This window comes from Scyliorhinus canicula, chromosome 6, assembly GCF_902713615.1.
Source record: "Scyliorhinus canicula chromosome 6, sScyCan1.1, whole genome shotgun sequence".
NCBI lineage: Eukaryota > Metazoa > Chordata > Chondrichthyes > Carcharhiniformes > Scyliorhinidae > Scyliorhinus > Scyliorhinus canicula.
This window is the reverse complement of record NC_052151.1, coordinates 18,030,442-18,102,530: the sequence shown is the minus strand read 5'-3', so window position 1 is coordinate 18,102,530 and position 72,089 is coordinate 18,030,442.

Below are 72,089 nucleotides of genomic sequence, written 5' to 3'. Positions count from 1 at the left end.
GGGATTCTCCGACCCTCCGCGCCGGAATCGCGCCTGGCACAGAGGCGGAGAATAACCGTTCACGCCTGAAATCCGGCGCGACGGCGCTTCCGCGATTCTCTGCGTACGCGTCAGTCACGCGCGCGCGTTCGACGTGGCGCAGGTTGGGGGCCATTGGGTGTTGGCCATTGGCCATTTACATCCGGAGGGAGCTCGGACCCGCGGCCGCGGTGGCGGTCCTGGTTGGGGGGGGGAATCTGACTCCGGAGAGGGGCCCTCAGTGGAGGACAGGTCCAGCTGGCGGGGGCCACCAGTCGGTGGGCCATAGCGATCTGGGGGGTATCTACCTTACTCTGCGAGTCCCCTGGAAAACGGAGAAGCACTCCGGACTTTCGAGGAAAAAGTCCGGAGTGATTCTTGCCCGTTTCCTAGGGGGCGTGGTGATTTAGTCCCCAAAAGGGAGAATCCCGGCCATGGTCTTTTCTCATCTGACAATTCCCATGTTCGGAGTGTTTTCCTAATCCGACGTTGGAAAGACTCGAGGGGCAAGTATGGGCACGCATGAAGAACATGTATATCTCAACTCAAAAGAGGGTCCTCCTCTTACACTACTGCCGCATACTTTTGTGCCAACAGATATTGTGTAGTGCCAGTCACCCTGGGAACAGGCGGATACGGGTTCCACTTACAGAAATTCCTGCTGCCACGTTACCCAGCCAGTTATCCCTGGACGTTACAAATTCTGAGTGGGCACACGGCTCAACATTTTCACCCCATTGTCTGTGCCAAGTATATCGCATCCACATTCCTACCGTTTGGCCTCTATTAATGAATTTACCAAATTGAAATAACTTTTGATTTTTGAGCCTGCACCCTCGAAGGGATACTGCCTAGAGATTATGCTGTGCGATAGCAGCCAAACTTGTCCATATGAAATTCTATAATCCGCCATTTTAAAGGAAGCGATGACCCATTTAAAATAGAACTGAGTATCTTCATTCAAGCAGCAGGTCAAAGGAACCTAATATCAGCGCCTCAGATCTGTGCTGACACCACTACTTTTTAATTCACTCACGGATAGAGTTGCCAACCCTCCGGAATTGGCCGGGAGCCTCCAGGAAATGAATATCAATCTTCAGGACACTGCTGTGCGCAACCTGGAGAAAAATCATCAGGACATTAAAATGAGATTGCTTTTTATTTTGCCATTTTCTTTGAACATCTCTCTTGACCAGATATGAGAATATCGAAAATGGTTGGGGGGGTGGGGGCGGAATGCTGTAAAAAGGCCATCGAGCATCATCCAATTGGATGATGTCCAATTGGCGTAGGAAGACAGTGGCCGTGATCTAACGGCCGCATCACGACCCAGTGTGGATCTGGGAGCGCAGGATAGATAGCGGGAAAGGCCAAAATCGAGATTAACGAGATTGAAGTCAAAGCTTCAACCTAACCCTTCCGGAATCTAATCGGCTTCCCAGCGAGAAATCAGTCTGGTGTGCTTTGATGCTCTTTTTCAAAAATGGAAACCTGGTGAAATGGCTGCTTAGGGGACCTCGGGGGTCGGGGGTCGGGGGTCGGGGGTTGGGGGTGGTGGGGGGGGATGAATAGCCATTTTCATTCGCGGACATGCAGCTCAAGGGCACCGGAGTTTCTGCCCCAATGCCCGGGAGGCAGGTGGGGAACACTTTCCAGGAGTTGGGCTCTCTGTCAGGGGACTGTCAGGGGATTACCCTGAGGCTGAGAGTGAGGGTGTGGAGGCGGTGGTGTGGGGTTAGGGGGAGCAGAGGGCAACACTTCCTGTAAAAAATCCATGTTGACTATTGCTGACTAGTCCATGTCTTTCTATGTGACATTTAATCCTATCTCTCAGGATTGATTCGACAAATCTGCCCACCACCGATTAAGACTAACTAGACTATAATTGTATGGCAATTCCTTTTTAAACAATGGGACCATGTTTGCATTTCTCCCCTGTATCTAATGAGAATTTTAAAATCATCCTTAGAGCATCTGCTATCTCCTCCCTGACCTCCTTCAGAAGCCTTGGAAACAATCACTGGCGACTTATCAACTTTCAAGGAATCCAACCCTTCTATGATTAATAAATAGCCTTTAGTATCACAAGTATGCTTACATTAACACTGCAATGAAGTTACTGTGAAAAGCCCCGTGTCGCGACACTCCGGCGCCTGTCAGGTACACATAAGCTGGTACAGAAATTGAACCCGCGCTGCTGGCCTTGTTTTGCATCACAAACCAGCTGTCTAGCACACTGAGCTAAACCAGCCCCTGCTAATCCCATTGATTATCCCATCCAATATCTCACCCTGTTCCTCCTAGATTACTATTCCTCAGCCTCTGTACAGACATAGACATAGAACAGTACAGCACAGAACAGGCCCTTCGGCCCTCGATGTTGTGCCGAGCAATGATCACCCTACTCAAACCCATGTATCCACCCTATACCCGTAACCCAACAACCCCCCCCCCCCCTTAACCTTACTTTTTAGGACACTACGGGCAATTTAGCATAGCCAATCCACCTAACCCACACATCTTTGGACTGTGGGAGGAAACCGGAGCACCCGGAGGAAACCCACGCACACACGGGGAGGACGTGCAGACTCCGCACAGACAGTGACCCAGCCGGGAATCGAACCTGGGACCCTGGAGCTGTGAAGCATTTATGCTAACCACCATGCTACCGTGCTGCCCCACTAAGGTATATACACCTTAGTTCCATTCTTCATCTCTGATAGGTCCCACTTTTTCCACAACTAACCTTTTACCATTACTGTATCGGCAAAACATCTTTGGGTTTGTTTAACTTTACTTCCTAAGCTTTGTTCATGCTCTCGCTTTGATCCCTGTACTTTCTATACTCGTCCAGGCTATCAGCAGTGCTTCGTTCTTTGTGCCTATTTTACGCTTTATTTTCCTGTTTGACATCATAGGTTTGGCAGTATCACTGTTATTCTTGGAGGGACACGTCTACTTTGTACATTTAGGATTGTGCTTTTTTTATAATGCTTTCCACTGGATTTCCACTGATTTGTCCTCTAGCATGTTCTGGCCAGTCCACCTCAGCCAAGTCCCTTCTCATTTCTGCAAAATTTGCCTTCCCCAGTTCAAAATGATTACTCCTGTTTCATCTCTGTCCTTTTCCATGGCAATACTAAATCTCGCTGAACTGTGTTCACTTTCCTCGACATGGTTGGTCACCAACTGTCACTTCACCACTTGCCCTTCATCGTTCCCCAAGTCTAGGCCTCTCATTGCTACCTTGCAGTGCTGAGGACCCGTGGTTGATACCGGCCGAGGGTCATTGTCCGTGTGGAGTTTGCACATTCTCCCGTTGTCCGTGTGGGTCTCACCCCCACAACCCAAAGATGTGCAGGGTAGGTGGATTTGCTATGCTAAATTGCCCCTTGATTAGAAGAATTTAAGAAAAATAGAAAAATTAATCAGCAGATACCGCCACTCGTGCGATTTTGGTGAGGGAGGTGTCCGAAATCCGGTGTTCATATTATAACTAATAGGAACAGGTCTGAACCTTGTGGGTTAGTTTGGAAGCCAGGGTTTTCTTTTGGATAGGTAGGGTATCCCTTTGGATATGGTCCTTTGGGTAGAGGTAAGGCATCCTGAGGATCACCACGCCTCAGGTGATGGACAAGGTGGACAAGTCAAGGCCTTCATGAATAACCAGCTGTCTAGCCAAGTGAGCTGAAGCAGCTCCCAGCTCAATGGACCTGTCAAGCTGTCAACAAACTGTCCAAGCTTTCAAAGATCTGTCAAAGCTGTCAAAGGGCTGCTAAGCTGTTAAAGAACTGTCAAAGTTATCAAAGCTCATTGAAATTGTCAAAGATGTCAAGGGATTTAATTCTGCTGGCCTAACTTGTTTTAAAGTATGGAGTTCAAAAATGTGCTTGATGTTTCATTCTGTTGACATAAGCCTGAGGGATATGATTACAGGATTTGTGCTGCAAAGACTGATTTTACAAACTAAAATGGTGTGCCTGTTAAGTGAACAGTTTGGCTGAGTTCCAATTAGCTATCGAGAATTAATGTTCTCACAAAGGGTTAGTTGAAGGAATTTCAATCTCTTTAATGTTTTTTTAATCAATGAATTTTTTAAAAATAGTGATGTCATCCACAGTCACAACTTTATTTTATGTCAGCGTGGCTCCTGAGATTTTCCTCCTGGTGGATACTGGGTGAGTTGGCATGCAGGGGGTGCGGGCAAAGTGTGGTGCATGGGGGCATGGCTTGGCATGTATTGACACTAAGTTGACTCATGGTCTTAAAAGGCCATGGGGATGAGTGGGTAGCATGGGTTGGCATAGAGAGTATGAGGGGCCATGGGGATGGGTAGAGGGGTACACACTAACTGGTCTATAATTGTGCCTCCTGCCACCCCAATATAAGTACGAAAGGTGGTCATCAATACCTATCTGCGCGGTGGTCCATGAATAGACAGAAACTGAATAACATCACCTGCCAGGAGTTCAGGTTTCTAATTATAGTCAAATACAATGTTCCACAATGTAAGATTTGGCTAGGGTGCCCTGTTTACTTTTGTTGTCTCAAATTAGATTTGTTTTGGTTTCCTGTATCACTTATGATGGAACCAGAACTGCACATGGGAGGCATTGGCAACAAACGAAGCCAGGGGCATAGGATTGGGGGTTTGAGGAGCCACAGGGGTAGGGAAGTGACATAGGTGGTATAGGAGCTACAAGGGGCCTGCAGGATAGCATTCTCACTGGGTAGAGGGACGTAGGGTGACAATGGGGGTTCGACAGGCCATAGACATAGGTGGAGGGACATGGGGTGCCATGGGGGTATGAGGGGCTATGTGGGGCAGTTAGAGGGACATATGATGGCATCAGGAACATGAGTGGTCATGGGGCATTGGTTAGCATGGGTGTGGCATGGGAAGGTAAGGGGTGAGGGCGGGGGGGGGGGCTTCTTATTGTTTTGTTCATCTCTTCAACAAATAGGCGATGCACAAAGTCAAGCCTTCCAATCAGTCTGTCTCTGTACCCGGCAGCTTCCACACTAGGTCGCGGGGCGGCAGGACTGACTTCTAACTCAGCTCACCCCCCCCCCCCCCCCCCCCCCCCCCCCCACCCACCCTCCCCGGAATTAAAATCCCAACTTCATTGCCTCTCCCTCCCCCGCCGAGTCCGCGGAGCTGGGAAATGTTCTCTCTCTGACCCGCGCCCAATAATCGGGGCCTAAGTCTGCATTGCCCAGCAGAGACGATCTCACTAAATCACATAGAAAGTTCTTCAGGGCTTTGGTAGGGGAGGTGCTGGGAAATTGTTCCTGGCTCGGGATACCACGGTAACAGTCTCAAAATAAGGGTCATCCATTTAGGCCTTCTTTACCTCAAAAGGCTATTGATACTCAATTGCTGAGGCATAGATTGATAGATTTTGGATGTTAAAGGAATTAAGGAATGAGCTGATCGAGTAGGATGGGAGAGTTGAGGTAGACAATCAGTCTCAATCTTGCTGAATAGATAGAGCAGACACAAAGAACCAGGCGGCCCACTGGTACTCCTATATCTTATGCTCTCTTGTATATCTTGAAAAGAAAACTGTATCTTTGCTTACTTTCACTCTTATTGTCAAGGAACTCCCTCACTAACAGTACTGTGGCCGTACCTACGCCAAATGGATTGCAGCAGTTCAAGAAGGCAGCTGAGCACCACATGTTTTAAAATAAATGTTTTTTATTGGGTTTTTGCACAAAGTATATTTACCGTTATGTACATAGGATAAGAGACATATATATATACACACACATATATAGAAGAGAAGGTGACACCCAAACATACCAAAGAAAAGAAAATAGTAAATAATGAAAATAATAAAAAATAAAATGGAATAACTGGTCGGGTATCGTGCACCAGCTCAACAGCAGCAACTCTGTACACCTGGCAAAATTATTTACAGCACATAAGTGGGCGACTGTTGGTGGGGGGGGGGGGGGGGGGGGGGCGGTGGGGGGGGGGGGGTGTTGGAGACTGCTGCCAGAGAAACTGGGTAATACTCGAATGGGTTTGGTGTTGATGTTGTCGAGCACCACATTTTTAAGGGCAATTAGGAATGGGCAACGAATACTGGACTATTCAGCGAAGCCTAGCTCCCTTGAATTAATAAAACAAAATCATTCTGTGGAAAAAAAACAGGCAAATATTCTGACACATAATAACACTTATTCCTCCCAAGTATTCTGATAACTTCAGAACACTTACTTGACTTGGACTGGGCATTGTTCTACTTTGTCCTCCAATTCTGTCTGTTTTACCGAATTCTATGTCCTCTGGCTCAATAATTTAACTTTCCAAAGATACGCTGTCCCCACTTTCCAAATAACTGTCTGCCCAGCAGTTCAAACTGACTTCATCTCTCTGACTCCTAACTTCCTGTATTTCTCGTTCCCATCTGCTGGTAATTTGCACCCAATTTGCCTCGATCAACATCCACATTGTCCAAATCTTTTGATTGCGAAACCTCCTCCTTTATTCCCGAAGAGAACAAGCTGAAGCTTGACTCCTCCGGCTTCCCTGGTCTCTCAAATTCCTGACACCTGCAGTTATTTTCATTAATCACCTCTGCACAAAACCCAAGGGCAGCACAACGCTGCTCGTGACTCAGAATTGCACACGAGCATTACGCCTGATAAATAATTACGATCACAAACTGCAGGGTTTCAAAAGATAAGCTCAACGAGACACTGTGCAAATCCACGTGCAGCTCATTTAACTTGCTCATGCAAACCCTTTTCTCTTCCCCCTGCCCCCTTCATGCCACCCAAACCCCCCCCCCCCCCCCCACACCTGCCCCCCGCACAAGTTTTCTCTGCTTCGCATTTACCATCGGTTTCCCATCTGTGTAAACAGGCCTCAAGAACTCAGCCCCCCCCAGGTTCCGGCTTGATCGATGTTTACACCAGGGCTTCAACTGGCCTGTCGGGGGGGTTAAAGGTCACATGATGGATGCATCCATCAAATGTTAAGCCCCCAGTCACGGCAGCTACTGTATAAACAGCCAGCATAAACCTGACAAGTGCCAACATTGGGCAATTAATCCTCAGCTACTGGTCATATTTAGGGTTGGTGAGAGGAGAGTAAGGGGTAGGGAGTGGGGCTTATCCTCAGAATTCAGGAGTTCAACTGAAAGAAGGAGTTAGGATCAATTTTGGAGCCACCTAAATGTCAAAACAAAGCCTGCAGTAGGAACGCACCTGATGAAGGAAGAGATCATCAAGCCTCCTTTTAAAGAGGGTCTCTTGCCATTACTTTCTGTTGTACACAAATCCTGATAAACAACTCCCCGAGAAAAATAGGAGATGTCTTTTACACCCTGAGGACATCGGAAAGAGTTTGGCTGACACTGAAGGACTGTTAAATCACACTAATGTAGACAAACATAGCAGCCAACTTGCACACAACCAGACTCTACCAAAATAAAAACACGATAAGCAAAGAGATCATCAACTTTTGGTGAGGCAGAGGGATAAATGTTTTTCAGAATACCAGGAGCGCACCGTATGTTTCATTCAGCCACCATGGACTCTTTTCTCTTCAGTTCTCTCGACCAGCTTTATTGCCTCATCCAAAAGTCCAAACTTCAAGATATCAGTTCTCTGTCAGTGAAGAACTGAAGGTCAAACCCTGGATTTGTAAGACACAGCACTATTTCTGACAACATACACTAGGTATATAGTGTGGCTAGTGGCCATGGCATTGGTTATTCCGTTCAATATATGCAGGCTATAATTTTCACTATAATATGTGCAGGGCCTAATATTCCATGTAATATATACAGCATCTGTTATTCCCAATAATATACAGGGGATGTGATATTCTCTATAATATATACAGCATGTGTTAATCTCTTCAACATATATCAAGCATGTGATATTCACAATAATATATACAGGGTGCATTAGTCATTATAATCTATGTCTGTTAATCTATAACGTGTCATGTGGGTGTACCTTTAAGAAATGGATGTTTAAGCAATGTACCTTTAAGAAATGGAGCAGCTCACATTACTGAAGTGATGTCAGAGTGTGGGTGGAGCTGGGTTTTTAGCTCAGCCATTTTGCAGTGTTTTTGGTGTTTGCAGAGAGCTGGATCTGCGGTGATCTTGGCCATGAAAGACTATCTCTGAATCATTTGGGAGATTTAAACTCATAGTAGTAATGTCTTTAACATGATGTGTTTCTGTGTAAAGGTGTTAAGTCTTTTGGAGGTTTGAAGGAACATTTTGAGGGATTATTTAGTGTTGCATTATTTTCGGGGTTAGCTTTGAAGGGGTGTTAAGGGATCCAATGTTTATTTAAAAAGGTTAAGTTCAATTCATGGAATAAACATTGTTTTGTGTTTAAAAATCCCCGTGTCCATAATTGTAATACCACACCTGGAGACCAAGCCATGTGCTTCAAAAGCAACAATACATTAAAGGGAGAGGTTGGTTGAACTCCATGATACATTTTGGGGATCTGAAAATGCCGCTCCTATAACAAATGGAAGTCAAATGGGATCAGAAGAGAGCTGGCAAGTTGGATACAGAGCTGGTTTGGGCACAGAAGACAAAGGAAATGAAAAATGAAAATCCCTTATTGTCACAAGTAAGCTTCAAATGAAGTTACGTGAAAAGCCCCTAGTCGCCACATTCCAGCGCCTGTTCAGGGAGGCTGGTACGGTAGAAGGGTGCTTTTCTGAATGGAAGGCTGTGAATAGTGGCGTTCCACAGGGATCAGTTCTGGGGCCTTTGTTGTTTGTGGTGCATATAAATGATTTGGAAGAAATTGTAGCTGGTCTGATTAGTAAGTTCGCAGACGACACAAAAATTGGTGGAGTGGCGGATAGTGAAGAGGATTGTCAGAGGACACAACAGGATATAAAGTGGTTGGAGTCTTGGGTGGAAAAATAGCAGATGGAGTTTAATCCAGACAAGTGTGGGGCCGAAGGGCCTGTACTGCGCTGTATCGTTCTATGTTCTATGTTCTATGTAATGCACTTTGGAAGGTCCAATGCATAAGAATTACACAATAAATGGTAGAACTCTTGTGAGTACTGACAGGCATAGAGATCTGGGCGTGCATGTCCACCGATCACTGAAAGTGGCAATGCATGTGGATAAGATGGTCAAGAAGGCATACGGCATGCTGGCCTTCATCGGTCGGGGCATTGAATATAAAAATTGGCAAGTCATGTTGCAGCTGTACAGGACCTTAGTTTGGCCTCATTTGAAATATTCTGGACAATTCTGGTCGCCATACTACCAGAAGGAAGTGGATGCTTTGGAGAGGGTGCAGAAGTGGTTTATTACGATGATGCCTGGTATGGAGGACATTAGCTATGAGGTGAGGTTAGATAAACTTGGTCAGTACTCACTGGAACAACGGAGGTTGCGAGGCGACCTGACCGAGGTCTACAAGATCATGAGTGGCATGGGCAGAGTGGACAGTCAGATACTCTTTCCTAGGATAGGAGAGTCAAGTGCTAGGGGACATCGGTTTAAAATGCGTGGGGAAAAGTTTAGAACAGATGTGTGAGGCAAGCTTTTTACACAGAGGGTGGTAAATATATGTAACGTGCTGCCTGGGGTGGTGGTGGGAGCAGGTACGATAGCAGCATTTAATGGGCATCTAGACAAATATATGAATAGGATGGGAATGGAAGGATACGGACTCTGTAATAGCAGACAGTTTTAGTTTAGGCAGGTACCATGATCGGCGCAGGCTTGGAGAGCCGAAGGGTCTGTTCCTGTGCTGTATTGTTCTTCATTCTTTGTTTTGCAGAGTGAGTTATTCTGTAAATTTATAGAGGGTCTAGTATTCACTATGGATATAAAAGATGTGATATTCTCTATAATACATACAGGGTGCGTTATTCTCTGTCATTTATTCTGAGCTGATGTAAGGTATCATGCATACAGGGGGCTGGATTCTCCAATAATGGGGCTATGTCCCGACACCAGCGTAAAAACACTGGCATTTCACTCTGGACTTCCCTTAAGAAAGGACCCCGGAGTACTTCTCGCGGCTCTGGCTGCGGATACGGGGCCCCGCACTTCCGGTCGGGAATCCGCGCATGCGCATGGCGGCCGTGCCGTGCGACATGGCGGAGTCACACCGCCGACCGTCATCAAAAATGTAGGCCTCTCGAGATCGTGTGCGCCCGGACTCCATGCCGCCCGATCGCTGCCCTGGCTGTCATGAGGCCCCGCCCCCGGTGATTGATTCCCCCACCCCCACCAGGGCGGCCGATACGCGGTTAGAACTACGCCGTTGGGAACTCAGCCAGTTTCGCACGGGGAATCGTGGGGGTGGGGGGGGCCTCTGTCAATGGCCCCCTATAGCGCCGCGTAGATCACGCGCGAGCGACTCCCGAGCGATTCTCCGAGGACTGGAGAATCACTTCAGTGGCGCCGGTCCCGATTTCCGGGGAAACGACCATCCCCCCCCTCCCCCCATGCCAAACTCGATTTTGGTGCGGAATCTCGGGGAATCCAGCCCAGGGTGTATCGTTCGCTATCGTGTTACTCACTACAATATATAGAAGGTTTGTTGTGCACAATAACACACACAGTGTGGTATATTCACGATAATGTATAGAGGTTGTGTTATTCTCTACAATATAAATAGAGTGTGATATTCACTCTGATAAATGCTGGTTGCTTTATTCTCAATAATACATAATGGGTGTGATGTTCAATACCCCATTATGGGTTGTGTTCTGCACAATTATATATACGTTGGGAAAGATTATAAAACCATAAGGTGTAGGAGCAGAATTAGGCCACTCGGCCCGTCGAGTCTGCTCCGCCATTCAATCATGGCTGATATTTTCTCATCCCCATTCTCCTGCCTTCTCCCCATAACCCCTGATCCCCCTATTAATCAAGAACCTATCTATCTCTGTCTCAAAGACACTCAGTAATTTGGCCTCCAAAGCCTTCTGCGGTAAAGAGATCCACAGATTCATCACCCTCTGGATGAAGAAATTCCTCCTCATCTCAGTTTTAAAGGATCATCCTTTTAGTCCTCTGGTTCTAATTTGTCCTACAAGTGGAAACATCCTCTTCACATCCACTCTATCCAGGCCTCGCAGTATCCTGTAAGTTTCAATACGATTCCCCCTCATCCTTCTGAACTCCAACGAGTACAGACCCAGAGTCCTCAACCGTTCCTCCTATGACAAGCTCTTCATTCCAGGGATCATTCTTGTGAACCTCCTCGGGACCCTTTCCAAGGCCAGCACATAGTTCCTTAGACACGGGGCCCAAAACTGCTCACAATACTCCAAATGGGGCCTGACCAGAGCCTTATATAGCCTCAGAAGTACATCCCTGGCCTTGTATTCTAGCCCATTTGACATGAATGCTAACATTGGGGGCAGCGCGGTAGCATGGTGGTTAGCATAAATGCTTCACAGCTCCAGGGTCCCAGGTTCGATTCCCGGCTGGGTCACTGTCTGTGCGGAGTCTGCACGTCCTCCCCGTGTGTGCGTGGGTTTCCTCCGGGTGCTCCGGTTTCCTCCCACAGTCCAAAGATGTGCGGGTTAGGTGGATTGGCCATGCTAAATTGCCCGTAGTGTCCTAAAAGTAAGGTTAAGGGGGGGGTTGTTGGGTTACGGGTATAGCGTGGGTTTGAGTAGGGTGATCATGGCTCGGCACAACATCGAGGGCCGAAGGGCCTGTTCTGTGCTGTACTGTTCTATGTTCTATGTTCTATTGCATCTGCCTTCTTAACTGCCGCCTGAACCTGCACATTAACCTTAAGAGAATCATGACAAGGACTCCCAAGTCCCTTTGTGCTTTTGATTTCTGAAGCATTTCCCCATTTAGAAAATAGTCTATGCCTAGATTCCTCCTTCCAAAGTGCATAACCTCACACTTTTCCACATTGTATTCCATTTGCCACTTCATTGCCCACTCTCCTAGCTTGTCCAAATCTTTCTGCAGCCCCTCTTGCTTCCTCAATACTACCTGTCCCTCTACAGATCATTGTATCATCTGTAAACTTAGCAACAGTGCCTTCAGTTCCTTCTTCCAGATCATTAATGAATATTGTAAAAAGTTGTGGTCCCAGCACAGACCCCTGAGGCACACCACTAGTCACCGGCTGCCATCCTGAAAAAGACCTCTTTATCCCCACTCTCTGCCTTCTGCCAGTCAGCCAATCCTCTATCCATGCCAGGATCTTACCCTTTACACCATGGGCTCGTAACTTATTTAACAGTCTTCTATGCGGCACCTTGTCAAAGGCCAACTGGAAATCTAAATAAATCACGTCCATATCTTCATGAAATGTATTTTTCTTTTAAAATTTGGAAGGACATTGCATTACTTGGACACTTGGGTTTTTTTACAGGCTGTAAGTTCCCCTTGTACTGTGACCAAGAGTGCCTTTTCTGCAAAATCACATTATTTCAGCTATCTGATCAGCAGGGTACTTGGAGGGGTAAGAGCTGTTGGTTTGTTTGAAGTGCAATTATTTTAATTGTTGAAAGAAAAAACTGTTTTAAAGACAAAGGTTAGTGATTTACTGAAAATCACCTGACAGAGGAGTTTGAAGTATTGAATTTGCTGTTTTTTTAAACTCCATTTTTGGGGAATAAGTCGAGAAGGAAGGCAACCCTAATTCCGTCTCTCCCTGCCTAGCCTGAAATTCCATGTGTGGGTATCGACCTGTAGGCAAAGAGTCCTCACCTGAATATAACTTGTCTGCATTTGGAAACCTACAAAGCTTAGACAAGAAGAATTCATAGAATCATAGAATTTACAGTGCAGAAGGAGGCCATTGGGCCCAATGAGTCCATACCAGCCCTTGGAAAGAGCACCCTACCCAAGCCCACACCTCCACCCTATCCCCGTTACCCAGTAACCCCACTCCACCGTTTTTGGTCACTAAGGGCAATTTAGCATGGCTAATCAACCTAACCTGCACATCTTTGGACTGTGGGAGGAAACCGGAGCACCCGGAGGAAACCCATGCAGACACGGGGATGATGTGCAGACTGCTCACAGGTAGTGACCCAGCGGGGAATCGAACCTGGGACCCTGGAGCTCTGAAGCAACTGTGCTAACCACCATGTTGCCCCAAGAATTGATCCAGCTCCATATTCTCATCCACACCAAAATACATCAATGAGAACCTCCCTCCCTCAAGGGATCACTAGATTGACAGTGTGGAAACCCTGCAAACTTTATCCTTTAGTTTATAAAGCCGATGATTCAAAGCCCATAGTTGCTTTCAAAGCCCATGCTAACCACACACATGTGTGCCTGTATGTGTGTGTGCAGGAGCATGTGTGTGTGTATGTTTGTGGGTGATGTAGTGGCATTTTTAAAAAGGTTACACAATTAAGCTCCCAAAATACAATTGTGTGTGTACCAGTTATTACAACTTATTTTAAAAATAAGTTTTGTTTTGAAATAAATCATTCATTCTGAGTTTATTGGAAGGAGCCTGATTAAAGTCTCCTTTATGATGTGTCTAACAGTAGTGAAGGTATATAATTAGCCATTTTGGTGAGTGAATTAAACAGTTAAGCTCATGATATGACCTGTGGAGTGATGGGGTGAGATGAACTGAGCACTTCTCCTATTCTGGTCATAGCATTTGGCAAATGTGATATTCTCTACAATATATCGGTAGTGGCAATGACTGTTCCTCCATTCAAGGGCCTACTCCGAGTCACAAATTTCTGCCAAGTAGCTGAATAGGCTGATCTCGACCGACAGATCTTTTAGCATATGGGGCAGAATGTCCCACAAAGCAGTAGGTATTTGAATGCAAGATTTACTTCCATTTCTTATCTCATCTGTCGCCATTCTCCCTCAGCATTACAATGTCATGACTCAATGTATGATGCAGCTTGATGGGCAAGTTGCCGCCATTTTTGAACGAACTGCCGCATTTTATGTAGAGCTTCAGAGTGTCTGTATAATGTTTTCCACGTCCTCCCCTGTAACGCTGGCCATCTGAGACTTGAGAAAACAGAACCTGACAGAGGATGTGGTTTTCGGACATCCAGACATCAAAGTTGATTTTGTAAATGTTTTGTCTAAAAACGTGTCGAGCTGGCGTCAAGAAGGACAGTATTTTTTGTTTGGTTCCTCCTCCCATTGAATCCGGAGAATGGAGTGGAGACATTGATGATTGATTTTTCTCTTGTGCTCTTCAATGTTGTTGATAATCAGTCCAGGTCTCACTGTAGTACAGGAACGTTGTGATGACAACTGCTCTGTACACTCGGACTTTTGTTGACTTGTGGAAGGCTTTGTTGTCATACCTTCATATTCTTAAATCATGGCAAAGAGAAAATGTATGGACGTGTCATGCACTTGGGTTTCTACCAAGTGCGATGCAAGGTTTATTCAGGAGATGTTGCTCAGACAATCTAAGAGGAATAAAGCCTAAGCAAATACTCTGCTGACGTCACTACAGATCCTGTGATATTCCAACAGAGATGTATTACTTAAATACATAACACCCCTCCCACTTTACTTCTTCAGTCCAAACAACAACTTTTCATAATGTTTAAACAACAGAGCCAATTAAACATTAGATACATTACTTTACGTCATTGTACTTTTAAAAAAACCCATATATTCAATTTAATAAGACAGTTTCACGTTGGGCAGCATGTGGCGCAGTGGTTAGCACTGGGACTGCGGCGTAGCGGACCCGGGATTGAATCCCAGCCCTGGGTCATGTCCGTGCGGAGTTTGCACATTCTACCCGTGTCTGCGTGGGTTTCACCTCCACAACCCAAAAATGTGCAGGTTAGGTGGATTGGCCGCTCAATTGGAAAAAAATATAATTAGGTACTCTAAATTTAAAAAAAAAAGACAGTTTCACGTTTATTTCTTTTGGGTTGTACTCAACGTTCTGTAATCGGGCTGCTCGAGACCTTTGAAGTGTCTTCTTTTTCTTCTGTAGGTTATATCTCCTGTGAAGTTACTTCAGTATTCATCTCCATTGGTGTTCCTCAGAAACTGAATCTGAATTTGTCTCTCTGTTTGGTTTCTGTTTAGAAGTATCGCGGCTTAGATTTTCCAATGGCAATGCTTCCTGGGAAGTTTCAGCGATTTTGCTTCGCAAAGCTTGTAGTTGGTCAGTATGCTTTCGCCAAACTCTCTCATCTGTATGGTGCATGAGATTGGGCCTGGTTTTGCCAGGATATCAGCAGGTATCCATTTCTCATTTGTAGTGTAGATTCTTGCTCGCCCTCACTCTCCTTGAGTAAATACTCTCTTTTTAGAGTTTTCTTCTCTCCTCACAATCTGTGCTTGTTGATGTCGTTTGTCAATCTCTGAAGTATCAGGTGGTGTCAAAAAGTCAAGCTTTGTCCTGAGCTTTCTTCTGAAAGTGAGCTCTCTGTCATTGTGTGTGCGGTCTTTCAGTACGACATCAAGAAGTTAGTTATTCGTCTTGACAACGTCCTTGGTCCTTTAATGCCTTGATTGAGTGATTAAGTGATTGTACCATAAGACCATAAGACGTTAGGGCAAAATTAGGCCATTCGACCCATCGGGTCTGCTCTGCCATTCAATCATGGCTGATATGTTTCTCATCCCCATTCTCCTGCCTTCCCCCCATAACCCCTGATCCCCTTATTAATTAAGAACCTATCGATCTCTGTCTTAAAGACACTCAGCCATTTGGCCTCCACAGCCTTCTGCGGCAAAGAGTTCCACAGATTCACCACCCTCTAGCTGAAGAAATTCCTCCTCATCTCTGTTTTAAAGAAGTGTCCCTTTAGCCTTAGATGGTGTCCTCTGCTTCTAGTTTTTCCAACAAGTGGAAACATCCACTCCACGTCCACTCTATCCAGGCCTCTCATTATCCTGTAAGTTTAAAAAAGGTTCCCCCCTCATCCTCCTAAACTCCAACAAATACAGACCCAGAGTCCTCAACCGCTCCTCATATGACAAGTTCTTCATTCCAGGGATCATTCTTGTGAATCTCCTCTGGACCCAATCCAAGGCCAGCACATCCTTCCTTAGATACGGGGCCCAAAACTGCTGACAATACTCCAAATGGGTTCTGACCAGAGCCTAATACAGCCTCAGAAGTACATCCCTGGTCTTGTATCATAGCCCTCTCGACATTAATGCTAACATTGCATTTGCCTTCCTAACGACCTGGGACCTGGGACTTCGACGTTGTGGCCATTTCAGAGACATGGATAGAGCAGGGACAGGAATGGTTGTTGCAGGTTCCGGGGTTTAGGTGTTTTAGTAAGCTCAGAGAAGGGGGCAAAAGAGGGGGAGGTGTGGCGCTGCTAGTCAAGGACAGTATTACGGTGGCGGAAAGGATGCTAGATGGGGACTCTTCTTCTGAGGTAGTATGGGCTGAGGTTAGAAACAGGAAAGGAGAGGTCACCCTGTTGGGAGTTTTCTATAGGCCACCTAATAGTTCTAGGGATGTAGAGGAAAGGATGGCGAAGATGATTCTGAAAAAGAGTGAAAGTAACAGGGTAGTTGTTATGGGAGACTTTAACTTTCCAAATATTGACTGGAAAATATATAGTTCGAGTACATTAGATGGGTCGTTCTTTGTACAATGTGTGCAGGAGGGTTTCCTGACACAATATGTTGACAGGCCAACAAGAGGCGAGGCCACATTGGATTTGGTTTTGGGTAATGAACCAGGCCAGGTGTTAGATCTGGAGGTAGGTGAGCACTTTGGAAACAGTGACCACAATTCGGTGACCTTTACGTTAGTGATGGAAAGGGATAAGTATACCCCGCAGGGCAAGAGTTATAGCTGGGGGAAGGGCAATTATGATGCCATTAGACATGACTTAGGATGTGTTGGTTGGAGAAGTAGGCTGCAAGGGTTGGGCACACTGGATATGTGGAGCTTGTTCAAGGAACAGCTATTGCATGTTCTTGATAAGTACGTACCAGTCAGGCAGGGAGGAAGGGGTCGAGCGAGGGAACCGTGGTTTACCAAAGAAGTGGAATCTCTTGTTAAGAGGAAGAAGGAGGCCTATGTGAAGATGAGGCATGAAGTTTCAGTTGGGGCGCTTGATAGTTACAAGGAAGCGAGGAAGGATCTAAAGAGAGAGCTGAGACGAGCAAGGAGGGGACATGAGAAGTCTTTGGCAGGTAGGATCAAGGAAAACCCAAAAGCTTTCTATAGGTATGTCAGGAATAAAAGAATGACTAGGGTAAGAGTAGGGCCAGTCAAGGACAGTGGTGGGAAGTTGTGTGTGGAGGCTGAGGAGATAAGCGAGATACTAAATGAATACTTTTCGTCAGTATTCACTCAAGAAAAAGATAATATTGTGGAGGAGAATGCTGAGACCCAGGCTATTAGAATAGATGGCATTGAGGTGCGTAGGGAAGAAGTGTTGGCAATTCTGGACAAGGTGAAAATAGATAAGTCCCCGGGGCCTGATGGGATTTATCCTAGGATTCTCTGGGAAGCCAGGGAAGAGATTGCTGAGCCTTTGGCTTTGATTTTTAGGTCATCATTGGCTACAGGAATAGTGCCAGAGGACTGGAGGATAGCAAATGTGGTCCCTTTGTTCAAGAAGGGGAGTAGAGATAACCCCGGTAACTATAGGCCGGTGAGCCTAACGTCTGTGGTGGGTAAGGTCTTGGAGAGGATTATAAAAGATACGATTTATAATCATCTAGATAGGAATAATATGATTAGGGATAGTCAGCATGGTTTTGTGAAGGGTAGGTCATGCCTCACAAACCTTATCGAGTTCTTTGAGAAGGTGACTGAACAGGTAGACGAGGGTAGAGCAGTTGATGTGGTGTATATGGATTTCAGTAAAGCGTTTGATAAGGTTCCCCACGGTCGGCTATTGCAGAAAATATGGAGGCTGGGGATTGAGGGTGATTTAGAGATGTGGATCAGAAATTGGCTAGTTGAAAGAAGACAGAGAGTGGTAGTTGATGGGAAATGTTCAGAATGGAGTTCAGTTACGAGTGGCGTACCACAAGGATCTGTTCTGGGGCCGTTGTTGTTTGTCATTTTTATAAATGACCTAGAGGAGGGCGCAGAAGGATGGGTGAGTAAATTTGCAGACGACACTAAAGTCGGTGGAGTTGTAGACAGTGCGGAAGGATGTTGCAGGTTACAGAGGGACATAGGTAAGCTGCAGAGCTGGGCTGAGAGGTGGCAAACGGAGTTTAATGTGGAGAAGTGTGAGGTGATTCACTTTGGAAAGAATAACAGGAATGCGGAATATTTGGCTAATGGTAAAATTCTTGGTAGTGTGGATGAGCAGAGGGATCTCGGTGTCCATGTACATAGATCCCTGAAAGTTGCCACCCAGGTTGATAGGGTGGTGAAGAAGGCCTATGGTGTGTTGGCCTTTATTGGTAGAGGGATTGAGTTCCGGAGCCATGAGGTCATGTTGCAGTTGTACAAAACTCTAGTACGGCCGCATTTGGAGTATTGCGTACAGTTCTGGTCGCCTCATTATAGGAAGGACGTGGAAGCTTTGGAACGGGTGCAGAGGAGATTTACCAGGATGTTGCCTGGTATGGAGGGAAAATCTTATGAGGAAAGGCTGATGGACTTGAGGTTGTTTTCGTTAGAGAGAAGAAGGTTAAGAGGTGACTTAATAGAGGCATACAAAATGATCAGAGGGTTAGATAGGGTGGACAGCGAGAGCCTTCTCCCGCGGATGGAGGTGGCTAGCACGAGGGGACATAGCCTTAAATTGAGGGGTAATAGATATAGGACAGAGGTCAGAGGTGGGTTTTTTACGCAAAGAGTGGTGAGGCCGTGGAATGCCCTACCTGCAACAGTAGTGAACTCGCCAACATTGAGGGCATTTAAAAATTTGTTGGATAAGCATATGGATGATAAGGGCATAGTGTAGGTTAGATGGCCTTTAGTTTTTTTTTCCATGTCGGTACAACACCGAGGGCCGAAGGGCCTGTACTGCGCTGTATTGTTCTATGTTCTATGAACTGCCAATGGAACCTGCACGATAACCTTAAGAGAATCTTGAAAAAGGACTCCCAAGTGCCTTTATGCTTCTGATTTCCTGAGCCTTTTCCCATTTAGAAAATAATCTTTGCCTCCATTCTTCCTACCGAAGTGCATAGCCTCACACTTTTCCACATTGTATTCCATGTGCCACTTCTTTGCCCACTCTCCTAGCCTGTCCAAGTCCTTCTGCAGCCCCCTTGCTTCGTCAATGCTACCTGTCCCTCCACAGATCTTTGTATCATTTGCAAACTTAGCAACAGTGCCTACAGTACCTTCTTCCGGATCATTAATGTATTTTGTAAAAAGTTGTAGTCCCAGCACAGGCCCCTGAGGCACACCACTAGTCATCGGCTGCCATCCTGAAACTGACCCATCTTTTATAATGGACTCTAATCTTACCAATGACCGAAGTCAGGCTAACCGTCCTATACTTTTCTGTCTTCTGCCTCCCTCCCTTCTTAAACAGGGGTTTTCCATGAGCCATTTTCCAGTCCCCCTGGGACCCTCCCTGTCTCCAGTGATTCCTGAAAGATCACCACCAATGTCTCCACAATCTCCTCATCTATCCCCATTTGGTCCAGGTGATTTATCCAACTTCAGACCTTTCAGTTTCCCCAGAACCTTCTCCTTCGTGGTGGCCACTACACTCACCTGTGCCTCTTGATTCTCCTGGAGGTATTCCACTGGTGTCTTTCACCATGAAGACTGATGCAAAGTAACTATCCAGTTCCTCTGCCATTTCTTTATTTCCTATTACTACTTCTCCAGTGTCAATTTCCAGTGGTCCAATGTCTATTCTTGCCTCTCTCTTATCTTTTATATATTGGAAAACACTGGCTATCTTCGTTTATATTACTAGCTAGCTTACACTCATATTTCATCTTCTCCCCCCTTATTGCTTTTTTATTTGTCCTCTGCTCGCTTTTAAAGGCTTCCTAATCCTCTGGCTTCCCACTAATGCTCGCCAACTTGTATACTTTTTCTTCTGCTTTTATACTGTCCTTGACTTCCCTGATCGTCCTCCCCTTCACATGTTTCCTCCCCCTTGGGATGAATTTCTGTTGTGCCTCCTGAATAACCCCCCAAAACCCCTGCCATTGCTGTTCCATTGGCTTCCCTGCTGGGCTCCTTTTCCGATCAACTCTGGCCAGCTCCTCCCTCATGTCTTTGTAGTTATTTTTATTCAATTGTAATAACCTGTATTCAATCACTTGGCCAATCCATTTGTTAGGGATGGTATGGAGCTGATGTGATGTGCGGTAAACCATTTCCTTTTAAGTCGTGTTCAAACTCCTTGGAAGTGAACTGTCTTCCTTTGTCACTTACTATCTCAATGGTCTACCAAACCTCACAAATATTTCATCCAACTTCTCAATAGCTTGTTCTGCTCTCGTGGATTTCACAATCACTACTTCTGGCCATTCTGAATGTGCATCTACAATTACTAGGAACATGTGTCCCTGAGTTGGACCAGCATACTTTCTGCGTGATCACTGCCATGGCTGTTTTGGACATTTCCATGGATGTAAGTGTTACAGCGTTGAAGTGTTTCTTAGTTTTGTATAGGACTGACATTGCCCCATTTTCTCTTTGATTTGAGCATCTAATCCCGGTCACCAAAAAATATCTGCATGCCAGTACTTTCACCCTCACCACAGCAGGAAGTACCTCATGTAATTAATCAAGAGTTTTATTCCGTACGCACAGAGGAATAATCACTCAGATTCCCCATGGTGAAATTCATGGTGAAATGGCAGCACGGTAGCACAAGTGGATAGCACTGTGGCTTCACAGCGCCAGAGCCCCAGGTTCAATTCCCTGCTGGGTCACCCTCTGTGCGGAGTCTGCATGTTCTCCCCGTGCCTGCGTGGGTTTCCTCCGGGTGCTCCGGTTTCTTCCCACAGTCCAAAGATGAGCAGTTTAGGTGGATTGGCCATGATAAATTGCCCTTAGTGACCAAAAAATGGTTAGGAAGGATTATTGGGTTATGGGGATAGGGTGGAAGTGAGGACTTAAGTGCGTTGGTGCAGACTCGATGGGCCCAATGGCCTCCTTCTCCACTGTATGGTCTATGTAGCCAAGTTTTAAAAATCTGTCATCATTCCTTCTATGATCACTTCCATAATCTTCGTCATCACTGGATTGGTTCTTATGTGTCCTTGCACTTGAGATGAAGTCACAGGTACATTATCCCCGTGTGAGAAATATAGGATGTTGACAAAATTGTCTTCAGGTTCTTGATCGATTTGTGACGGCAATCTTGACAAAGCATCAGCAGTCACATGTTGCTCCAATTCACGACATTGAATATTGTCGGTGTGCGTTGATAATATCAAAGAGCATCTGTGTAACCTACTCGCCGCTAAAGAAGGAATACCTTTATACAGCCCGAAGATTGTTGATAAGGGCGGTGATCAGTCACAAATGGAAAATTATTTCCATACAGGCAGTGATGAAACCTTCTTACTCTGCATATAATACTCAACGTCCCTTTTTCAAACTAAGCGTAATTGGTTTCTATGCTGGTAAGAGTTCGGTCCCATTGCTATCGGTTGTTCCTGTGCGAGACAACTGTGCTAACCCCATAGGGTGATACATCACAAACAAACTGTACCCCCAGCTTGGGATTGGAGTGAATCAATAGCCCTGACTTCTTTCAGGCTTCTTTTACACACCTAGATACATAGAAGATAGGAGCAGGAGGAGGCCTTTTGGCCCTTTGAGCCTGCTCCGCCATTCATCACGATCATATAATAATAATAATCGCTTATTGTCACGAGTAGGCTTCAATGAAATTACTGTGAAAAGTCCCTAGTCGCCACATTCCGGCGCCTGTTCGGGGAGGCCGGTACGGGAATTGAACCTGCGCTGCTGGCCTTTTTCTGCATTACAAGCCAGCTGTTTAGCCCACTGTGCTAAACCAGACCCTAGTGGCTAGCCATCATGGCTGACCATCCAACTCAATAGCCTAATCCTGCTTTCTCCCCATATCCTTTGATCCCATTCTCCCCAAGTGTTATATCCAGCCGCCTCTTGAATACATTTACCTCTTTATACCCATTCTTCTGTCCTGTGGCGTACCTGTTTGGCAGAAACCAACGTGTGTAAAGGCGTCAATAGCGTTGCTAAATTTGAATTAAATTTACCACAATAATCTATTAAGCCCAGAATTGAACTCAGTTGCATCACATTTTGAGGACATGGTGCTTCTAAGATTCCCAGCATATCTTTTGGTTCCTTATGCGAGCCATCTTTATTAATAATGTGATCCAAGTAATTTACGGATGTCTTGATAAAGACTTTTTTTACTCGGAGATGGGCTTTGCTAACCTTCTGAAGGTCATCACAAATTGTCAGATGCTTCAAACATTATAAGTGGTCTGGGTGAGGAATGACCTTCCAGAATCTTCATCAATACAGTGTAGGCTTTAGATCCCTACTTTTACCGTTGGACTACGTTTTGCCGCAGCATAAAGCTTTATGCCCTACCGAACTCAGAAAGGTTGCAACCTTTAGTTTCTCCGGTATTTGATTAACTATGAGATGTTGTTGAAATTTCTCTTCACACGAGTTCCAAGTCTCACAGTCTTCATCAAACACATCCAGTCAATTTATCCCCCAATCCCACATGTTCTCATTTTGCTTAGTAACCTATTACTAACTAACCTTATTGAAAACTTTCTGAAAATCCAAATACGCCACATCCACAGGTTATCTATTCTGCTGGTTACAACCTCAAACTCCAACAGGTTTGTCAAACATGATTTCCTCTCCGTAAATCCATGTTGACATTTTGCTCTCCCCTCCCCTTTTTCTCTTTATTTGTTTTTTATGGGATGAGCGTCGCTGGCTGAGAGCGTTTAAGAGTCACCCATATTGCTGTGGATGTAGAGTCACACGTAGGCCAGACCAGGTAAGGACGGCAGATTTCCTTCCCTAAAGGACATTAGTGAACCAGATGGGTAATTACGACAATCAACAATGATTTCATCGTCATTATTAGATTTTTAATTCCAGATGTTTTTATTGAATTCAAATCCCACCATCTGCCCTGTGGGATTCGAACCCATGCCCTTCCCTTGGCTTCTGGATTATTAGTCCAGCGATAACACCACTACCCCAGTGCCCCCTCCTAAATACCCCAGTGCCACCTCCTGGCTTCCAATCTGCAGGATCCATTCCAGAAATTACAGAATTATGGAAGATGACAACCTACGCATCCACTGGGCGGAATTATCTTGGTTTTTTTTATCTGGACGTCAACTCAGGTGGGAAAAGCGGTATGTAACCCGCTGCTGACCACTTTCCCCACCGTATTCTTTGATTCATAGTTTAAAAATATACAGGAGGGTGGTCCCACAACTTCATACTGACAGGGTGGGCTCTGAATGAGCTTGCCTCCCAGGAACATCGGCCCCAGGATGTTTTTCGGAGTGCCCTAAAAATACAAAAGGACCCCCCCCCCTGCCCCCACGGACATGGAACACCCCAACCTCCACCCCCATGGACACAGGATGCCCACCCTGCATGGACGTGGGATCCAGCCCAGGGAACCCTTCACCCCTTCTACCCCAGGGAACACCTTCCATGGACTCGGACTGTTCCCCCCTACATTTGCCCCCCCCCCCCACCAGGGAGCCCTTGTGTCTCACCCCAACCTTCCCAATGGATGCTTGGAAAATGCCGTCGGCCCAAATGCTGTATTGGGGGTTCCTGTTGGATTTTCCAACTGATCTGAATGTCACATTCATCGATAACTGGGTTGGAAATCTGCCCCCCCCCCCCCCCCCCCCCCCCATACCCCTACCCCCCACTATCTCTACAAGCACCTCTTTTAACACTTGGAATGTAGATAATCAGGTCTAGGGGATTAATCAGCTTCCAGTCCCATTCATTTCTCCTGTGCTCATTTTCTCCGAATACTAATTTCTTCTGGTTCCTCATGCTCGCGAGTCCCTTGGGGCGCGATTCTCCCAAAACGGGAGAAATCGTAAGGCTGGCGTCAAACCCGCCCGGGTTTGACGCCAGCGCGCCCCTTCCCGACCGGGAACCGATTCTGGTCCCCGGTCGGGGCTAGCAGCCCGACGCCACAAGCTCCGGCTCGTTAAGCCCGCTTGCCGGAGTTAGCGCCGGCTGACGCGTCATATGACGTCAGCCGCGCATGCGCGGATTGGAAGACTCCAACCCGCGCATGCGCGGATGACGTCATCGCGTATTTGCGCGAAACCCGCGCATGCGCGGGCCGGGATGCCCCTCAGCTGCCCCGCGAATGGATACTGCGGGGCGGCGGAAGGACAAATAGTGCGCGGGCATCGGGCCCATGGCACCCTTGGCACGGCCGTGGTACTGCCGTGCCAATCGGTGCCATGGTTATAAAAAGCGAGTTGTTCCCGCCGTTTTTACGAACGGCCAGACCAGGTCTGTTTGCCGTTCGTAAAAACAGCGTAAAGGGCTGGGACTTCGGCCCATCGAACAGCTGTGAATCGCTGCCTGCCGTAAAAAAACGGCGGCAGCGATTCGTGTCGGGAGTTGGGCGGGGGGGGGGGGGGGGGGAGAATAGCGGGAGGGCGGGAAAAATGTCGGGAAGGCCCTCCCACTATTCTCCGACCCGTCGTGGGGGTCGGAGAATTTTGCCCTTGGTCTTTCTGGGAGTATTTCTGGGAGGTTTTTGAACCTTCATTCATGAAGGCAGACACTAAAAAGTATTTGTTTAGTGTCACTGCCACATTTCCTTATTACCATTATCAATTCTTCTGCCACTGCCTGTAATGAGCCCACATTTGGCATTGCTAATCTTATCCCTTTTTACATACCAGTAGAAGCGTTTTTGCAGCCTCTTTTTTGTTTCCAACTAGTTTACTTTCATATTCTATGTTTGCCTTCTTTATCAGTTTCATCCTTCTTTGCTGAATTCTAAAATGCCCCCAATCCTTTTTTGGCAATTTTATAAGCCACTGCCTTTGATCTAATACAATCTTTAACTTCTCTTGTTAGCAAGATCACCTTTCTTGTTGGGTTTTTGTGTCAAACTCCAATAACCGGGTCTACCTCATGAATGCAGCCTTCGATCACACTGGCAGGCAGTGAGATGCATAAACGTCATTCTTCCTTTGCTTGTTGTGCTGCTGAAGATGTTTCGGAACACTCCTTGTCTGCCCTTCCATCCATCTGCTAACCTTGGTTGGCCATACCAGGGAGATCATTAGATCTTGAGAAATAGGTGCAGGCTGCACCAGTCAATACGATCATGGTCGATCTGATGGCGGCCTAAACAGCACCTTTTTACTCTCCAAACTAACCCTCGATGACCGAGTCTCCACTGTTCTCTGGGCAAGGGAAATCCAAAGATGACCGATGCTCTGAAAAATAAAATTCTTCCTCATCGCCATCTAAAAGAGGAGACGCCACACTTTTAAAATGTATCGGTAAGTTCTAGGTTCCCCCATGGGACGAAATATCCTCTTTGCATCTATCATGTCAAGCCCCATCGGAATGCTTTTCTTTCTTCAGAGATGCAGGCATTCCTGGTTGGGCCAGCATTTGTTGCCCATCCCTAATTGCCCTTGAACTGAGTGGCTTGCTAGCCCATTTCTGAGGGGCAGTTAAGAGTCAACCACATTGCTGTGTGTCTGGACTCACATGTAGGCCGGACCAGGTAAGGACGGCAGATGTCCTTCGCTAAAGGCCATTCGTGAGCCAGATGGATTTTGCGTGTCTGCGTGGGTTTCCTCCGGGTGCTCCGGTTTCCTCCCACAGTCCAAAGATGTGCAGGTTAGGTGGATTGTCCATGATAAATTGCCCTTAGTGTTGGGTGGGGTTACTGGGTTATGGGGATAGGGTGGAGGTGTTGACCTTGGGTAGGGTGCTCTTTCCAGGAGCCGGTGCAGACTCGATGGGCCGAATGGCCTCCTTCTGCACTGTAAATTCTATGAAATGATTGCTTCATGAGGACCATTACTGAGACTAGCTTTTAATTTCAAGATTTATTAATTAAATTGAACCCACGTCTCCAGAACAGTAGCCTGTACCTCAAGATTATAACTGAAGTGGCACTACTGCTATCCCATAATTATATATTTTAATAAGCTTTCCCCTTATTCTTCTAAACTGCAATGAGTATCTCAACCTTTCCTCTGAAGGCAACCCCTTTTATTCCTCGATTCATCCCAGCACACCATATCAGAATTGATTCCAATACAAGTGTAACCTTCCTTAACAAAGGAGACCAAAACTGTACTCCAGGTGCAATTGGCGTAAGGAGATCTTGCCAACATCACTCAAAGTCAGGCCGCACAACACTTTCCACCATGTCAAGGTGGTGATCCACCAAGTGGACATTAATATTTAAATCTACAATATTTACAGGCTGCGGGATTCTCCATCTCTGGGATCCTCCGCCCTTCCGGCAGCGTTTCACGACGGAATTGGGTGACCCACAATGGGAAACCCATTGGCCGGCTGCGGGAACGGAGAATCCCCGCCGGAAAATGGGGGTGAAGGGATGAGAATCCTGCTCCGGATGTTTTGTTCATTCTTCTATAAATAGTGTGAAATACATAGAGAGAGTGCTATTTTTATATTATATCCAGAGTGTAATATTCACCATAATGTATAGAGGGTGTGAGTTCTCTTTCGTATATACATGGTATATTCTTCACTATAGTTAAAGGGTGCGATATATTACCGAGCCAGGTCACAATTTCTTGCCCATTCCGAATTGCCGTTGTGAAGGTGGTGGTGAGTTGCAGCCTTCTTGAATAGCGGCAGTCCCTGTGATTTGGTACACCTACGGTGTTGTTAGGAAGGCAGTTCCAGAATTTTGACCGAGTGACAGTGTAGAAATGATTATGGCCCAGGGTTTAGAGAACACCAAAGTATATCATGGAGTTCACCTGACCCACAACTTTGAATAGATTTTGGTTATGGGGAGCACAAGGGCCCACTTTACAGGTTTGATGCAACAGAGATCTTAAGTATTTTTAAACAAAAGTGTTTATTCTATGAATTCAGTTAACATTTTATAAACACGCAGTAAACATCTTACCAACTACTAACACTGATACCGCCCCCCCCCCCCCCCTCCACCACCCCAAAGATACAGTACTCTATAGGTAATCCTTAGTAACTTTCCTAACAACACCCACAAGCCAAAGACCCCTTTTAACAAAGATAATGGGCTGGATTCTCCGACCCCCACCTGGCCAGAGAATTGCCGGGGGGGGAGGAGGGAGGGGGGGTAGGGTGGCGTGAATCTCGACCCACCGCCCCGACGCCGGCTGCCGGATTCTCCGGCGCCGGTTCATCGTCGGGTAGGGAATCGCGCCGCGCCGGTCGGGGGCCGTTGGCAGCGGCCCTCCCCTGCCGATTCTCTGGCCCACGATGGGCCGAGTGGCTGCCCATTTTTGGCGGATCCCACTGCCGTAAATTACACCAGGTCTGCGCCGGCGGACTGTGGAGTCCTCGGGGGGGGGGGGCGCAGGTGGATCTGGCCCGGGGGTTGCCCCCATGGTGGCATGGCCTGCGATCGGGGCCCACCGATCTGTGTGCGGGCCTGTGCCGTGGGGGCACCCTTTCCCTCTGCCCTGGCCGGTGTAATGGTCCCCCATGGCCGGCGTGGAGAAGAACCCCCCTGCACATGCGCTGGGTTCATGCCAGCACATGCTGGTCTCCCACGCATGTGCCAACTCACGCTGGCCGGTGGAGGCCCTTCGGCGCCGGTTGGCGTGGCGCCAACCCCACCGCCGCCGGCCTAGCCCGAAGGTGCGGCGGATTCCGCACCTTCCGGGCGGCCCACAACAGAGAGGTTCACACCACTCCTCGGCGCCGACAAAGTCCGCCTCGCCGGTTAGGAGAGAATCCCGCCCAATAGGTTTGCATTCCTTACAGCAACAGGTATTACTTTGAAATCATCAAGTGATCTGGAGACATTCTTTAGCATGCAGAGAGAGAGACCGAAATACACCTAAATGGTATGTTGCAGCTCCCCAACTGAAAACCACAAACAGCTTTCAGCTCAAAACGAAAGTAAAAAGCAGAGCCAGAGCCCGGCTGCACCCACACAATGACATCACTGCAGCCACTTGAGAAGACAAACATTTCTTGAAGTGACATTCCCATGACAAAATGGTGTTCTCATTCCAAGTAAGGATGGTGTGTGGCTTGGAGGGGACCTTGCAGGAAGTGATGCCCCTCATACATCTGCTACCTTTGCCCTTTTAGGCGGTAGAGATTGCAGCTTTGGAATGTGCTTTGCAAGGAGACTTAGTGAGTTGCTGCCGTGCATCTATTTGATGGTACACACTGCTGCCTCTGTGCATTGGTGGTTGAGGAAGGGCATGTTGAAGATAGTGGATGGGGGTGCCAATGGGTTGGCCTGGATGACGTGCAGTCATCAGCAAACATCCGCACTTCTGATCTTATGATGAAGCATTGACCATTGATGAAGCAGCTGAAGATGGTTGTGCCTAGGATCTAGGACACTATCCTGAGGAACTTCTGCAGAGATGTCCTCGGACTGAGATAATTGACCTCCACAGCAATCTTCCTTTGCACCAGGTATGACTCCAACCAGTGGAGAGTTTTCCCCCCTGATTCCTATTGACTTCAAATTTGCTAGGGCTCCTTGATGCCATGCATGGTCAAATGCAGCCTTGATGTCAAGAACAATGCACAAGACATACCTGGGCAATTTTCCACATTGCTGGCTAGATGCCAGTGATGTAGCCGTACTGGAACAGCTTGGCTAGGGGAGTGGCAAGTTCTGGAGCACAAATCTTCAGTACTATTGCTGGAGTGTTTGCAGGGCCCATAGTCTTTGCAGTATCCAGCGCTTCAGCCGTTTCTTGATATCACATGGAGTGAATCGAATTTGCAGAAGACTGACATTTATGTTGCTGGGACCATCAGGAGGAGGCTGAGATGCATTTTCAGCAGGCAGGTTGGTGAGGATGAGGTCAAGTAGCTTTTTCCTCCTGTTTGTATCCTTACCTCCTTCCACAGTGCCATTCTAGCAGCTCTGTCCTTTAATATCTGGCCAGCTCAGTCTGTGGTGGTACCACCGAGCCACTCTTAGTGATAAGCTTTGAAGTCTCCCACCTAGAGTCCATTTTCTACATTTACCACCCTTAGTCCTTCCTCCATGTGGTGCTCAATGTTGGTCCTGATTCATCAACAAGGGGGTGAGAATGGGGAGATGTGGTATATACTGCACATCAGGAGCATCCTTGCCCATGTCTCTTCATTGGGTCTGGGGTCAATGTTGAGGCCTCCTGGGGCAACTCCCTCCTGACTCTATACCACTGCACCCCCACCTCTGCTGGGATGGGATACCCAGGGATGATGTGGGTGGTGTCTGGGACATGATTCCGTGAGCATGATTACAGCAGGCTGTTGCTTGACTAGTCTGTGAGGCAGCTGTCCCAACTTTGGCACAAGCCCCCAGATGTTAGTAAGGAGGACGTTGCAGATCGACAGGGCTGAGTTTGCCGTCGTTGTTTCCAGTGCCTGGTTTGATGCCAGGTGGTCCGTCCGGTTTCATTTCTTTAATTAGCGGTTTGATACAACTGAGTGACTTGCTCGGCCATTTAATAATAATCGCTTATTGTCACAAATAGGCTTCAATGAAGTTACTGCGAAAAGCCCCTAGTCGCCACATTCCGGCGCCTGTTCGAGGAGGCCGGTACTGGAATCGAACCTGCGCTGCTGACCTTGTTCTGCATTACAAGCCAGCTGTTTAGCCCACCGTGCTAAACCAGCCCCTGGTTTCAGTGCATTTCAAGTGCATTTCAAAGCACTTTTACCGATCAACCATATTGCCGTGGATCTGGAGTCATATGTGGGCCACACCAGGTAAGGACGGCTTCCCTGAAGGATATTAGTGAACCTGATGGTATTCCGGCTGGACTAGTGCATGGTCCATTCCTGTCCCATTCACTCAGGGGCGCAACACAGGTGAAATTAAAGTTACTTTGGTTTGATTCCGGTTAAGTACAGCCATCAAGTTTGTAAATTTAACACAAATAACCTTTTATGAGTTAAGTGATTAGTTAAATAGACAACAATACAACTGGTTAACCACAATCTAGTTCCCAACACCCTCCCCCTTTCTAACTCACCCACACCCACACGGACAACATAGAGGGAAAGGGTGGTGGAGAGGGACGAAAATAATGATAAGAAAATAGGGATCTTTGACTTCAGATGGACATCTTCCAGTTAGATGTTATCTTTTCCTTCAGCTTGTAATGGTCTTCTCTGTAGACTCACAGACACGGCAGTCAGCCAACTGATAGAGAGAGGGGGGAGAAAACACAGTTCCTTATTTTGAGGGTCTCATTTCTTCTGCTGGGATCTCTCCAAAAATTCCCACCTGGCAGTAACCAATTGCTGTCTGTTGCCAGGCAGAACACTGTATCTGGCCAACCCATTGGCCACCAGCCGACCAATCGAACCAAACCCCTCCAATTTGCTGGGTGGATGAAAGTCTGGGATTCCCTTTCCCAAATACAAAACTCGAGGACACAGTGTGCCAGTTGTCAAACTATTTGAAATGTTGAATTCGACTTAAAGGTATAAGTCAATTAATAATCCACTGACCAAAAAAAACTTAAAGGTAAAATGAAATAAATGGTAACAAAAGGAAGGGCGCAAACAATGGGTGTTTCCAATCGACAGTTTTATGGTCACTATCACTGATAGCTAGCTTTAAATTCCAGATTGATTCATTGAATTTAAATTCAACCTGTGCCCCAGAGCATTCGACTGGACTTCTGGATTACTAATCGTCTTGACCTCTAGACATTAGATACATTAAAAATTGATAAAAGGTGAAGTGCTCTAAAGGCTGGTTGTACCTAAAATGCCACTTTGTGGATTTGCCAGCAGAATGGAATAAAAGGGAAAATGGCAGCATGGAAACCAAGTTAGGCCACTGACAGAAAATGGAGTATTGGTGAGTTGTCTTTCAGGCTGGGGGAGAGAATACAGTGGGATTCGCCAGACAGCTATCGTCTTTCTTGATCTATATTCATGGCTTGAGAGCACAGGCTACCCATGGCATCACAAGAGTAAAGCACTCATTGCTCTACTCTGAAACACTCATTGAGTGTGTAGCTATTCTATGACTCCATTCTTCAATATGGACACAGGAAAATTATCAAGAATAAGAGGACATAAATTTAGAGTTTGGCCAATCAGTAAGAGCTGGAAGAATGGTTTCACTTTGAAGACAGTGGAAACTAGGTAACTCTCTCCCTGAAATGGCAGTGAGCCAACTGGTGTTGTCAGGACTGCAATAGGTAGATTTTCTTTTGGTAAAGGCAGCTAAAGGGACATTGAGCAAAGAAAGGAACACTGAGTCAAATTGCAGATTCAAAGTGGTGGCCCGTATCCTCCCCATGTGTGCGTGGGTTTCCTCCGGGTGCTCCGGTTTCCTCCCACAGTCCAAAGATGTGCAGGTTAGGTGGATTGGCCATGATAAATTGCCCTTAGTGTCCAAAATTGCCCTGAGTGTTGGGTGGGGTTACTGGGTTATGGGGATAGGGTGGAGGTGTTGACCTTGGGTAGGGTGCTCTTTCCAAGAGCCGGTGAAGACTCGATGGGCCGAGTGGCCTCCTTCTGCACTGTAAATTTTATGATAATTGAGAGTGAAGAATACGCACGAGTGGTTGAATGGCTCACAGGAGGTCATCCAGGGTGGCACGGTAGCACAGTGGTTAGCACAGTTGCTTCACGGCTGCAGGGTCCCTGGTTCGATTCCTGGCTCGGGTCACTGTCTGCGCAGAGTCTGCACATCCTCCCCATGTCTGCATGGGTTTCCTCCGGGTGCTCCGGTTTCCTCCCACAGTCCAAAGATGTGCAGGTTAGGTGGATTGGCCATGCTAAATTGCCCTCAGGTTAGGTGGGGTTGCTGGGTTACAGGGATGGGGTGGGAGGTATGGGCTTAAGTAGAGTGCTCTTTCCAAGAGGCGGTGCAGACTTGATGGGCCGAATGGCCTCCTTCTGCACGGTAAATTCTATGATTCTATAAAAACGAGCAAATCTCTGGCTCAGAAGAAGGGGGCATCCATTTATCATATTTCCTCCCCCCCAGGACTCAACATTTTTATGCATGTGAAAGGAATGAGTGCGACCAGCAATCATTCAATCAGTTCCAAGCATCACTGACACAATCCAGAGCCAGGCTTTCTTGTGCAGCCCTCTTTACTACATGTGTTATGGAGCCTCTGCTGTTTATTGCACGTGACTCTGCAGTGAATGGAAGCAAAGTTTTGGGAACAAGGAAGGCTTGAATTTGGAAGGGGTCCAGATGAAATGAACTCAAAGAACCTTTTCATGCAGTAACTCCTAATCCAAAGGAGAAGAATGGAATTTTTCTTTCAATTAAAACCGAAACAGAGAAAGCAAAAAAAACTCCCTTCTGGAAATAAACCTCGTGATACAAAGTGATGAGTCATGCTGGCAAGTCTGAATTACAAGGTGCGATGAATATTTCGCATAGCTGGCTACTGTTGGAGAGGCGAGACCTCTCTGTGGGGGACATAAGCACAATCCAGTCAAAACACAGCCGAGTAAAATAGTCACTGCACGATTGCACAACAAATACCACATCCCTAGCCAACGTCTATTGAAGCTGAATGAGGCCTGCAACCCAAACTCTGGATTAAAATAAAAAAGAGGATTACTTAAAACAATTCCGGTTGTCAAAACAATGCCTCTCCTGAATATCTTTAATGCCGCGTTGACACAGCAAGGTGCTTTTTTAATCCCTTGCGAAGGAATATGGATTGTCTTTTCAATTAATGAAGCTAAATAACTACCTGCCCATCAAGATCACAATTCCCCTTGACATTTGTCACCATCTCTTTATGGTTCCACTATTTATAGCTTGAGAGGCCAAACTTCTGAACTCTGCCCAACCCTGTGTTAATGGAGCCATTGAACTGATCACGAGCTTGAGTTGTCAATGATAAGACATATTTATAGCTATCAATTTATCCATAATCTTGTACAGCCTATTATTCCCTTTGTAACACATCACTTCTGATACGCTAGGGTAGAAAGTATAGGGTTCAGTAGTGCAATAACCATGATACCCCACCAGTTATGATTGGTGCGGTTGAACAGTTTAGACCTGCAGAGGAATTCTCTATTGGCGGGATCCTCCAGTTGACTGGCAGTGCTCTCACACCCACGGAGAATCCCGCTGCCGGTGGGGGCACACCCTGGTTGCCGAACCGGAGAATTACGCCCCTTACGTTTGGGAATTCCCTCCCTAGTTCTCTCTATCTTTTTCTCTTCTTCTTCCTTTAAGATGCTGCTAGAAATCTGCCAAATGAATATGAAGGTAAAACGGGAAAAATGCAAGGGGCGGCATTCTCTGCCGGCGGGATTCTCCGTTTTGCCGGCGCCCTGGGGTTTCCCGAAGGCATGGGGCTGCTCCACAATGGGAAACCCCATTGACCTGCCGGCGTAACGGAGAATCCCGCTGTCGTGGTGAGGTCCTTAGACTCTAGATTGCTGGAATTCCTTTACCAGGCTCCTTTTCCAGACTTCTTCTTGCTGTCGAGTGTCCTTGAAGGAATTGTGTGTCTTCAATCGGGAGGTTCCTCCAAGCAGGCCTGATCTGAGCAAATGTCTCCCAAACTGTGTTGCATTTCTTGAGTTAAGCTTTCAAAGTGTCTTTGAAGCGCTTCCTTTGTCCTCCTCTTGTTCAGGAGCCTTTCTGGAGCTGGGAAAAGAAGATTTGCTTCGGCAGTCAGGGCTCTGACATACAAGCACATGACCGGCCCAACGGAGTTGGTTTCGGATGATCATAGCTTCGGTGCTGGTGCGTTTGGCTCCTTCAAGGGCGCTGATGTTAGTGCACCCAGCTGATGGTGAGAATCCAACTCAGAGTCCTGATGGTACCTCTCCAGGGCCTTGAGGTGGCATCTGGACGTAGTCTAAGTTCCTGAGCCGTATAGGGGAGTTGGAAAGACGATTGCCTTGTACTCAAGGATCTTGATGTCAGCACGGATGTCGCGGTCATCGGAGACTCTCGTTCTTAAACGCCTGAAGGCGGTGCTCGCAGATCCGAAACAATGTTGGATCTCCAATTCGATGTCAACCTTAGAGGGAGGTGGCTCCCCAGGTAGAGGAAATGTTCGATGTTTGGTAGGGTTTCTCTGTTGATCTTGATGGAGGGAGAGTCCGGATCTTGACCTGGGGCCGGTTGGTAAAGCACTCAAGTTTTCTCGAGGTTGAGGCTGAGACCGATTCTTCGATATTCTTCCCTGAAGCATGGCTTCTGAGAGAGTGGAGATGGCAAAGTGATCCGTGGATTGCTACCTGAATGGTTGTAAATTGGGAGAGTGGAGCGTGCAGCGGGACCTGGGTGTCCTTCTGCACCAGTCGCTGAAGGTAAGCATGCAGCTGCAGCAGGCGATAAAGAAGGCTAATGGTATGTTGGCCTTCATTGCGAGAGGTTGCGAGTATAAAAGCAGGGGTGTGTTGCTGCAATTATACAGGGCCTTGGTGAGGCCACACCTGGAGTATTGTGAGCAGTTTTGTCTCCTTCTCTGAGGAAGGATGTTCTAGCCATAGAGGGAGTGCAGCGAAGGTTTACCAGACTGATTCCAGGGATGGCGGGACTGACGTATGCGGAGAGATTGACTAGGTTGGGATTGTTCTCGCTGGAGTTCAGAAGAATGAGGGGATATCATAGAGACTTATAAAATTCTAACAGGACTAGACAGAGCAGGGAAGATATTCCCAATGATGGGTGTGTCCAGAACCAGGCCTGAGGATTCTGGGTAAACCATTTCAGACAGAGATGAGGAGACATTTCTTCACCCAAATAGTGGTGAGCCTGTGGAATTCATTACCACAGGAAGTAGTTGATGCCAAAACATTGAATATATTTAAGACGTGGCTAGATATAGCAGTTGGGGTGAGTGGCATCAAAAGCTATGGGGAGAAAGCTGGATTAGTCTATTGAGTTGGATGATCAGCCATGATCGTGATAAATGGCGGAGCAGGCTCGAAGGGCCAAAAGACCTCCTCCTGCTCCTATCTTCTATATATCTATGTATCTATGTATGTGTCTCTCAGGGGATGATGTAGAGATGGGCATTCGCCTGAGGAAGGAGCAGTGCTCCGAAAGCTAGTGATTTGAAACAAACCTGTTGGACTTTAACCTGGGGTTGTAAGACTGTTTTCAGGGGATGGTAACACGCACAACAGTTGGGTAACCAGACAAGCAGACAAGACAGCTGAATTAATGATCCAGAAATCTGAATTCAAAGCTTCCCATGATAGTCAGGGGAATTTGAATTTGATTAGGAAATCAAATTAAACTAAAGTTTAAAAAAAGGTGAGTCTCGGAAAGATAATAATGAAATGGCTATTTTGTCAATAAAAATTCATTTGGTACCTCTGCCCTTCAGGTGGAAATCTGCATCCGAACCTGGTCTGGGCCTACATGTGAGTCCAGAACCACAATCTGGTTGATTCTTACCTACTCTGGAAACGGCTTCGTCAATTATTCCGTTGGATCAAACTGCAACAGAGCAGTCAAACAAAAATGAAACTGGATGGACCACAGGGCATCGATATACAGACTGGAAATAAAAAAAAGGATGCCCTGCCCAGTGACCCTGCAAAGTCCACCTCACTAACATCTGGGGCCTTGCACCAAAATTGGGCGAGCTGTCCCATAGACTAGTCAAGCAAAAGCCTGACGTAGTCATACACATGGAATGATACCTTACAGGTCGTGTCCAAACACCACAATCAGTCTGTCCCATGTGGTGATATGCATCACTGTAGATACACAAGGGGTTAATGTAAGTACACGTAGACTAGCTAGACACTAGAGGGAGCATCAGAGACATGACACACAGACACTCAACCAATAGGTCAGTAAGATAGGACATGACCAATGGGCATTCACGATACACACAGAGGTGACACTACCACAGGGGGGCATTACACCAACCCATATATAAAGGACACAGCACACATGATCTTCCTCTTTCCAGTGGAGACACTCAGTGAGTACAGACACAGGGTTGATTGAACATCACACCCACCACGTGGATTGTAGCAGACTGGTTCGTCAGTCTGAGTAGCTATAGAAGGATTAACAGTAGAGGCGAATCCGAGTAGGAGAATTGTAAATAGTTCAATAAACGTGTTGAAGTTATCTCCACGTCTGAACCTTCCTTTGTCAGAGTGAACATCAAGGAAGCAGCTTATGCTACGCCAAGAGTATAACAAGACACCCAACATTAGGATAGATCCAGCAGAGGGGCGGGTGGCACAGTGGTGGACAGTCAGGAGGGAGTTGGTCTCATTGACCCGCGACTCCATGAAGTCTCATGGCAGGTCAATCGTGGGCAAGGAAAGCTCCTGCAGACGATTACATACCACCCCCACCCCGCTGTGTGGATGAATCAGTACCTCCTCCATGTTCAACATCATTTGGAGGAAGCACTGAGGGTGGCAAGGGCGCAGAATGTACTCTGAGTGCAGGACTGCACTGTCCATCATCAAGAGTGCTCATTAACACAACTGCATGCTGGACTGGCCAAGCCCTATCGGGCGTAGCTGCTAGCCTGGGTCTGCAGCAAGTGGTTAAGGAACCAACATGATGGAGAAACCTCTTCACCAATATACCTACATCTGTCCATGACAGTATCCGTGTGAATGACCACCGCACAGTCCCTGTGGAGACAAAGTCCCGTCTTCACATTGACGATACCCTCCATCGTGTTGTGTGGTACTATCACTGTGCTAAATGGGATCGATATTTTTAAAGAATATTGTTGATCAAGTCTGGGCAACCAATCATGAGGCGCTGTGGGCCATCAGCAGCAGCCAAATTGTATTCAACCACAATCTGTAACCTCATGGCCCGGTATATCCCCCACTCTACCATTACCACCAAGCCAAGGGATCATCCCTGGTTCAATGAAGAGTGCAGGAGAGCATGCCAGGAGCAACATCAGGCATGCCGAAAAATGAGGTGTCTACCTGGTGAAGCGACAGCACAGGATTACTTGTGTGCAAAACAGCATAAGCAGCAAGTGATAGACAGAGCTAAGGGATTGCATGATGAACAGATTAGATTGAAACTCTGTAGCCCTGCCGCATCCAGTCATGAATTATGGTGAACACTGGAGGAAGTGGATTTATAAATAACCCATCCTCAATGATGGAGGAGCCCAGCACATGATGGAATGGCCAGCATGCATGCAGGGATCAGACACTGTCAAACGATATGGAGCACTAGAGCTCATCGCACTGAGGGCCATCATAATCCTCATAATCCTCCATCCCATGCATCAGACTCACTGATACTGCCAACATAGCCAACACCCTGTGTGGGAAGCTCGGAGGGGAGCAGAGATAATCGGGTGAGGGTGGGGGCGATGAAGTGCAGGTAGGGGTGACGGGGGAGGGGATAGGTGGCCAAGAAGGGTGGGGGTACGTGGATGAGGGCTGATATGGCTGAGCTGTCAGTGGACAGGCCGCCTACTCGGTGAACCAGGAGACAATTAGATTGTCCCGTGTGTGGCGGCCCTGGGGTCACATGTTATGTAGCTTCCTGTGCCTGCCTGGGACCCATGCCCGGCCCATCCTGGCCCTCCTCTGCATCCTCCTCATCGGGCAATGCCTGGCGCTCATCCTCCTCCAGCATGTGCCCCCCTCTGCTGCGCGATGTTGTGGAGGATGCAGCAGGCCCTCCTGAGACTATACTGGAGGCCCCAGCAAAGCGGTCCAGGCACCTGAACCGCACATTCAGGACCCCGATGCACTGCCTGAAGATGCTCCTGGTTCCTGCATGGGTGTTGTTATAGCCGTTCTGCCCTTCGGCCTGTGGCCTCCGGATAGGCATCGTTTGCCACAACCCATGTTGCCCAAGTGCAAAAGCCTCACTCGAGGGAGCCCCTCATAATAGTCGGGCATCAGCGAGTGTGCCAGGATGAATGCGTCGTGCACGCTGCCCCGGTATCGGGCACAGACATACACGATGTGCGGTTGGTGGTCACACATATTCATGGAGTGGAAGCCCTTCAGGTTGATGAATTGAACACCCTCATGGACCGCTGCCTATTGGGGGACATGTGTCGAATCGATCATCTCCTGTACCTGGGGCAGGCCTGCAATGGCGGCATATCCCACTGTCTGTTAACCTGGTGGCTCGGTCTACATTAAAGGTCATATAGTGCGCCAACCCGGGCATATAGGGCATCCGTTACGGCATTGATGCACTTTGTGCATGGACGTTTGCAAGGTCCCAGGCAGGCCCCAACTCAGCGCCTGGAGGACCCTGTGGGGTAAACGTTCAGGAGACACATTGACAGCCACGGGAGCGGGTGTCCTGCCCCAGATCCCCACAATTCCATGCCCACCATAGTCTGGCAGATGTATCGCACTGTCCCCCAGCTCAGCCGCAGTCGCCGCCGACATTTTTAGTCCGGCAATTCCTCGAGTGACAGGTGCTGCCGATATACACGAGGCCTGATGCGGCACCTCCTTCCCCCTCCTCCTCAGCCTGTTGGATGGCAGGATCTCCATCCTCAGTGGTTTTCCTCGGCTCCTCAGGGGCAGGTTCCTGTTCTGCCGGGCCCTCCCTGAGCCTCAGTGCGTCTGCACGAGCTGGCATGGCCAGGCAGATACCAACCATTCCTGGCTGGACTCTCAAATCCATTGTCTGCAGGGTGTTAAGGGCGGACATGTTGGCATCCAGGTCCAAAGGGCTACATGGTGGCTCTGTCCTGCACTGCAGCCCTTGCCCTCGAATGTCCCCCTCCCCCCCCTTCCAATCCCACCCCCATCCCCGTCCATTCCCCCCACCATTCTGCCTTCCACAGTGCACTCCCATCCCCATCGCTGGTGGCACTGTGGGGCTTCTAACCGCGCCATGCATCCCTGCAGGCAGGGGTACCGGTAGCTTACATCACCCATGCCACCTATAGGCTCTGCGGCCCATGACCTGCGACCTCCTGTAGGGTCTACTGTGGGTGTCCTCCTTGGGAGAGCCGTGTGATACCCCGCCAACAGGTTGGTACCTAGATCTGGGGTGGGGAGGGGGTGCCACCATATTCAACTGACCGACGCCATGCTTGGTGGCATGTGTGCGGGCAGGGCGCATGGACGGGGTTGGGCGAGGGGGGGTGGGCACCTTGTTGGGACCGTAGCTGTAGTGTGCCGTGGGTCCTAAATGCATGGGTTATGCCTACCTGTCCGAGGGCAGGATGGATGGGAGCAGGGGTGCAGTGGTCCGGCGGGGCTTGGTAACGGTTGGTGGTCCTGTGGGGTGGGCAAGCCGATAGTGGGGCCACTGGGTCGGACCCGTTAATGATACATTAACAAATCCTACTGTACATTTTGAAGGTCCAGGCCAGGGTGGGGCGTGGAACGTGTCCACACTGCCATTGAGGTGCCAGAGCACAGCGCTCCATTGGGCGTATGGCGCTGACCTCAATCTTCGGCTGATTCTCCGCCCGAGCAAAATTCCAGCGACACTGGACGGAGAATCCCACCCAGAAACTCCCGACAATGGCCAATAAGAGAAGTGCACCAAAAAACCTGCTGAGTCCCCAAACTCTGATGTTAAGGCTGAAGAGGAAGTCATTGAAATTGCTGATACACTAACTACGATGCCACACACTACAGGCGTACAAGGAAGTGTAACTTCTCTGAAACTAGTCGCGGCAGCAGAATAACGCGTTGACCCAGTAAAGCACTGTACAATAACAGAACTTGACATGCAACTCTATTCCCGATCATCTTTTGATAGTACAGAACTTGTGTATTGCTGAAAAAAGGCCAAGAATAAATGTAAAGGGAACAACAATCTTTTTAAAATTAATTTACGGGATGTGGGCGTTGTTGGTTAGCCCAGCGCTTCAGAATGTGGTGGTGAGCTGCCTTCTTGAACCGCTGCAGTCCCTGAGGTGTAGGTACACCCACTGTGCTGTCAGCAAGGGATGTCCAGGAATTTGACCCAGCGACAGTGAAGGAGCGGCGATATATTTCCAAGTCAGGGTAGTGAGTGACTTGAAGGGGAGCCTCCAGGTGGTGGGGTTCCCAGGTATCTGCTGCCCTTATCCTTCTAGGTGGTAGTGGTCATGGGTTTGGAAGGTGCGGCCTAAGGAATCTTGGCGAGTTCCAGCAGTGCATCTTGTAGATGGTACACATGGCTGCCACTGTTCACCGGTGGTGGGGGGGTTGAATATTTTTGGAAGGGAGGGCAGTCTAGTCGGCTGCTTAGTCCTGAATGGTGTCAAGCTTCTTGAGTATTGTTGGAGCTGCACTCATCCAGGCAAATGGAGAGTATTCCATTACACTCCTGACTTGTACCTTGTAGATGGTGGACAGGGAGGTTATTGATGAAGCAGCTGAAGATGGTTGGGCCTAGGACACTACCCTGAGGAACTCCTGCAGGGATGTCCTGGAGCTGAGATGATTGACCTCCAACCACCACAACCATCTTCCTTTGTGCCGGGTATGACTCTGACGAGTGGAGAGTTTCCCCCCTGATTCCCATTGACTCCAGTTTAGCTCGGGCTCCTTGATGCCATACTCGGTCAGATGCTGCCTTGATGTCAAGGGCAGTCACTCTCACGTCACCTCTGGCATTCAGCTCTTTTATCCATGTTTGGATCAAGGCTGCAATGAGGTCAGGAGCTGAGTGACCCTGGCGGAACCCAAACTGAGTGTCCGTGAGCAGGTTATTGCTGAGTAAGTGTCACTTAGTGGCATGTTTGATGACTCCTTCCATCACGTTGCCGATGATGGAGAGTAGACTGATAGGGTGGTGATTCGCCTGGTTGGATTTGTCCTCTTTCTTGTGTACAGGGCACACCTGGGCAATGTTCCACATTGCTGGGTAGATGCCAGTGTTGTACTGGATGATAAGAGAGTACTTATTGGTTGGCAAGTGGACTCTGATTAGTCGAGGGGTTGCTGTGGAGAATGCATCAGTTTCATAGGAACATAGGAACTGAAGTAGTCCATTCGGCCCGTCGAACCTGCTCCATCATTCAATACGATCATGGCTGATTGGACATTTCAATGCCCCATAACCCGGGACTCAGGAAAAAACACAATTCTCACAACAGTTGATTCAAGTGAGTCGTGAATTAATAGCGAATATCGTCGTCATCTGCGAAGGACACGTGCACAGGACACTGCCATGTTGGAAAGGTATATAGATTGGTGAGCGAGAAGGGAGAACAAATGGATGACAGTAGCGAAGCACGGGCACGATTCTCCGCAAATGCGGAGACCGGTAAAGGCTGCCGTGAAACTGGCCGTGTTTCCCGGCAGCCTCCGCGCCCCCTCCCGGGACCCGATTCTCCCCCCGGTCGGGGCTAGCAGCGCGGCCCCGTGAAGAACAGCATCGCGGGCTTAGCGACCGTCGCTAAGCCCGCGCTCCAAGCGTCACGGCAGCAGACGCGCACGATGGACGCGCATGCGCGGATGACGTCATCACGCATAAGCGTCAAATCCGTGCATGCGCGGGCCATCATGCCCCTGAGCCGCCCCGCGGACTGATCCTGCGGGGCGGCGGAGGAACAAAGAGTGCGCGGGTATCGGACCGTGGTGCGGCCGTGCCAATCGGTGCCATGGTTGTCCGGGCGGCACTTTGCGGCCGTTTTCACGAATGGTGAGAGCAGGTGTGATTGCGTTCGTGAAAACGGCCGTAAAGGCCTGGGAACTAGGCCCATCGGCCAGGGGAGAATCGCTGTTCGCCGTAAAAAACGGCGAGCAGCGATTCGTGTCGTGGGGCGGATGTGGGGGGGGGGAGAATAGCGGGAGGTCGGGAAAAATGTCGGGAAGGCCCTCCCGCTATTCTCCGACCCGTCGTGGGCAGCGGAGAATCGCGCCCCATATCTCTGAAAAGAGTGCCTTGCCCATTAACACCTCAGTACCAACTCCGCTTTTGCCTTGATAATGCTTTTTCGCTTCCTGACTGAGATCATCTTCGTCTATTATCCAACCATGTGTTCCATCTCTCTACAGACTTTTGCAATGTCTGTTCACAGGTTATTATCTGTCCTGGTCCACCCACGTTGACGCTACCACCAAGACAGCACAACAGCACCAATACTTCCTCAGGAAATTAAGGAAATTCTGCATGTCCACATTGACTCTGACCAACTTTTACAGATGCACCATAGAAAGCATCCTATCGGGCTGCATCACAGCCTGGTATGGCAACTGCTCGGCCCAGGACCACAAGAAATTACAGAGTGGTGAACACAGCCCAGTCTATCACACCAGCCTGCCTCCCATCCATTGACTCCATCTAAACCATCTGCTGCCTGAGAAAAGTGGGCAGCATTATCAAAGATCCCTCCCACCTGGCTTACTCACGCTTCCAACTTCTTCCATTGGGCAGGAGATACAGAAGTCTGAGAACGCGCACAAACAGATTCAAAAATAGCTTCTTCCCCACTGTCACCAGACTCCTAAACGACCCTCTTATGGACTGACCTGGGACGGGATTCTCCCCTACCCGGTGGGGCGTGAACCACTCCGGCGTCGGGCCGCACGGAAGGTGCGGAATCCACCGCACCTTCAGGGGCTGGGCCGGCGTGGACGGGTTTGGCGCCGTGCCAGTCGGCGCGAGTTGGCGCATGCGCAGGTGCGCCATCGTGTGCTGGCGCGTCCCAGTGCATGCGCAGAGGGATTCTTCTCCGCGCCGGCCATGGCGGAGGTTGACAGCAGCCGGCACGGAGGGAAAGAGTGCCCCCATGGCACAGGCCCGCCCGCTGATCGGTGGGCCCCGATCGCGGGCCAGGTCACCGTGGGGGAATCCCCATGGGCCAGAACCCCTCCCCCCCCCCCGAGGACTCTGCAGGCCGCCTGCAGAGCCAGGTCCTGCCGGTACGGACCTGGTTTGATTTACGCCGGCGGGACCGGCCGCAAACGGGCGACTTCTCGGCCCACCGCGAGCTGGAGAATCGCTGGGGGGCCGTGCCAGCGGGCGCCGACCAGCGCGATTCCCGCCTCCACCAAAACCCCTGCCCCGGAGAATTCGGCAGCCGGTGCCGGGGCGGCGGGGCCAGATTCATGCCTCCGCCCGGCGATTAGTACTACACTCCTGTATAATTCACCCAATGCTGGTGTCTATGCATTTACATTGTGCACCTTGTGTTGCCCTATTATATATTTTCTTTTCTTTTCATGTACTAAATGACCTGTTTGAGCTGCTTGCAGAAAAATACGTTTCACTGTCTCTCAGTACACGTGAGAATAAACAAATCCAAACCCAAATAATCCCAGTAACTGCTCGTGATATTATGACTAGGGCCAGTTGAGTGAAAGGTTGTAGCTTTAAGCTGCTTATGAGAATTTGTACCCAGGGGCGCACTTGACTCTCCATAGCAGTAGTGAGGGAGAGCTGCCTAGTCAGAAGTGTCATCCATTGGGTAGCAAACAATACTGAACACGAGTGCATATTACACCAAGTTCTGGTAAAAGTTCACAGACCTGAAGCATCAACTCTGTTTCTCTCTCCACAGTTGCTGCCAGACCTGCCAGACCATCTACAGGATTTTGGTTTGCCTTTGCATTGAGTCAACTTTCACAATCCTCGGGCACCATCCATAATAATAATCTTTATTAGGTTTAGCACAGTGGGCTAAACAGCTGGCTTGTAATGCAGAACAATGCCAGCAGCGCGGGTTCAATTCCAGTACCGGCCTCCCCGAACAGGCGCCGAAATGTGGCGACTAAGGGCTTTTCATAGTAACTTAATTGAAGCCTACTTGTGACAATAAGCGACTATTATTAGAGGCTGGTTTAGCTCACTCGGCTAAATCGCTGGCTTCTAAAGCAGGCCAGCAGCACGGTTCGATTCCCGTACCAGCCTCCCCGGACAGGCGCCAGAATGTGGTGACTAGGGGCTTTTCACAGTAACTTCATTGACGCCTACTCGTGACAATAAACGATTTTCATTTTTCATTTCACAAGTAGGCTTACATTAACAGTGCATTGAAGTTACTGTGAAAATCCCCTCGTCGCCACATTCCGGCGCCTGTTCGGGTACACAGAGGGAGAATTCAGAATGTCCAATTCACCTAACAGCACGTCTTTCGGGACTTGTGGGAGGAAACCGGAGCAGCCGGAGGAAACCCATGCAGGCATGGGGAGAACGTGCAGACCCAAAACAGACGGTGACCCAAGATGGGAATCGAACCCGGGTCCCTGGCGCTGGATCCCAATTGGAACCTGGAATTTGCTTTGTATCCTGGCCAACATTCTTCGTTAAAACACCAGGACCACTGGTCATTCATCACAGCGAAGGCGGTGGTATTGTGGTCATGTCACTCAACTAGTAATCCAGATGTTCAGGTGAATGTTCTGGAGATACAGCTTAAAATTTGGATTCAGTTAATAAATCTGAAATTATCGACCAGCCCCAGTACAGCAAATCCCTGTCTAAAGCTTCCGCTTTCAAAATAGTTGATGAGACCATCAATTCACGCGACACGTGGTTAGAAGTGAACAGTGGTTTTAATCATCTTACAACAGAGCCTGCCTGTGACGGGATGAACTCGAGATGAACTGGCAGCAGGCTCACAGCACTGATCTTTATACTTCCGACTGGGGGAGAAGCCATGTGCGGAGCCAAGGGTGGAGCCCAGTACAAACTCCTCATCTCCCCCTATGGGAAGGGCCGCGCGATTACTCACAATCCGGTACAGAGTACAGGCTCAATGGGCGCGATTCTCCGCACTCACGACGGGTCGGAGAATAGCGGGCGGCGCAAATTTTCACGGCGACGCTGGTCCGACGCCCTCCCGCTATTCTCCGAACCCCGCACAAACTCCAAGTCGCCATTCCCGTCAAACGCCTCGAACGCGCCCCCGACACGACCAGAATCGCTAGTTTTTGCCCCCCCCCGCTATTCTCCGGCCCGAATGGGCCGAAGTCCCGACGTCATCACGCACTGTTTACACGGCGTCCAACACACCTGCTTTTCAAGTTCGTCAACCAGTCGTCCTGGCTGACGAGAGCTTCGAGGAGGTGAGCGCACCGCTCAGCGCACTGCTGGAGTCTGGCCACAACGGGGAAGGCATCCCTGAGAACGGGAGGGGGGGCCCAGAGCGGGGGGGAGTGGGGGAGATGGAGGGGGGAGTGGGGGAGACGGAGGGGGCAGTGGGGGAGACGGAGAGGGCAGTGGGGGAGACGGAGGGGGCAGTGGGGGAGACGGAGGGGGGGGAGTGGGGGAGACGGAGGGGGGAGTGGGGGAGATGGAGGGGGTAGTGGGGGAGACGGAGGGGGGAGATGGAGGGGGGGAGTGGGAGTGGGGGGGGTGCTAGGGAGAGAGTGAGCGGGTGACCCGTCCAACCCCGTTACAAAATGTCTGCCACCATGCCATGGCGTGCCAGTCACAAGGACAAGGCCGCTGTTTGCCCTGTGGCTTACGGCCACAGGCCACTGACACACCGGTGAGGAGGACATAGTTTACTGGCCGTTGGATGCAGAAAGTGACCAGGGGTTAGGCTGCCCGCGTGTCAGCAGCGTGACCAGGCCACCGGGACACACAGGTATCCCGTGGCTGGCGGCTGCCGAGGTGTAGACTAACCTCCGTCTAACATGTCCCGTTTCTCTGCCCCCACCACCCTTCTGTAGGTTAGCACGATGTATGTGAACAGAACGGCGATGTTCTGCGCAGTGGTTGGGGCCGCTGCACTGCATTTGGCGATGCAGCAGCATCCACACCCACAACCCGCAGTGGATGCAGGGCCAGCTGCAGCAGCAGAGGGAAGGGCCGAGGAGTTGCCAGTCGTCGAGCAGCATGGGGGGGAGGAGGAGGAGGAAGAGGAAGAGGAGAGAGTGAGGGTGCAGCCATGGCGCCAGAGGCGACGACCAAGGCCGAGGGTGTACCATGTCCGGGTCTCTTTCCCAACAATGACGGACATCATCTGCAGGAGAAGACTTCGGCTGAGTAGGCAGACGGTGATACATATCTGCCAACTCCTGTCGCACCTCGCCCCACGTGGAACGGGGGGAGGACACGCGATCCCGGTTGCCATCAAGGTGACGGTCGCTCTTAACTTCTATGCGACCGGCTCCTTCCAGTCTCCGAGCGGGGACCTCTCCGGGATCTCCCAGTCATCGGTGCACAGGTGCATCCGGGATGTGACCGACGCCCTCTATGCCATCGCGGACCGCTACATCACCTTTCCCGAGGACCGAGCAAGTCAAGACTCACAAGCTCGTGGATTTGCCAGCGTGGCCGGGATACCGAGGGTGCAGGGGGCAATCGATTGTGTTCACGTCCCCATGCGCCCGCCTGCAGGGGACAGGGACGTGTTCACAAACAGGAGGGGGACATACTCCATGAATATCCAGGTGGTATGCGACCCCCACATGAGGATCATGAATGTCTGTGCAAGGTTCCCAGGTAGTGTGCATGACTCCTACATACTGCCGCAGTCGTTCATCCCTGCGATGTTTGAGGGACGTCCCCCCCGGCTGAGGGGCTGGTTGCTAGGCGACAGGGGTTATCCGCTGAGGTCTTGGCTGATGACGCCTATACGGAGGCCTCAGACCAATGCGGAAACACGATACAACGAGGCCCATGCAGCAACCAGGGGTGTGGTGGAGCGCTGCCATGGCCTCCTGAAGATGAGATTCAGGTGCCTGGACCGCTCCGGAGGGGCCCTGCAGTACCAGGCCGACAGGGTCGCTCGCATTGTTGTGGTCTGCTGTGCGCTGCACAACATCGCGATGCAGAGGGGAGATGACCTGCTGCAGGAGGCGGAGGGAGAAGCCAGTGGCAGTGGTGCCAGCACAGAGGAGGAGGAGGAGGAGGAGAGGGAGGAGGAGGAGGAGGAGGAGGAGAGGGAGGAGGAGGAGGCTGGCGGAGTGGCAGGCGCAGCACGCAGACACGATCCAGGTGCTGGTGATGTCCAGGAGGCGGCACGACAGACCCGGCGAGGACGGCGGGCATGCGATGCCTTGGTGGCAGCACGGTTCTTGCGTCGCATGTGACGTCCCCGCTGAACACCAAACCACCACCTGCATCGCTAGTCGTGCAGAGGGTCAACACACAACTTCCACCACCACAGCCCCCCCCCCCCCCCCCCCCCCCCCCCCCCCCCCCCCACCCCCTCTCAGTGTACACTGCTCCACTTAGACATCACCCTTACCACTGGGTCCAGACGGTATGGCACAACATTGATGGCTGTGTCAGCGGGTGTGATCAGTGCCATGTGGAATGATGACAGCCCGCTCTGTGAAGAGCTGTCAGCTCAGAATCGTTAGAGAGAGTCTGACCCATGGCAATAGCTGAACCATCCACCTTGGTGGCCGCTGAGTTCGTCACTGACACTCCATCACGTGCCCGCGTGGGCTAGCTGTGGGAGGGGGTGGGGGGGAAGGGACTGCACACCCGGCACCGAAGTTTCACCACTCGACAACCCCAGCGACACTCGGTCACCATCACGATTCCTGTGGCTGTGGAACAATCACACGGTATTACAAGTAAGGTGGAACAGTGCGTTTAATGTTAACAATTATTTACAGGTGCCCTAGCCCCTACAACTAAACTGTGCCCTTCACCCGTGCCAACTTACTCTGTGTCTCACTTTGTTGCCTTACGGGCCCTACCACTACATCTACGTGAGTCCCCAGATGATACAGCAGGAGTGGAGGAGGATTGTTGCGAATCGCCCCCTTCGACTAGTTTCTCCTTGGCCAAGCGTTTCCTGGGGCGACCCGGCCTTGATGGGCCAGGCTGCTCTGCGGGCGTCTCGGGTGACGTTGTGCCACCCTGCTCTGCCTGCTGCCCACCCGATGCACCAGGGATGGGACGGGGGGAGGCCGAGAATTCCGGGACGTCCCATGATGGACTTAATGGGACGGGCCCCGAAACCTCCTCCTCCCTCGGGGAGCCCGGTGGCCCCCGGGCCTCACTTTGGGACAGAGGTGCGAGCGGGGAGGTGCCCCGTCGCGCCACCGACACCTGGCGCTGCCAGTCCCGGAGGCCTGCAATGGTATCCACCAGGATCCGAAGGTTTGCAGAGACGGAGTCCAGGGAGTTAGACATTCCCGCCAGGAACTGTGCGACCTCAACCTGTGTGTGCACGACGCCATCCAGCACATGTGTCAGGCGGTTGATGCTCTCGGCGACTGACTGCTGCGACTGGGCCATGACCTGGTGAGACTGGGCCAAGGCCTGCAGGGCGGCGGCAATGTCGTTTTGCCTCTGGCACATTGCTGCCTGTGAGAGGGCAACCCTGTCCAGGGCCGAGGATGACGCGTGCACATTAACCCCAACGCCTTGCATAACCTGACCCATTGCCTCCATCGTGGATGCCACCCGTGCGGTGTCGGACTGGGTCGCTGCCATGAGCGGCACCACTCCCTGCTCGTGGACGTGGTTCGACTCCTCTAACAGCGTCTGCAGAGCCAGGAAGACAGCCCTCATCCCGTCATTGTTTCCCTGGGTTTCTTGAGGCATCGGCTCCAGGAACTCAGAAAACGTCTGGGAGCCAGCTGCATGCTGGGCCTGGCCTGGCCTCCGCCACTCCGGGCCCTCGGCTGCTCCGACCTCCACCTGCTGTACCTGCTCAGCTGTGATGTGCGAACCAGACTGTGACCCAGGAGCCTCATCACTAAATAGGCCAGCCGGGGTGAGTGTCTCTGGAATGGTGGATGGTGTGGGAGATAGCAGTGCCGCAACTTCGAGGTCGTCTTGAGTTGACGCCTCCTCTGTGTCATCGTCCAGGTGAGAGGCCGCAGGGCATTGGCGGGCCATTTCTGTTTCCTGCTGTGTCGCCGCCCTCTGGGCGTCCTGCTCCACAGATTCTGTTGGGGAGGATGGGACTCCCCGCTGATCGGGCACCGAATGTTGTGCAGCCCTGGGTGAGGTGGGGCCAGATGCGTGTCTCCGCCTGGAGGCAGACGGCCCTGGTCGTTCGGCATCGCGTCCTAGGGAAGAGAATGAGACGGGTTATTTAGATTCGCCCGGCCGGACGCTGGACGGTCCCAGTGGGCAGGGTGTGAAGGGACAGAGGATGGGGGAGGTGTCCCAGTGGGCAGGGTGTGTGAAGGGACAGAGGATGGGGGAGGTGTCCCAGTGGGCAGGGTGTGAAGGGACAGAGGATGGGGGAGGTGTCCCAGTGGGCAGGGTGTGTGAAGGGACAGAAGATGGGGGAGGTGTCCAAGTGGGCAGGGTGTGTGAAGGGACAGAGGATGGGGGAGGTGTCCCAGTGGGCAGGGTGTGTGAAGGGACAGAGGATGGGGGAGGTGTCCAAGTGGGCAGGGTGTGTGAAGGGACAGAGGATGGGGGAGGTGTCCAAGTGGGCAGGGTGTGTGAAGGGACAGAGGATGGGGAGGTGTCCAAGTGGGCAGGGTGTGTGAAGGGACAGAGGATGTGGGAGGGGGGGGGGTGTTTGTCATGGAGGGTTGTCTCACTTGCTGCAGCTCCGCCAACCTTGCATAGCGCGACCTCCCGGGTGCCAGACCCCCCAACAAGGTCCAGTGCCCTCTGCTCAAACGTGGTGAAGGGGTGCAGGTTGGGCGAACCCCCTCCAGTCTGGTACCGCTCACGGGTGTTGTGAGCGGACTTGGCCTGTTGGGGGAGGGTACATAGGTAGATCATTACAATACGGCAGGTATCAGCAGTCCGTTCAGATACTGGCACAGTTTGGGGGTCAGGTTGTCATAAGACCATTGCATCTCTCCACGGGGCCAGAGCGCTGGGTCTGTGACTACTTTGTGAACCACCCTCAACTCACTCTGCCCCAATCCCCCTCCACCCCCGTGCCGGGGGGCGAGGTGGGTGATTAAGTTAAGGCGGGAGGGATGGTTGTGACCAGGGGGCACCCTCTTGGCACTTACCCTGGCAGCCCTGGTGAGGTCGTGCATCTTTTTTCTACATTGCTCTGCTGAGCAAGGGGTCTGCCCCACAGCACTGACGGCAGCACCCACCTCACGCCAGGTCTGGCGCACAGCGCTGGCAGGTTGGCGATGCCCTCTCCGCGGGCGGATGATGCCCCTCCTCTGCTCCACGGCATCGAGCAGCGTCTCGACATAGGCCTCAACAAACCGAGGGACAGCTCTCCTGAGCTCCGACATCATGGCCGACAGATTCTGTGCTCGCCCGCACCTTTTTACAGCGTCGGGCGGCGTCACGTGGGCGTGGTCGTATCGTCGTCGCGTTCCGTCGTCATCGCGCACGTGATTGACGCGGCCGCGTTCCTAGCCCATTTCCCGGACGTGAATACGTCGGGAAATGGACCCTTCCCGACCGTCGTAAAACGCGCCCGTTTTAACGGCCAACTTCGCGATTTTTCGCGGGTGCGGAGAATCGCGCCCAATACATTTCTAGGTACCCCACAACTTCATTTTTAATCTTTTTTGTTAACCATATCCTGCACTATTTGAGGAACTCTGTGGAGTTTTGAAATAATTCTACACCTTGCTGCATCTTCCAGTGCATATACTGTAAACTTTGCTTTTCAAATGTCTTTGCTGGTTCAGTGTGAACCTGAGGAATGGCTGTGGTCTCCTGTTTGTAAAAGAATTCTTGCTGTACATGGGTACTGCTCGGCACTGTGATAAACAGTACATGTGTTTGAGAAACCTATTGTGAATTTGATGTTTTGGCTGGAAGAAGCATGCAATCAAGGCACCAATTTAAAGTAATTCACTGTACTGTGCAGCACAGTATTTCAGACTGTATGGTTCAGTGTTACAATTTTCACACTGATGTTTCCAGACAGAAATTGTTCTCTGGAACCTAATTCCGGCTTTCACATTGATTCCTAAAGAAAACCGTGCTGCACTCTAAGGGGTTTTGTTGAAAGTACAATTTTCAAGAATGCAGCCACCACTTTAAGTAAGCACTCCCCATAATACTGACCACGAAAGCATTGTCGGGGGTTTGTCCCCTTGAGGGACAGAAATCTGCCATCCTTACCTGGTCTGACCCACATAAGAGCTGACTCTTAAATGGCCGAGCAAGCCAGGCTGAAACTGAACTAGCCACTCGGCATTGATCTAGGCACCAGAAACAACAATGGCGCAACTAGCCGTGCCAACTCTTCCATGTCCCCTTACTAACATAGTATATATGCTTGGGCTGTGATTAAAAGTGAGGTCATGAGTGATTTTGGCAAGGAAAATGTTTTACGAATAGATACTAAAAACCATATGACCTTTTTGCTAAAAGAGAGCGAATGCAATATTGTAGCAGGTTCAACGTGGCAAAACAAATCAAGACACATCATTTAACAAGAGGCAAAAGAATGCAGTGTGCTTTGAGTGCAAGTAGCATGTCTGACAGGACAAAGGAGGTTGCTTCCAGGGCATTAAGCTGAGCAGAAGGCTTTCGGCTTGGATGTCAAAAAAAGGTTTCTCTCTCCACGGACTCTGCACCCAGATAAGCAAGTAAAATCTGATTGTTAACTTTACACATAAGTCATACTTGATATATGTGCTTGCTTAATTGGAACGCAGAGGCAGCTTTCAGGAAGCAAGAGAAGGTGTTGTATCTGTTAATGATAAAGCTCTTTGTTGCCAATGTACTTAATTCAGTGTTCAAATTAAAGTTTGTGTTAATTTAAAAGATGTCTACTGGTCAGTGTTATCACCCTCCCTCACAGTTTTACCAATTGGAAACTATGGATTCTAGCTGATAATAACTGCCAGGTATCCATTATTCTATACATATATATAAACCATCTGAACCCCTTGATTAGATTCCAGTCTATAATCAATCCCAGGTATCCATTATTCTATATATAAACCATCTGAACCCCTCGATTAGATTCCAGTCTGTAATCACTCCCAGGTATCCATTATTCTATATATAAACCATCTGAACCCCTTGATTAGATTCCAGTCTGTAATCACTCCCAGGTATCCATTATTCTACATATAAACCATCTGAACCCCTCGATTAGATTCCAGTCTCTAATCACACACAGTTATCCATTATTCTATATATAAACCATCTGAACTCCTCGATTAGATTCCAGTCTGTAATACCTCCCAGATATCCATTATTCTATATATAAACCATCTGAACCCCTCGATTAGATTCCAGTCCGTAATCGATCTCAGGTATCCATTATTCTATATATAAACCATCTGAACCCCTTGATTAGATTCCAGTCTGTAATCACTCCCAGGTATCCATTATTCTATATATAAACAATCTGAACCCCTCGATTAGATTCCAGTCTGTAATCACACACAGTTATCCATTATTCTATATATAAACCATCTGAACTCCTCGATTAGATTCCAGTCTATAATCACTCCCAGGTATCCATTATTCTATATATAAACCATCTGAACCCCTTGATTAGATTCCAGTCTATAATCACTCCCAGGTATCCATTATTCTATATATAAACCATCTGAACTCCTCGATTAGATTCCAGTCTGTAATCACTCCCAGGTATCCATTATTCTATATATAAACAATCTGAACCCCTCGATTAGATTCCAGTCTGTAATCACTCCCAGATATCCATTATTCTATATATAAACCATCTGAACCCCTCGATTAGATTCCAGTCTGTAATCACTCCCAGATATCCATTATTCTATATATAAACCATCTGAATCCCTCGATTAGATTCCAGTCTGTAATCACTCCCAGATATCTATTATTCTATATATAAACCATCTGAACCCCTCGATTAGATTCCAGTCTGTAATCACTCCCAGGGATCCATTATTCTATATATAAACCATCTGAACCCCTCGATTAGATTCCAGTCTGTAATCACTCCCAGGGATCCATTATTCTATATATAAACCATCTGAACCCCTCGATTAGATTCCAGTCTGTAATCACTCCCAGGGATCCATTATTCTATATATAAACCATCTGAACCCCTCGATTAGATTCCAGTCTGTAATCACTCCCATGTATTCATTAGTCTATATATAGACCATCTGAACCCCTCGATTAGATTCCAGTCTGTAATCACTCCCAGGTATCCATTATTCTATATATAAACCATCTAAACCCCTCGATTAGATTCCAGTCTCTAATCACTCCCAGGGATCCATTATTCTATATACAAACCATCTGAACCCCTCGATTAGATTCCAGTCTGTAATCACTCCCAGGTATCCATTATTCTATATATAAACCATCTGAACCCCTCGATTAGATTCCAGTCTGTAATCACTCCCAGGTATCCATTATTCTATATATGAACCATCTGAACCCCTCGATTAGATTCCAGTCTATAATCACTCCCAGGTATCCATTATTCTATATATAAACCATCTGAACTCCTCGATTAGATTCCAGTCTGTAATCACTCCCAGATATCCGTTATTCTATATATAAACCATCTAAACCCCTCGATTAGATTCCAGTCTGTAATCACTCCCAGGTATCCATATATAAACCATCTAAACCCCTCGATTAGATTCCAGTCTGTAATCACTCCCAGGGATCCATTATTCTATATATAAACCATCTGAACCCCTCGATTAGATTCAGTCGGTAACCACTCTCTGAAATTTGAGCAGTGTCTTAATCACGCATGAAACTCTTTAATTGCGAACATGGCTTCAATGTTTATTCAGCTGCCATAGAGCAAGAGAAGACTGGCCTTCACTTTGCCAACTCTCAGGCCTTTATTTTGGTCAAAGGCACTCATTTTGGTCCAAGAAGAGGTGGTGAAGATTCTGCTGAACCTCTGTTCTACATTATAATTCCATTGTCGTCTGGCAGTGGATTAACGTGTTACTTTTGCAATATTCCTGGTTTTATAAATGAGCTTGCCTTGTCTTTTCAATCTCTGGTCTATGCTATAAAATATGGACATCCATTACCACCGTGCTCGTCATGACCTCAATACACCCCAAACTATTTCACAGACAGTGAAGTGAGTTTTGATGTGTCGTTACTATTGTAGCAGCTAATACACAGGAACATTTGAATTAGGAGCAGAAATAGGCAATTCAACCTCTCCAGCCTACTCGGCCATTCAATCAGATCCTGGTCTCAAGTCCCCCTCCCTGCCTGTTCCTCACAACCCTTTAACCCATTTTTAAATTTAGAAATATATCTAAATATATCTAATCCACAAAATCACCACCCTCTGCAAGAAGTAGTTCCTCCTCATCTCAGTTTTCAATCTACTGCCTCTCAACCTATATCTGTGTCCTCTCTTTCTAGATTACCTTACAAGGGGGAATATTTGATCAATGTTTACTTTATCAATTCTTCTTGGCATTTTATATACCTCAATCAGACCCACTCTCATCCTTCTTAACTTCAGCGAGTTCAAACTGTTCAATCTCTCCTCATCCTTTCATCCCCAGAAATGATGTGGTGAACCTCCGCTTAACTGCTTCCAATGCCACCACATCCTTCCGCAAATAAGGAGACCAGGACTGGACACAATACTCCAGATGCGGGGCTGGATTCTCCGGTCGCCAACATCGAAATCGCGTTTGGTGATCGACCGAAGAATCCAAGTTTATGACAGAATCGGGGGCGGTGCCGCTTTCGCGATGCTCCGCCCCCTCCAAAGCACCATACTCTAGGAGATGCCCGTTATTGGCGGCCTCAGGATGTTGCCTGAGGCCCACCCCCGTGCTCTGCCCCTTACCGGCCGAGTTCCCGACGGCGTGGCTCTCTCATGGTCTCATCCGTCGAGAGCTCAGCCTGGCGGCTGCGGACTCAGTTCAGCACCGCCACCGCCGGGGGAGGGCCGATCCACGGTAGGGGGGCTGGGGGCACTGTGGGGGTGTGGCCTGTGGCATGCAAGTTGGCCAAAGGGGGGGCACTATTTCGCTGGCCAGGTCTGCGGGCTGCGTCCGCCATGTAGCAATGTGCGGCCACGTATCCGGCAATTCTCCTGGGCGTATCGGCAGCTACAGCCGGGTGCTCTAAGCTGCCGTCCTGCTACCTCCCAGCAAAATGGGGAATTGGTGGCCATTTGGCAGCACCGTTCCCAAGCCGGCGTGGGGACATAGCCCCAGAATCGGAGAAACCAGCCTCACCAACACCCTAAACAATCAAAACAATACTGATCTACTTTTATACTCCAGTCCTTTTGCAATAAACACTGAAATTCCATTTGCCGTTTTTCTTCCATGCTGAATCTGCATACCGACTTTCTGTGATTCATGAATGTAGACACCCAGATGCCTCTGCCCAGAAGCTCGCGGCCAGCTCCCATAAGCAACAATGCAACAACAACCAGCTCATTTCATTTAATAATGTTAATTCAGGGATTAAATTGAGCAGGACACCATTGAGGGAACTCCCAATGCTCTTCTTCAAATAGTGCTGCCGGATCTTTAACACCCAGCTGCGAGGGCAGACAGGGGGCGGGATTCTCCCAAAGGGAGTCTCGGTGACGACGCCGGAGTAAAAACCGGAATGTTTTACTCTGGAGTCGGCACCCGTTCCCAGACCCCTATTCTCCGCCCTCCGTGGGGCTAGCAGGGGCGTCACGTGATTTACGGGGCGGGGCCTCGGCGTGGCGTCAGAGACCCGGCGGCACATAAAACACGCGATGCCTTGGCTTCCGCGCATGTGCAGTTGGGCCAGCGCCAACGGGTGTATGCGCGGTGGTGCCGGTGCCAACTGACGCATGCACGGTAACCTTGCGGAGCGCTCCGGCCCCTCACCAACATGGCGCTGGGATTCTGGGGCCGGTCATGCAAGGAAGTAGGCCCGGGGGGGAGAGGCCGGCCCGCCAATCGGTGAGACCATCGGAGGCCCCCCCTGGGAACGGAGCCCCTCTGCCCCCCGCCCCCCCACACACAGTCCGCCCCCCCAAGCCTTCGCGAGGAGTCCCCGCCGGCAGCGACCACGTGTGGACGACGCCGGAGGGATTAGGCCGTTTTCGCGCGGCGCTGGTTTCGGGGGGTTGGGAGAATCGCGTGCAGGGGTCGGGGCGGCGTGGCACGATTCACGTGGTGCCCGGCGATTCCTCCACCCGGCGGGGGGGAGAATCCAGCCCAGGACCTCAGTTGCATTGCAAACTCAGCAACTCCGACAGTGCAGCATTCCCCCGGTCTGGGACTGGAATATCGGCCTTGCCTCTGTGTTCAAGATCCTGGTGCCAGACTTGAACCCACAATCTTAGACGCAGAGGCAAGAATGTTGCCACTGATTTGTGGCTGACACTGTTTTCCCACTTTTCCAAATGGCCTGAAGGTCTGATGGGAATTATAGTATGAGTTAATGATTTTATTATTTGTTTGTAGAATGTTGGAACAGTAACAAGGCCGTGTTTATTGTCCTCTATCTACTTTAATTGACCTGAGGTGATTGTTTTTTGCATCAAAATAGCTTTTTGCCAACTCATGCGGCATCAAGCCAACCAGTTGTGGAATCTCTACGGTCTCCTGGAGTTGGACACCTCCGGACAGTCTTCGTGGAGGTGGGCAAGTCCGGCGGAGACTATTGCCCAGATAGGGGCAGGCTGCCAATCGGCAAAACATTTGTAGATTAATTGAGTGTGCCACTGGAACAAGTCTAGCTCCCTACAGAAGGCCAAGCCCAGCGAGATCCTGGTGGCAGTTTGCCAGCAGCTGGCCTGGATCAGCCTGCAGGACCTCTAACACCAAACCGCACCCCTCACCCCCCCCATCATTAATTGGCTGCCTCCAGGAAGACCTCCTAGCTGGGTCCCCCTGACAGCGAGAGATAGGGTGGAATCCAGGAATAGCCCCGACTCACGCTCATAGCCTAAGAGGCTAACACGTTGCCCACCAGTTTGGGACAAGAATCACATGTAGGCCCAGCTAGTCAGGAGGGGCAGGTTCATTTCGCTGACAGGCCATGGCGAGCTTGTTATGCTTCTTGCGGTCAGTTATTTCCGTCCCAGTCAAATGCCGGATTTATTGAGTTCATTTTCACAACTTGCCTGTGGTGGGATTTGAACTCATGACCTCTCGTCGAAGCCCACAACCACTGCACCACCGTGACCATACTCCTCGGCTTACTCTCAGTCACCCATTTATGGAAAACGTCATCAGGCTGTTGAACAAGAAAATGCTTTGGAGGCAGGCCAAACTTTAACAATCACGTAGAGACGGAACAACAACAACATTTACTATAAATACAGCCATTTCTGTATAGCTGGGTGAAAGTGCTAAAACCCCTTGCTTTGAGTTGCATGAATGGAGGCCCAGGGGTTCCTAAAGCGTCACAGCCACCTAGAGCAAAGGGCTTGGTGTGAGTGCGCGTGCGCGCTGCATGATCCTGGCGACCTGAATTTCCTCATTTGTGTAGGTTAGCCACTGACGCGCTTCTTCACTCTGATCGACTGTTCGAATTGAGGTTTAACGAGCATGGGAACCATTACGTTTTAAAAAAAGCTCAAAAATTGCCTGTTATCCAGGCTGTATATTATAATAATCATAATTATAGTAATAAGCAGTTGTGCTTCGGAATTTCACAATCATCCGCCGGCCTCATAGATACCCATAATTGTTCAATATAATTTGCTTCGTCAACCCAATCGAGGCAGGCACGGTTGGGGAACAGCATTCGACCTGTTACAAACACTCGGAAGCTCACGCAATTAGAGCTGATAATCCAACGCAAAATTTGTTTTGGAAGCTAAATGTGGGAAAGGTGAACTTGTCCAGTTACGCTGGAACAAAAGAAAAGCAGCATTGGATTTAGAACATAGAATTTACAGTGCAGAAGGAGGCCATTCCACCCATCGACTCTGCACTGGCCCTCGGAAAGAGCACCCCACCTAAGCCCCACACCTTGTCCCAAATGCTGGCACAGCCTGCGACGCCCATGTCCCATGAATGAATAAAAAAAAGTGTCACTTACTCAGCAATAACCTGCATTAACTCTCAGTTTGGGTTCCACTGGGGCCACTCAGCCCCTGACCTTATTACAGTCTTCCTCCAAATATGGACAAAACAGCTGAACTTGTCCCCTTGTCCCAGTTTAATCTTTTTTGGACAGTAAATGCAATTTAGCATGACCAATCCACCTAACCTGCACATCCTTGGACTGTGGGAGGAAACCGGAGCACCCGGAGGAAACCCACGCACACACGGGGAGAATATAATAATAATCGCTTATTGTCACGAGTAGGCTTCAATGAAGTTACTGTGAAAAGCCCCTAGTCGCCACATTCCGGCACCTGTTCAGGGAGGCCGGTACGGGAATTGAACCTGCGCTGCTGCCTTGTTCTGCGTTACAAGGCAGCTTTTTAGCCCACTGTGCTAAACCAGCCCCTAGTTGCAGACTCTGCACAGACAGTGACCCATGCCAGGATTTGAACCTGGGACCCTGGTGCTGTGAAGCCACCGGGCTAACCACTGTGCTACCGTGCTGCCCTCATACCGGTACCAAAGAAGAACCAAGCAACATGCCTCAATGACTATCGCCCGGTGGCCCTGACATCAGTTGTAATGAAGTGCTTCGAGAGGCTGATCATGAAGCGCATCACCTCCATACTCCCGGAACGCCTTGACCCACTTCAATTCGCATACCGTCGCAACCGGTCCACATCAAACGCCATTTCCCTGGCCCTACACTCATCCCTAGAGCATCTCGAAAACAAGGACTCCTACATCAGACTCCTATTTATTGACTAGAGCTCCGCCTTCAACACCATAATCCCAACCAAGCTCATATCAAAGCTCCAAAACCTAGGATTTGGCTCCTCACTCTGCAACTGGATCCTTGACTTTCTGACCAACAGACCACAATCAGTAAGAATGGACACCAACACCTCCTCCACAATAATCCTCAATACCGGTGCCCCGCAAGGCTGTGTACTTAGCCCCCTGTACACTCCCTGTACACACACGACTGCGTGGCAAAACTTGGTTCAAACTCCATCTACAAGTTTGCTGACGATACGACCATAGTGGGCCGGATCTCGAATAACGACGAATCCGAATACAGGAGGGAGATAGAGAACCTAGTGGAGTGGTGTAACGACAACAATCTCTCCCTCAATGCCAGCAAAACTAAAGAGCTGGTCATTGACTTCAGGAAACAAAGTACTGTACACACCCCTGTCAGCATCAATGGGGCCGAGGTGGAGATGGTTAGCAGCTTCAAATTCCTAGGGGTACACATCTCCAAAAATCTGTCCTGGTCCACCCACGTCAACGCTATCACCAAAAAAGCACAACAGCACCTATACTTCCTCAGGAAACTAAGGAAATTCGGCATGTCCACAATAACCCTTACCAACTTTTACAGATGCACTATAGAAAGCATCCTATTGGGCTGCATCACAGCCTGGTATGGCAACTGCTTGGCCCAGGACTGCAAGGAACTTCAGAGAGTCGTGAATACCGCCCAGTCCATCACACGAACCTGCCTCCCATCCATGGACTCCATCTACACCTCCCGCTGCCGGGGGAAAGCAGGCAGCATAATCAAGGATCCCTCCCACCCGGCTTACTCACTTTTCCAACTTCTTCCATCAGGCAGGAGATACAGAAGTCTGAGAACAGGCACGAACAGACTCAAAAACAGCTTCTTCCCCACTGTCACCAGACTCCTAAATGACCCTCTTATTGACTGACCTCATTAACACTACACCCTGTATGCTTCATCCGATGCCAATGCTTATGTAGTTACATTGTATATCTTGTGTTGCCCTATTATGTATTTTCTTGTCTTTTCTTGAATTTTGTTTAATTCCCTTTTCTTCCATGTACTGAATGATCTGTTGAGCTGCTTGCAGAAAAATACTTTTCACTGTACCTCGGTACATGTGACAATAAACAAATCCAATCCAATCCAAGTATGGCCAGTGCAATGGCTGGAAGAGTGATGACAGAACTCTGAGGTACAGAGGGATTAGGGTGGCCTGGTACATGAATCATAAATGTTAGGCTGCAGGCACAGCGAGTGATTAGGAAAGCAAATGAAATGTTGGTGTTCATTGCAAGGGATTGCAAGGATAAAAGTAGGCATATGTTGCTGAAGCTGTATAGGGCCTTATTTGGTGTGTGGCTTGGAGAGGAACCAGTAGGTGGTGGTGTTCCTATGCATCTGCTGCCCTTGTCCTTCTAAGTGGCAGACCTCACAGGATTGGAAGGTGCTCCCAAAGGAGACTTGGTGAATTGATGCAGTGCATCTTGTAGATGGTGCGCACTGCTGCTACTGTGTGAATGCTGAAGATGATGGATGGGATGCCAATTAAGCGGGATTTTTTTTCCTGGATGGAGTGAAGCTTCCTAAGTGTTGTTGGAGCTGCACTCATCCAGGAAAGTGGAGAGTATCCCATCACCCTATCTTGGAGAAGGTGGAAAGGCTTTCTGCTGTCAGGAGGTCAGTCACTTGCGTAGGAATCCCAGCCAGTGCTCTGGCAGCCATAGTGATGAATGGCAATCCCAGGATCTTGTTAGCAGGGTTTCAGCGATGATACCATTGAATGTCAAGGAGCAATGGTTAGATCCTCTCTTGTTGGAGATGGTCATTGCCTGGAATTTGTGTGGCGCGAATGTAACTTGCCACTTGTCAGTCCAAGCCTGGATATTGTCCAGGTCTTGCTGCATTTGCACTGTTTCAGTATCTGAGGAGTCCTGAATGGTGCTAAACATTGTAAATCAGCAAACATCCCAACTTCTGACCTTATGATGGGAGGAAGATCCTTGATGAAGCAGCTGAAGATGGTTGGGCCTAGGACACTACCCTGAGGATCTCCTGCAGTGATGTCCTGGAGCTGAGATGATTGACATCCAACCACCACAACCATCTTCCAGGTATGACTCCAACCAGTAGAAAGTTCCTCCCCTGATTCCCATTGACTCCAGTTTTGCTAGGGCTCCGCTGTGTCAGTCAAATGCTGCATTGATGTCAAGGGCAGTCAGTCTCACCTCACCTCTGGAGTTCAGCTGTTTTGTCCATATTTGGAAGAAGACTATAATAAGGTCAGAGGCTGAATAGCCCCAGTAGAACCCAAACTGAGCATTAATGCAGGTTATTGCTGAGTAAGGGACACTATTTTTTATTCATTCATGGGCGTCGCAGGCTGTGCCAGTATTTGATGCCCAACCCTAAATGCTCTTGAGGGGGCAGTTAAGAGTCAACCACATTGCTGTGGGTCTAGAGTCACATGTAGGCCAGACCAGGTAAGGTTGGCAGATTTCCTTCCCTCAAGGACATTAGTGAACCAGGGTTTTTACAACAATCGACAATGTCGCCATGATACTTTTAATTCCTGATTTTTACTGAATTCAAATTTCACCATCTGCAGTGGCGGGATTTGAACCTGGGTCCCCAGAGAATTAGTCTGGGTCTCTGGTTAAGTAGTCCAGTGACAATACCACTACTCCACCTCCTCCCCTGCGATGATGATGATACCCTCCATCACTTTGCTGTATGCTGACTGCCTACTTCATGTATGAGTCTCGGAACTGCTTCCAATTTTGTGCAGTGATATCTATCAAATCAATCTCACTTGTGCTGTCAGATGGAAGGGAGCTCTTTCCAAGGGTCGGTGCAGACTCGATGGGCTGAATGGCCTCCTTCTGCACTGTGGAGATTCTATGTCTGATGAGGTGGCTGCAGCAGGAAATGAGGGCGAGTAACTGATGCGTTCTATCTTCTGTCGGCCGAGCAGCAGCCGATTGAGGATACCGCGAGACCTCAAAGGATGAATGTACAGTGAAGAACCGCTGGCCCAGGAGTCAACCTTGTGCCCTCCAACAGCACAGGTACACGCACCTCGACTGGGCCTCAGGTACATTTAGAATGAGTGGCACAAGGTGAGCATCATGCCACATGTGAACAGGAGCAGGTGGTGGAGACTAAGTGGATTGTCCTTATCGGAGGTTGGGCAACAGCTCAAGTCATGGACACCTGACTTTGAGATGCTGAGCCATGGTCCATGGCACTGCCACCTTGACAATCGTGGCCAGAGGGTGCCCGGCCATGCTGGCAAGTCTGTTTCCTCCTCTAAGTGCGTGCACAGATCAACCACCACCTGCCTTGATGCAGCCGCCAGTAGCAGTGTTACTCAGACATGCTTATGAAGCTGATCCTTTAGCAGTACACTCTACACTGGGGATGTCACCTCCTTGCCCTTCACCCAGCTCGTCTGCCTTACTCTGCACCCAGAGACGGCCGGTGTTCCTGAGGGCACGGATCCTCATCACTGCTTCAGGCCAGTTCAGAGTAGCTTTCCCGACAGTGCCTCAATCACAAGCATCTCAGACGGAGAAATCACCTGGCACCTTATTATGACCAAGACTGACCACAATTCCAATATCTCCCCTCTCTTTCAGGCTCCTCCTTGCATTTTACGCCCTTTAAACAGACTGGCCTGACATTGCTCAGCTACCTCGGGTGTTTGTTAAAGGTTCAGGCACAGCATCTGCCCTTGACAAAATGCCACAAACCCTCTGGCAAAATGCCTCTCAGTTGGCTGCCTGATGATATTAATTGATGGTCTGTCACTTCCCTCCAGGTAGTCATGCTCCCGAGATGTTGAATTAGGAAAATGGAAACAGACAGTCATAATTAAACCACGCAAATCTGAGAGCAATCCCAACGCCAAACCCACCTCTACTTCCATGACCAAATTCAGCCCGATGACCTTGTCCGGCTTTGTTTTATTGTCTTTGCTTTACTCTTTCTCCACCATAAAGTCCAATGACTCTGACGTGAAATCTAGCTCCCCTTTCTCCAAACTGGGGAAGTAATGGAAAACCACTTTTACAGATCACTTCAGGTGTTTTATTTCTGTCTTTCCGGAAACCCCCTGGCTTCAGAGGGAGGCAATGTAGAGCCGCACTCCTCTTTATCTCACGGCACTAAAGAATGGATTACATAGCAGTAGATTAAGTAAATGGGAACAGGAACCCCATACAATGCTGTTGCTAAATGTTTCTAACTCCCAGTGCGGGTAAAAAGAAAGGCTTTATGATGAAAGGCCATCGACCTGAAATGCTAGCTCTGTTACTTTCCCCAGAGATGCTGCCAGACCTGCTGAGCAACTTCAATATGTTCTGTTTTTATTTCCGATTTCCAGAATCCGTACTATTTTTGCTTTTGTATACAAATTGGCTGTTTGGCCCTTGTTGTTGGTGGCAAATTCCATCAATTTCCCCAAATCCCTATGTTTTCCTTTCCACCATGTGCCGGAGAGTTCATCAACCAGTCTTCATACATAGAAGTCTTGAGGTTCTTTTCGCTAAATATGGAAGATTTTTAGGCAAACGGGAATTGCCATGGGTGGGATGGACAATCTGGTGGATCATTGAAAAGTCTGTTGACCTTGGGTGGGTATTTCCGGTCCTGGGGTGGGTACCCTTGGGAAATCCAACCACGGTGTACGGTGTGTTAGCTTTTATTGGTAGAGGAATTGAGTTTTGGAGCCATGAGGTCATGTTGCAGTTGTACAAAACTCTGATGCGGCCGCATTTGGAGTATTGCGTGCAGTTCTGGTCGCCGCATTATAGGAAGGATGTGGAAGCATTGGAAAGGGTGCAGAGGAGATTTACCAGAATGTTGCCTGGTAAGGAGGGATGATCTTATGAGGAAAAGCTGAGGGACTCAAGGCTGTTTTCGTTAGAGAGAAGAAGGTTAAGAGGTGACTTAATTGAGGCATACAAGATGATCAGAGGATTAGATAGGGTGGACAGTAACAGTCTTTTTCCTCGGATGGTGATGTCCAGCTCGAGGGGACATAGCTTTAAATTGAAGGGAGATAGATATAGAACAGATGTCAGAGGTAGGTTCTTTACTCAGAGAGTAGTAAGGGCGTGGAATGCCCTGCCTGCAACAGTAGTGGACTCGCCAACACTAAACGCTTTCAAATGGTCATTGGATAGACATATGGACGATAAAGGAATAGCGTAGATTGGCTTTAGAGGGGTTTCAGGGCCGAAGGGCCTGTACTGCGCTGTAATGTTCTATGTTCTATAAGCCTTTGGAAGACCTACAACTTCTTCAGAGCCCCCAGAAAATCTCTCTGATTTATTCATACCTTTGGAATGGGAACTGGAACTTAAAGAATTTAAATAACTATTTGGCAAATTCAAATCTCGAAAATGATTAAATTGAGTGGCTTAGCCCTTAATGTCGACACTCTGTCTGGGAGAGTGGTTTCTTCCTAATAGCTTGCTGTACCTGCATGCTAACGTTTTGTGATTCATGTAGCAAGACACCCAGATCCCTCGACCACAGAGTTCTGCAATCTCTCTCCATTTGAACAGTTTTCCACTTCTTCCTGCCAAAGTAGACACGTTTGCATCTTCCCTCATTATACATCAACGGCCAGATGTTTTACCTACCTACTTAATCTGTCTACAGCCCTTTGCAGACACCTTGGGCTGGATTCTCCATCGGCCGGATCCTCCATTTCGCCGGCAGTGCACTCACGCCGGCCGATTTCCCGACGGCATGGGGGTGCCCACGACGTGAAACCCCATTGGCCGGCTGGTGGGACGGAGGACTCCGCTGCCAGCAGGGGTGTGCCCCACCAGAACTCCGGGACTGAGAATCCCGCCCCTTATGCCCTCTTCACAGCTTGCTCTCCTACCTAACTTTGTGTCGTCAGAGAATTTAGCAACATACATTCCTTCACCCAAGTCATTTATATAGATTGCAATTCGTTGAGACAGCAACTTTTCAACCCAAAGTGATCTGCCAATGTTTGAAATCTGAAATAGAAACAGAATATGCTGGATAAATTCAGCAGGCCTGGCACATCAGTGGAGAGAAGGGTCTTCTGGACTTGAAAAGTTAATTCTGTTTCTCACCATAGATACTGCCAGACAGGCTGGGTTGATCCAGGATTTTCTATTTTTATTTCATTGATGTCTATTCTCTGTTTCCTGGTAGCTAACCAATCCTCTATCCATAGGGCGGTATTCTCCCCCCAACGCCGGGTGGGAGAATCGGCGGGGCACCGCGTGAATCGCGCCACGCCGCCCTGACCCTCACGCGATTCTCCCACCCCACCCCCCCCCCCCCCCCGAAACCAGCACCGCACAGCCTGTGAGGGGGGGGGGAGAGGGGCTCCTCCACCGGGGTCCAATGGAGTCTCCAATGGGGTCTCCAATGGGGTCTGGCCCGCGATCGGGGCCCACCAATCGGCGGGCCAGACCCCCCCCCCCCCCGGCCTACCTCCTTCCGCGGCCGGCCCCGGAACACTGCCACCATTTGGTGAGGGGCCGGCGCACGTAAGAGGTTCCCAGCGCATGTGCAGGATGGTGCGGCCCAACTGCGCATGCGCAGGATTGAGCTGCCCCAACTGCTCATGCGCTGGTTGGCGCGGCGCCCATTTGGCACTGCGTAGTGATGCTGGAGTGGCGTGAACCACTCCAGCGCCATGCTGGCCCCCTGTGGGGGCCAGAATAGATCGTGCCCGGGACCTGTTCGTGCCATCGTGAAACGCGACGGCATTTACGATGGCACAGGCACTTAGTCCCGGGAGTGGAGAATACCGCCCATAGTCTATATACAATGAGCTACTGTTTTCTGCACGAACGTTTGATGTGGCCCTTTGTCAAATACCACCTAAAAATCCAAGAACAAAACCTCTACCTGATCCCCTTTATCCACCTTGTTTGATATCTTCTTAAAGAACTCTGATGAAATAGGCAAACAAAACTTTCCCTTTGCATATTCACTCTGCCAGATTGCATTGAGATCTTCTCAGTGCCTTGCTCTAACCACCTTAATAATAGCTTCTAACATTTTCCCAATGACAGATCTTCAGCTGACTGGTCTGTAATGTCCTGCTCTCTGACTCCCTCCTTTTGTGAATTAAATGGTTTGATTTGATTTTGATTTACTTTATTATTGTCACATGTATTAGTATACAGTGAAAGGTATTGTTTCTTGCATGCTGTACAAACAGTGCATACCGTACATAGGGAAGGAAGGAGAGACTGCAGAATATAATGTTACAGTTATAGCAAGGTGTAGAGAAAAGATAAACTTAATACGAGGTAGGTCCATTCAAAAGTTTGATGGCAGTAGGGAAGAAGCTGTTCTTGAGCCGGTTGGTACGTGACCTCAAACTTAGGTATCTTTTTCCTGACGGAAGAAGGTGGAACAGAGTATGTCCGGGGTGCGTGCGGTCCTTAATTATGCTGGCTGCCTTTCTGAGGCAGCGGGAATTATAGATAGAGTCAAAGGATGGGAGGCTGGTTTGCGTGATGGACTGGGCTACATTCACGACCTTTTGTAGTTTCCTGCGGTCTTGGGTAGAGCAGGATCCATACCAAGCTGTGATACAACCAGAAAGAATGCTTTCTATGGTGCATCTATAAAAGTTGGTGAGAGTCGTAGCTGACAAGCCAAATTTCCTTAGTCTTCTGAGACAGTAGAGTCTTTGTGGGCGTTCTTAACTATAGTAAATAGTCACATTCGCTGTTTTCCAATCTAATGGAATCCCAAATCTAAGGATGTTTAGAAAATTAAAATCAATGAATCAACTATCTCCACAACCACTTCTTTTAAGACACTAAGATGAAATCTATCAGATATTGGGATCTTGTCAAACTTTAGTTCTAATAATTTTCTCAGTACCTTTTCCCTCTTGATCGTAATTGTTTTAAATTCCACCCTTCCCTTCACCACTTGATTTATAATTGATTCTGGGAAGTTAGTTGTGTCTTCTACAGTGAAGAGAAGCTCACTTTAGTTACACTTTTCCTTTTTAAATATCTGTATGCACACTTTTTGTTGGTTTTTATGCTTCTAGCTAGCTTTGTCTCATACTCTAATTACTCCCTCCTTGTTATTTTTAAGTCATTATTTGCATTCTGTCCAGTCTTCATATTGTATGGTTTCTCTTTCAGTTTGATATTATCTTTAACTTCCTTAATTCACCACGGATGGTGTGCCGTTCCCCTAGGGAAATTATAGGCCGGTTAGCCTGACTTCGGTCGTTGGCAAGATTTTAGAGTCCATTATTAAAGATGAGATCTCGGAGTACTTGGAAGTGCATGATAAAATAGGACGGAGTCAGCATAGCTTTGTCAAGGGGAGGTCATGTCTGACAAACCTGTTAGAATTCTTTGACGTGGTAACAAGGAAGATAGACAAAGGAGAACCAGTGGACGTGATTTATTTAGATTTCCAGAAGGTGTTTGACACACCTTTGCATAACAACAAATTATCTATCCCCAATTTAAAATTAACAACTGATCTTGCATCAATTGCCGTATGTGGAAGAGAGTTTAAAACCTCTACCATCCTTTGTGTTGTGGAAGGGGATATCATGCCTGAACAATTTATTAAAATTCTTTGAGGTGATAAAGGATAGATGAAGGAGAACCAGTAGATGCAATATTCTTGGATTTCAAATCGCATTCAGTCAGCTAACGCAAGAAAGGATACTTAATAAGAGCCCATGGTGTTGGGGGTAGTATATTAGTATGGATAGAGGATTGGCTAACTGATACAAGACAAAGAGTTGGGATAAGAAGGGCATTTTAAGGATGGCAAACTGTAACTACCTGAGTGCCACATTAATCAGTGCTGGGGCCACAATTATTTACAATATATATTAATGACTTGGACGAGGGAAGTGAACAAAGTATTGCTAAGTTTTCAAACACAAAAATAGGTGGTAAGGCATGTGGTCAGGATGACACAAAGAGTCTACAGAGAAATATAGACAGGTTATGTGAGTGGGCAAAACGTTTGCAGATGGAATATAATGTAGGGAAATGTGCAGTTATGCACTTTGGTAGGAAGGATAAAGGAGCTGAATATTATTTAATGTGCTCTGCCATGGTAAGGGGTCGCAGGTCCAACAGTCCCCCTCCAGTCTTCTCCCGCTCCTGACGGTTATGAGCAGTCTTCTCCTGGTTTTGGGGGCGGGGGGGGGGGGGGGGAGGGGTGAATGATACAATTGGCAGCACAGTAGCATTGTGGATAGCACAATTGCTTAACAGCTCCAGGGTCCCAGGTTCGATTCCGGCTTGGGTCACTGTCTGTGCGGAGTCTGCACGTCCTCCCCGTGTGTGCGTGGGTTTCCTCCGGGTGCTCCGGTTTCCTCCCACAGTCCAAAGATGTGCGGGTTAGGTGGATTGGCCATGCTAAATTGCCCGTAGTGTCCTAATAAAAGTAAGGTTAAGGGGGGGGGGGGTTGTTGGGTTACGGGTATAGGGTGGATATGTGGGTTTGAGTAGGGTGATCATGGCTCGGCACAACATTGAGGGCCGAAGGGCCTGTTCTGTGCTGTACTGTTCTATGTTCTATATGTCTCCTATCGAAAGGACAGGCAGATGGGCAAAGGGGGAGAGGGTTGCATTGTTAGTAAGGAATGAAGTTAAATCGATAGCAAGGAGCGATATAGTATCAGAAGGCATAGACTCTCTATGGGTAGAGTTAGAACATAGAACATAGAACAGTACAGCACAGAACAGGCCCTTCGGCCCTCGATGTTGTGCCGAACAATGATCACCCTACTTAAACCCACGTAACCCGTATACCCGTAACCCAACAATCCCCCCATTAACCTTACACTATGGGCAATTTAGCATGGCCAATCCTCCTAACCCGCACATCTTTGGACTGTGGGAGGAAACCGGAGCACCCGGAGGAAACCCACGCACACACGGGGAGGACGTGCAGACTCCACACAGACAGTGACCCAGCCGGGAATCGAACCTGGGACCCTGGAGCTGTGAAGCATTGATGCTAACCACCATGCTACCGTGAGGCCCCAGTTGAGGAATCACAAAGGTAAAAAGACCTTGATGGGAGTTATGTACAGACCCCCTAGCAGTAGTCAGGATGTGGGGCAAAAAATAAATCAGGAGATAGAAAAGGCTTGTAAAAAAGGCAATATTATAATAATCATGGGGGACTTCAATATGCAGGTGGACTGAGAAAATCAGGTTGGTAGTGGATCCTAAGAAAAGGAATTTGTGGAATGTCTAAGAGATGTTCATTTGGAGCAGCTTGAGACAGAGCCAACTGGGGAACAGGCAGAATTTACCCTGCAATTTGAGAGGGAGAAGCTGCAATCAGACGTAACAGTCTTACAATTAAATAAGGGTAACTACAAAGACATGAGGGAGGACCTGGCCAGAGTTGATTGGAGAAGGAGCCAGGCAGGGAAGACGATGGAACAGCAACGGCAGGAGTTTTTGGGGGTTGTTCGGGAGGCACCACAGAAATTCATCCCAAGGAGGAGGAAACATGCTGAGGGGAGGACAAGGCATCCATGGCTGACGAGGGAAGTCAATGACAGCATGAAAGTAAAAGAAAAAGCAGACAAAGTGGCGAGGATTAGTGGGAAACCAGAGGATTAGGAAGCCATTAAAAGTGAGCAGAGGACAACTAAAAAAGCAATAAGGGGGGAGAAGATGAAATGTGTGTGTAAGCTAATGAGTAATATAAAGGAAGATAGGAAGAGTTTTTTTTCAACATATAAAAGACAAGAGAGAGGCAAAAATAGACTTTGAACCACTGGAAAATGTGGCTGCAGAAGTAATAATAGGACAAGTTAGCCTGAGTCATTATTAAAGATGAAATCGCGGAGTACTTGGAAGTGCATGATAAACCAATACTGATTCACCACGACTTCGTCAAGGAGTCACGTCCAACAAATCTATTAGAGTTCTTTGAAGAAGTAACAAGGAAGTTAGATAAAAGAGATTTATTTAGATTTCCAGAAGGCCTTTGCCAAGGTTCCACATAGGAGACTGTTAAATAACTTATGAGCTCATGCTGTTGAGGGTAAGATCCTGGCATGGATCGAGGATTGGCTGACTGGCAGAAGGCAGAGAGTGGGGATAAAGGGGTCTTTTTCAGGATGGCAGCCGGTGACTAGTGGTGTGCCTCAGGGGTCGGTGCTGGGACCACAACGTTTCACAATATACATTAATGATCTGGAAGAAGGAACTGAAGGCACTGTTGTTAAGTTGGCAGATGATACAAAGATCTGTAGGGGGACAGGTAGTATTGAGGAAGCAAGGGGGCTGCAGAAGGATTTGGACATGCTAGGAGGGTGGGCAATGAAGTGGCAGATGGAATACAATGTGGAAAAGTGTGAGGATATGCACTTTGGAAGGAGAAATGGAGGCATAGACTATTTTATAAATAGGGAGATGCTTAGGAAATCAGAAGCACAAAGGGACTTGGGAGTCCTTGTTCATGATTCTCTTAAGGTTAACGCGCAGGTTCTGTCGGCAGTTAGGAAGGCAAATGCAATGTTAGCGTTCATGTCGAGAGGGCTAGAATACAAGACCAGGGGCTGTATAACACTCTGTACTTCTGAGGATGTAAAAGGCTCTGGTCAGACCCCATTTGGAGCATTGTGAGCAGTTTTGGGGCCCGTGTCAAAGGAAGGATATGCTGGCCTTGGAAAGGGTCCAGAGGAGGTTCACAAGAATGATCCCTGGAATGAAGAGCTTGTCGTATGAGGAACGGTTGAGGACTTTGGGTCTGTACTTGTTGGAATTTAGATGGATGAGGGGGAACTTATTTAAACTTACAGGATACTGCGAGGCCTGGATAGAGTGGACATGGAGAGGATGTTTCCACTAGTAGGAAAGACTAGGACCAGAGGACACAACCTCAGACTAAATGAACAATCCTTTAAAACAGAGATGAGAAGGAATTTCTTCAGCTAGGGGGTAGTGAATCTGTGGAACTCTTTGCCGCAGAAGGCTGTGGAGGCCAAATTACTGAGTGTCTTTAAGACGGAGCTAGATAGGTTCTTGATTAATAAGGGGATCGGGGTTATGGGGGAGAAGGCAGGAGAATGGGGATGAGAAAAATATGAGCCATGATTGAATGGCGGAGCAGACTCGATGGGCCGAGTGGCCTAATTCTGCTCCTATGTCTTATGGTCTTATGGAAAATGTAGGGTATATTAGGGACTAAGTGGGGAATCTGTTTGTGGAGCCAAAGGATATTGGTAAGATGTTAAATGAATATTTCACATCTGTCTTCACCCAGTAGAATGAGGAGGCAGATTTGGAACTCGGGGAGAGAGACTGTGAGATTATTGAGTGAGATATCATTGGGAGGGACAAGATGTTGAAGGTTTTGGCAGGCTTAAAACTGGAGAAAACCCCAGGTCCAGGCAAATTGTGTCGCAGGTTGTTGTGGGAGATGAGAGAGGAGGTTGCAGGGGCCCTGATCCAAATTTTTAATTTGGGGAAACTAATTGAGAACATTCTGGAGGAGAGAATCTATCTCTACTTGATCATAGAATATACAGTGCAGAAGGAGGCCATTCAGCCCATCGAGTCTGCACTGGCCCTTGGAAAGAGCATCCACCCTAACTCTATGGCTTGAAATGAAAAATGAAAATCGCTTATTGTCACGAGTAGGCTTCAATGAAGTTACTGTGAAAAGCCCCTAGTCGCCACATTCCGGCGCCTGTCCGGGGAGGCTGGTACAGGCTTCACCCTATCCCCGTAATCCAGTAACCCCACCTAACCTTTTTGGATACTAAGGGCAATTTAGAGTGGTGAAAAAGGAATATGGAACACTTGCCTTTATCAATCATAGCATAGATTACAAAGCAAGGAAGTCATGTTGAAGTTATACAGAACATTGGTAACTCCACAACTGGAGTACTGTGTGCAATTCTCGTCGCCACATTATAGGAAGGGCGTGATTGCACTGGAGAGGGTGCAGAGGCGATTCACCAGGATGTTGCCTGGGATGGGACAATTAAGTTATGAAGAGAGGTTGGATAGGCTTGGGTTTTTTTCGCTGGAGCAGAGAAAACTGAGGGGTGACCTGATTGAGGTGTATAAGGTTATGAGGTCTTGAACATAGTGGATAGGTGATGTGACCATCAATTCACACGACACGTGGTTGGAAGTGAACAGTGGTTTTAATAGTCTTACAACAGAGCCTGCCTGCGACGAGATGAACTGGCAGGCAGGCTCACGACTGCCAAGCTTTATACTTCCAGTTAGTGGGAGGAGCCATGGGCGGAGCCAAGGGCGGAGCCCAGTACAAACTCCTCATCTCCCCCTTATGGGCAGAGCCGCGCAACTGCTCGTGTACCGAGCTTACATAGACACAGTACATCATATATAATAACAGTGTGAATTACATGGACTGTGATTCACCACAATAGGGAACAGCTGTTCCCCTTGGTTGAAGGGTCAGTTACAAGGGGACACAAGTTCAAGCTGAGGGGCGGGAGTTTCAGGGGGGATTTGAGGAAACATTTTTCACCCAGAAGGAC